This window comes from Rutidosis leptorrhynchoides, chromosome 5 (assembly GCF_046630445.1).
Source record: "Rutidosis leptorrhynchoides isolate AG116_Rl617_1_P2 chromosome 5, CSIRO_AGI_Rlap_v1, whole genome shotgun sequence".
In the NCBI taxonomy this organism is placed as follows: Eukaryota; Viridiplantae; Streptophyta; class Magnoliopsida; order Asterales; family Asteraceae; genus Rutidosis; species Rutidosis leptorrhynchoides.
In genome coordinates, this window is record NC_092337.1 from 365733859 (window position 1) to 365805947 (window position 72089).

Here is a 72089-nt window from a genome sequence, read left to right on the forward strand (position 1 = left end):
ATGATAATGATATGATATCGTGATGATATGATAACGAAAATGATTTAGATAAAGAAGATGAAGGTGATAATGTACGAGGTCGAGGATGATGATGGTGAGTATGATTACGGTTTGGGCAATGAAAATGATGAAACGATTTTTTTTTAAAGATAATACACAGTTCTGGGTTTTGTATTTTAAGAAAAAGATGAAATAGAAAAACGGGGTATATATATAAATAGCGAGTAGAATACTTCAGAAAAACGAAGTGGCACAAATGGTTAGAAGGTGTGTTGTTTATCGAGAGGTCCCTGGTTCGAACCTTGGCATAGACAAATGTATATTTTTTTTTTAGCTGGGCTGATGGCAAAGGTGGAGTATTGGGCCGTAAATGATTTATTGTAGTTGGGCAGAGAGTTGTGCAGTTGGGCCGATGGAAGAATAGGGATATAATCAATTTCGATTTATATGAAGTTACATATGAGATTATATAAGATAAAATGGAACGGATGAGTAGTTTAAGGGTTTTTCCGGTGAATGAGAGGTCGCGGGTTCGATCCCGAGCAATGGCATTTTATTTTTTTTGGAGCTTATTATTGAGGTAGTCACCACCCTTTTTTGTTATTATCATTATTATTGTTATTTTTATTATTGTTATTAGTATTATTATTATTGTTAATGTTATTGCGATTATTACTAATATAATTATTATTATCTTTACAAATACAAGTATTAGGATAAAATTATCATTTATTATTATTATGATAACAACTAATATCATTAGTATTATTATTAATATTAACATTACTTTTATTATTAAGTTTTAACAGCAATATTATTATTAACACTTCTACTACTAGAATCATTATTATTATTATTAAAATTAGAATCATTATTATTATTATTAAAATTATATTATTATTATTATTACCAATATTTCTATCATAATAATTACAATAAAAGTTAGTTACATAAAAATATATTTAATAAAACTATATTATACATTTTATTTATTTAGAGTATGTAAAATAGATATATTTAAATTATTAATGAAACATATAATTTACTAAGATAACAATTGTAATAAATAAATATGTTCGATTACAATGTGTTAATATAAATAATTGATATAGGTTCGTGAATCCGAGGCCAACCCTGCCTTGTTCAATATAGTCATATGTATTTTTGCTACAAAATACATTAGGTGAGTTTCATTTGCTCCCTTTTTACTTATTACATTTTTGGGCTGAGAATACATGCAAATGCTTTATTAACTGTTTTACAATATTTATATGCGTGAGTTTCATTTGCCTTTTTACCCTTTATATTTTTGGGCTGAGAATACATGCGCAATTTTGATAAATGTTTTACGAAATAGACACAAGTAATTGAAACTACATTATATGGGTGAATGATCGAAGTCGAATATGCCCCTTTTTATTAAGTCTGGTAATCTAAGAATTAGGGAATGGACACCCTAATTGACGCGAACTCTAAAGATAGATCTATCGGGCCCAACAAGCCCCATCCAAAGTACCGGATGCTTTAGTACTTCAAAATTTATATCATGTTCGAAGGAGGATCCCAGAATGATGGGGATATTCTTATATGCATATTGTGAATGTCGGTTACCAGGTGTTCAATCCATATGAATGATTTTTGTCTCTATGCATGGGACGTATATTTATGAGAACTGGAAATGAAATTCTTGTGGTCTATTAAAATGATGGAAATGATAATTTATGTTTAACTAATGAACTCACCAACCTTTTAGTTGACACTTGAAAGCATGTTTATTCTCAGGTATGAAAAAAAATCTTCCGTTGTGCATTTGCTCATTTTAGAGATATTACTTTGAGTCATTCATGACATATTTCGAAAGACGTTGCATTCGAGTCGTTGAGTTCATCAAGATTATTATTAAGTCAATTATAGTTGGATGTATTATGAAATGGTATGCATGCTGTCAAATTTTATTGTAAAGAAAGTTTGACTTTTCAAAAACGAATGCAATGTTTGTAAAATGTATCATATAGAGGTCAAGTACCTCGTGATGTAATCAACTGTTGTGAATCGTTTGTAATCGATATGGACTTCGTCTGGATGGATTAGGACCGGTCTCTACACGGTTGCAAGCACGGTCGATCGTGGTGCGACCGTGCGTGCTCGAGTCCAAAATTGGTATCCGTTGTATAGCCGTTTGACTCAAATTTGAACACCACATTTTGGCACCTTTACTCCTTCTAGCACCTGTAAAAGAAACCAAACATCCTATACAAGTACTATATGCATTAAGTGTGTGAGATTTAGTCTTATTGCATGAAAGTGACTAATCATTCCAAAAGTGGCAAACCCAACATTCTTGGAGAAGTGTCTTGATTGATATTTAGGGAAATTTCAGTTTGGTCAAGACTTAGTTAGTCACATTAATGTCTTTGGTTCAATTCTAAAGACTAGTCACTATGTCATTAACTTTCTAGTTTCAATTAATCACAAGTCATGTTCTTTTTAAGTTTAGTTAGAGATTAATTGAAAAATGTCTCTATAAGATAATCATGAAGCATGTAGAGACATCAAAGTTAAATCATAAGCAATCACCCTTAGTTACTTAGACTAGATCAAATAGACAATTGACTATACTTTCATTTTGAACCATTTTACACTTAATCTATTAGAGTAGGTTAGTTACTTGAATCCTAACTAATGAGCACATAGCAAACATATTAATCAAGTTCACAAGTTTATGAGTATTAAGCATATTGGCAAGTAGCAAGTAATACTCACATAGCAAGAGATATTTATTCTAGGATCAATCATATAGATACTTGCACAACTTATAATTCAAGCACTTAATAAGTTTAATGTGCAATATAACACGTTACATGATTAATGTGTAAGCACACATTAATGTCCAACACATGCACAAGGGAAGAGCAATCTCTAGTTGGGACTTGGTGACCATCTGAAATGTATCTAAGTGTGTTTTAGGACTACAAGTCATTACTAGTTAATCTTGAGAGCATTGTTTCTCATTTAGCCTTAATTAATCACTAAGTCATTTCTAATGGCAATCATTGTTCTAGTGACATTGGCTTAAGTGTGTTGGTACTTGATGATCATACTAAGGATATCTAGATAAGAATTAAGATCACAAGTTGTTGATTAACACTTATGTGTTATGCCTAATCTTGGTTAATTTGTCATTAAGATGTCATTAGGCGTAATTAATCACAATTAGTGTTTTTATGATCAAACCTTGGTTGAGTATGAAGAAGGCATCTATTCTAAGCATGTTGAGAAAGGTTTCATGAATTATAGATGTCGGGAACTAGTCAAACTTTATTTGGTCGAAAATGGTAACAGAGAGAACTGCGGTCGCACTGCGGTTGACCGTGGTGGCAACCGTGCAACTTGTTTTCACAAAACTGTGTTGCAATTCAGTTTGGGTTTTCACGATTGACTATGTGGTCGACTGTACCTCGACCGGGTGTTTAGCTAAACTTTTAATTTATTCTTTAACCTATGTTTGACTTGGTCGTTTGCAAGATAAAGTATGGATTTGTGACCTTGCGTATTTTATGTTATGATGTCAGTCATCACTTATGCATATGTATGTGTCATCATCAAAACATATTCTTTGGTTAATCACACTTTGGTTATTCATACTTAAGTTTATCGTTTAGTGCATTAACCCACATTCAACCAACATTCTCCCCCTTTTTGATGATGACAAACATACAAGTGATGAGGGACATTTTGCTATAAATATGCAAGTGTTAACAATCACTTGTATCCATCTTTCTCCCCATTTTGTCGAAGCAAAAAGGTTAGCTCCCCCTAGAACTAAGCTCGCCCTTAGAACAAAACTCCTCCTTAAATTGTACATATCGGAAAAACATATATATTAAAAACACAACAAGCACATATTTTATTCAAAGTAAGCATGAAACATAGTGATGCATATATGAAAATATGCATGGAAGGTACAGTAGATCAATGCTAAGTTTGTTCTACATGGGATGAGATCTGCTTGGGTGAGATGAGCATTTTCCACAAACAAGATTACTCAGAAAGCGTCGTAGGATCTTGTGAGTTCGACGATTCTGATGATGAAGTATGGACATTTGAGTGGAGGATAATAGTGCAATGAACTGGTCATCTTCCACACTATCATCAGATCCCGTAACACTCCAGGAAGGTGTGTTCCCTCCTTCTGTTTCTTCGTTAAAAGGTCGAACCGAATCATAGTTGATTGGGAGGGAGGTTAGACCAACAGGATGTTCGTCACGAACGCACAGTTATGTGAAGAGCTTCGTTAAGTGTGCTCCATAGGGAAGACAGAGAGATTCATTGTACACCAATCCATTCATCCTATTTGCCATAAATAGTGCCATGTTGACTTGAATTCGGTGTTGGAGACAACAGAGTAGTGAGGCTTCACAGGCATGAACGTTTGTGGATAGTGTTTCCCCCTTGCAGTAGATATTTTGACTTACGACTTTGAGCCAAAGGTCAAACTTAGGCGCAAGATGATTTGCCTTAAGACCATCACTTTGGATTTCAATGTGATTGATAGACCTTTGACAAAAGGTGTTGATGATGTCACTTTTTATGACAAATTCGGGAAGACAGGTGAGATATGGACTATAGGAGAAACATTCCACGCCTTCATCGGGAACATGCATAAATTTTCCAAAGTCTTTGAGAGACATGGAAAACCCTTTATCAAACAACCGGAATTTGATGGTATTTGGGGGAGTGAATTCATAGTTAGCGTAGAATTCTCGAACAAGAGTGGAGTGAATGGGACCTTTCAAAGTTAGAAATGAATCCCATTTTATGTAAGCAAAGTTTTCGAGAAGCTCTTTTGAAAAGTGCTCAATAGTGACCATACAACCTTCGACAATTGGTCTAGTGCTAACCATTTGTCGGTTGCGATTGATCACATCTCGTTCTTCTTGAGAGTTAGGAAAGAGATTGTCAAAGGAGTCAGAAATTGAAGAAGATAAGTCAATCACAAAAGGATTGTTGGGAGAGTTGTTTACTTGACTCATTTTGAGTGAAATGGTGTAGTAAGTTTTGCATCATAATCTTCTCAATTTAAAGGGAAAAAGATGAACCTTCATTTAATCTTTCATTCCCTTTTGGAGTAATTGAATCTTTTGAGAATTTTGATCATATTCAAGTATGCTAGTTTATGAATGATACTTTGAGAACAGATTCAACTAGATTTGAGAGGTTCAATGTGCATTTATTTTTCAAAGAGATAGAGAGAGAAAGAAGTGTCAGACCGATACACGATCGATGCTGCGGTCGACCGTGTAGTTGACTGTGTGAGAACTGTCAGAAATATAAATTAACTAACTCAAATTAAACAGATTCTAATCAAGAAATATTCAAATACAAACAAGTTTATTCAACCAACATTTTAACTTCTCTCACTTCCTTCCACTTCTTACATCGCTACTACTCCGACATGAAAAAGCCTTTTTTGCTTTCTTTAGTAGCAGACTAATCTTGGATTGATACTTCTTTATTTTAGCTTGATTTAGGTAGATTCTTTCAGCTTTTGAATCACGGTCCAAACCATAAAAAAGATCATTAGCTTCATCCGGAAACTGTTCTTCATCACTGTCAGATATATCCTCCAAGTTGATTTGAGAGTTGGTCATGGCTTCATAAACCCTTTCAATCTTATCAGAGTCATCTTCATCATCCCACCCCATCAATGTTAATGTATGACGATTAAATATTTGATAGGTTGGATTTATGCGAATGTCATCTGTTGCCCTTAATTTGTCAAATAACTTCGTAAGATGCATTCCATAAGGAAGAGCTCTTGTTGAGTCCTTTGGCACATTGCTCATTCGTATGGCCATAAAGTATGCCATGTTTACTGGGATTTGCATTTCTAGGCACCCAAGAAGAGCCATCTGAACAACATGAATATGTGAGCGATTTCCCATTCTACAGTACACATTGTAGTCGATCATTGTGTTCCATATTCGGAACTTCTTTCGCAGGTGTTTGCTCAACACTCCTCGATTGAGAATTTCTCCTCTCGGCGCATTGTCTTCACACAGTGTTCGAATAAGATCATCTTTATTAATTAAATCAGGAAGATAGGTCAGACTGTGTCCTGAGTGGAAGAACCTTTCTCCATTTGCTGGAACTTCTAGAAGTTTTCCAAAATCTTGCAGTGTTACTCTTGTTCTTGAAGCTTTTAGCCTAAAGGTAACTGAACCGTTGGTATATACGAAGCTAGAGTAAAAATCTCGAACGAGTGATGGATAAATTGGTCCATTTAGATCAAGAAATACATTCCTGTTTAAATCTGAGAAAGCTGCCACCATTTCAGGAAAATCTTTTGCTTCAATTCTCCTTCCTTCTGCTATTGTTCGATTTTTCACTCTTTCTCTGTTAAGTGTTGATTGGTGTGGGCGAGAGTTAGATGAGCTTTCTCCTCGATTTGCCATATTTTGCGCAATGACACTTTTAATTAATTCGAAGTGCATAATTCAATTGTAGGCAACATGTTTTGCAAACTTTAATTATCATCAATACTTAGACGTTTTAATGTTAATGTTCTTCACATTTTCACTCTTCATTAGTGTCAATGAGTTTACAACTAGATTAAGATTTTCACAAAGTTCATATGTGTTCTAGACTTTTGAAATCATCATCAACACATGTTTTGACATTCAACATTATTACATTCAATTTGCAACAATGTCATTCATATCATATGAACAATGCTTCTATGAAAATCTAACCTAGATGTATAATGAACCCTAGAATTATCCAAAGTTAAATCAATGCATAGATATACAATAATCATTACCACAATCGTTTCTAAATTGTTCTTCAAGAACAATTTCGACTGTTTGCATCAATTTAGGTTTTGATTCATTCTAGTTAGGGTTTCTTCATAACCCTAATTCATCATACAAACACAATTGAATGTTAGGAAAGCAAGGATTAATCATACCGAAAGTAGGAATTGAAATTGAAGGAATGAGCGTTCTTCTCCGTGCGGTCGATCTCCTCAGCCGTGTGTAGGTGTGTGTGTTTTGAAGTGGGTTGAAAAGAAATAAAAGTGAGAGTTTAGTTTAATTTAAGACAGAATCAGACCACGCACGATCGAATCACGGTCTACCGTGGTGTTAGCCGTTGAAATGTCCCGTTCTTATTGATTAAAAACGTTCCATATTAATTGATTTCGTTGCGAGGTTTTGACCTCTATATGAGACGTTTTTCAAAGACTGCATTCATTTTAAAACAAACCATAACCTTTATTTCATCAATAAAGGTTTAAAAAGCTTTACGTAGATTATCAAATAATGATAATCTAAAATATCCTGTTTACACACAACCATTACATAATGGTTTACAATACAAATATGTTACAACAAAATAAGTTTCTTGAATGCAGTTTTTACACAATATCATACAAGCATGGACTCCAAATCTCATCCTTATTTAAGTATGCGACAGCGGAAGCTCTTAATAATCACCTGAGAATAAACATGCTTAAAACGTCAACAAAAATGTTGGTGAGTTATAGGTTTAACCTATATATATCAAATCATAATAATAGACCACAAGATTTCATATTTCAATACACATCCCATACATAGAGATAAAAATCATTCATATGGTGAACACCTGGTAACCGACATTAACAAGATGCATATATAAGAATATCCCCATCATTCCGGGACACCCTTCGGATATGATATAAATTTCGAAGTATTAAAGCATCCGGTACTTTGAATGGGGTTTGTTAGGCCCAATAGTTCTATCTTTAGGATTCGCGTCAATTAGGGTGTATGTTCCCTAATTCTTAGATTACCAGACTTAATAAAAAGGGGCATATTCGATTTCGATAATTCAACGATAGAATGTAGTTTCAGGTACTTGTGTCTATTTTGTAAATCATTTATAAAACCTGCATTTATTCTCATCCCAAAAATATTAGATTTTAAAAGTGGGACTATAACTCACTTTCACAGATTTTTACTTCGTCGGGAAGTAAGACTTGGCCACTGGTTGATTCACGAACCTATAACAATATATACATATATATTAAAGTATGTTCAAAATATATTTACAACACTTTTAATATATTTTGATGTTTTAAGTTTATTAAGTCAGCTGTCCTCGTTAGTAACCTACAACTAGTTGTCCACAGTTAGATGTACAGAAATAAATTGATAAATATTATCTTGAATCAATCCACGACCCAGTGTATACGTATCTCAGTATTGATCACAACTCAAACTATATATATTTTGGAATCAACCTCAACCCTGTATAGCTAACTCCAACATTCACATATAGAGTGTCTATGGTTGTTCCGAAATATATATAGATGTGTCGACATGATAGGTTGAAACATTGTATACGTGTCTATGGTATCTCAAAATTATATAATATACAATACAAGTTGATTAAGTTATGGTTGGAATAGATTTGTTACCAATTTTCACGTAGCTAAAATGAGAAAAATTATCCAATCTTGTTTTACCCATAACTTCTTCATTTTAAATCCGTTTTGAGTGAATCAAATTGCTATGGTTTCATATTGAACTCTATTTTATGAATCTAAACAGAAAAAGTATAGGTTTATAGTCGGAAAAATAAGTTACAAGTCGTTTTTGTAAAGGTAGTCATTTCAGTCGAAAGAACGACGTCTAGATGACCATTTTAGAAAACATACTTCCACTTTGAGTTTAACCATAATTTTTGGATATAGTTTCATGTTCATAATAAAAATCATTTTCTCAGAATAACAACTTTTAAATCAAAGTTTATCATAGTTTTTAATTAACTAACCCAAAACAGCCCGCGGTGTTACTACGACGGCGTAAATCCGGTTTTACGGTGTTTTTCGTGTCTCCAGGTTTTAAATCATTAAGTTAGCATATCATATAGATATAGAACATGTGTTTAGTTGATTTTAAAAGTCAAGTTAGAAGGATTAACTTTTTTTTGCGAACAAGTTTAGAATTAAATAAACTATGTTCTAGTGATTACAAGTTTAAACCTTCGAATAAGATAGCTTTATATGTATGAATCGAATGATGTTATGAACATCATTACTACCTTAAGTTCCTTGGATAAACCTACTAGAAAAGAGAAAAATGGATCTAGCTTCAACGGATCCTTGGATGGCTCGAAGTTCTTGAAGCAGAATCATGACACGAAAACAAGTTCAAGTAAGATCATCACTTGAAATAACATTGTTATAGTTATAGAAATTGAACCAAAGTTTGAATATGATTATTACCTTGTATTAGAATAATAAACTACTGTAAGAAACAAAGATTTCTTGAGGTTGGATGATCACCTTACAAGATTGGAAGTGAGCTAGCAAACTTGAAAGTATTCTTGATTTTATGTAACTAGAACTTGTAGAATATATGAAGAACACTTAGAACTTGAAGATAGAACTTGAGAGAGATCAGTTAGATGAAGAAAATTGAAGAATGAAAGTGTTTGTAGATGTTTTTGGTCGTTGGTGTATGGATTAGATATAAAGGATATGTAATTTTGTTTTCATGTAAATAAGTCATGAATGATTACTCATATTTTTGTAATTTTATGAGATATTTCATGCTAGTTGCCAAATGATGGTTCCCACATGTGTTAGGTGACTCACATGGGCTACTAAGAGCTGATCATTGGAGTGTATATACCAATAGTACATACATTTAAAAGCTGTGTATTGTACGAGTACGAATACGGGTGCATACGAGTAGAATTGTTGATGAAACTGAACGAGGATGTAATTGTAAGCATTTTTGTTAAGTAGAAGTATTTTGAAAAGTGTATTGAAGTCTTTCAAAAGTGTATAAATACATATTAAAACACTACATGTATATACATTTTAACTGAGTCGTTAAGTCATCGTTAGTCGTTACATGTAAGTGTTGTTTTGAAACCTTTAGGTTAACGATCTTGTTAAATGTTGTTAACCCAATGTTTATAATATCAAATGAGATTTTAAATTATTATATTATCATGATATTATCATGTATGAATATCTCTTAATATGATATATATACATTAAATGTCTTTACAACGATAATCGTTACATATATGTCTCGTTTAAAAATCATTAAGTTAGTAGTCTTGTTTTTACATATGTAGTTCATTGTTAATATACTTAATGATATGTTTACTTATCATAGTATCATGTTAACTATATATATATATATATATCCATATATATGTCATCATATAGTTTTTACAAGTTTTAACGTTCGTGAATCACCGGTCAACTTGGGTGGTCAATTGTCTATATGAAACATATTTCAATTAATCAAGTCTTAAAAAGTTTGATTTCTTAACATGTTGGAAACATTTAATCATGTAAATATCAATCTCAATTAATATATATAAACATGGAAAAGTTCGGGTCACTACAGCCGTGCAGATATTTTCACACGTACATGACAAGAGTCTGCGGTCGTGTATACGGTCAGCCGTGGTGCTGCCGTGGATCCTTCTAATCACTCGTTTCTTCACTTCTTCTTTCTTCGAACGCGTTTTGACAATTCTTAGGTTCTATAAAATACTTGAGGACAAGTTTTCTTTTCCTAACATTGAATGATTACATCCTCCCGATGTTTAATCATCAATGACACATAATATACTCTATATATATATATATATATATATATATATATATATATATATATATATATATATATATATATATATATATATATATATATATATATATATATATATATATATATATATATGTATTACACATAGTATACACAAAACACATCAATCTAGTATTTAGTATGCAATACATGTTTTCACACAAACACACAATCCTAAGGCAAGTAAGTTTCCTACACTTGATCTGTTAAAATCATTTTCCAAAAACAATTTTGCATTTGTAAGAAAAACCTTTCATTTATACAAAGTCTTTTAAGAAGGTTATTCTCATTAGCATTTTGATCATTGATTTTGATTGATTTTAAGATTACCCAATCCTTGACTTATCCCTACCATGAAATTGCTAGCTTGGTCCATTTTTCTCATGTTTTCAATTTTCCTAATAATAGACAATGGACTTTGATTACAACATTTGTGTTTGCTAGAGTTGTGACATACATTCATTTCATGTTTACCTCTTGATGAATCACAAATAGTTATCCTTTCAAGTTTTCTTTTCAAGGTGTTATTTTCATCAATTAAAACTTTGTTAAGTTGTCTAACTTTGTGTAATTCTTTCTCCAAAAGTTTTACTTTGTCACGACTACTATCATACAAAAATTTAATAGTCTTGTAATCATCTAACAATTCTTCATAATTAGAAGGATAGAATACATGTACCTTATTGCAATCCATGCTTGAGACATCGTCTTCTTTGAATGGAGATTCAAGCTCTTCTTCACTTTGACCATCTTGATCCAAATCATTTCAAGAACTCATGAGGCAAAAGTCTTCATGTTCATTCAACCCTTTTGCTTGAAAATCACCAACCTTTTTCAAACCCTTCTCTATTCCTTTACCCTTTAAACTCCTAGAGTTTAAATCTTCTTGAGAACATAGTGAGTCCCAACATTATTTTGCACTTTCATAAGAGATTATCTTTAATCTTTCTTCACTAGGAAGAATTCCATGAAGTAGTGAAATTGCATCAATTTATTTCAAAACATCATTGTTTAGAAATGTTGACTTCACTAGCCTTGAACTAGCTTTTGGTACAAAGTCTCCTACTTTGATTATTCTCCATAAGTAGTAATCCTTGGATTTTAGATAAGACTCAAATCTTAATTTCCACATATCAATATTCATCTTATCAAAAATTGGTGCTTCTTTCACCAATTCTTCCAAGTATCCCATAGTTTGAGTTGATCCGAGAATTGTTGACTCAAGTTTTTGCACAAAACGAATTTTGACGCTTTCACGATCATTTGTAGCGTAATGATTTGAGCAACCGCTCCGATACCAATTGTAAGTAATAGTGGGGGTGAATAGTTACTTAATACATTTTTAACACTTTTTCGATTGATCACCAAATTTGATTTTACTTTGATCAACCAACTCAACTCAAACTTGATGTGTGTAGTGTATATGTTCAAAATGATAAATGAAGTAATGTAAAGAACATAGACACAAGGATTTATAGTGGTTCGGGTGGATGTTAACTAATCCACCTTAATCCACTCCCCGATTACACTAATCAGGATTTGTTGCTTCACTAAGCACTTTTCTCCAAACCCGGTGGAGATCCGATTTACAAGTCTTCAACTTCTTTGGTAGACAACAAACCTAATCTTTCTATCACTTTGAAAGATCAACTCCAACCTAGATCAACTTGTCTTCACTTTGTACAAGTATTAATCTCCAAATGAGATTAATCAACTTCCTAAGTCTCTTTAAGGAAGTGGATCACTAAGCTAGCCTATGCTTCTACTAATTGAAGTTACAAGACTTATACACTTTGAAATGATGATACTAACACAATACTAGGACATACATTACGTTAAGTAAACTCACAAGATAAATGATTTTGATTAGTAAGTTTACAACAACCCAATTTTATATCTATAAGATCATAGAATCTTCTCTTGCTTGATCACATTTGAGTAGTAATTGATGCACTTGTGATCACTGGAGATAAGCCTTTGAAATATGCAAGAGGGTCAGCTTCAAATGCACTTAAATGTTTGCCTTTTATAGTGGGATTCAAAAAGTAGCCGTTGACACACGGTTGCAAGCACGGTCGACCGTGGTGTGATGACCAGGAAATTTCCGATCAAATTTAAACTTTAATCTTTATATGTTCCGACACGATAAGCAAAATCTGTAATGTTGAGTCTCGAAAGTTTTGAAATCTATATTCATGTAATCAATTACCCTTTGACTATGCTCAATGATTCACGAACTTTTATGTGTATATTGATATGTATATATAAAATATACTTATTAGTTGAAAACGTTAATAAAGTATTAGATATGTAATACTTTATATGAACGTATTTTGTTCCAATAGTAGTTTATTATATTTATCGATGAGATAAAAGCTATTACAAAGTCCCTTATGGATCATGTTATTGTTACAAGTCTCTGTTATGAGGCCCACGTTGATTTGAGAAATCGTTTCTTTTTAACGGTATTTGGAAATAATGGTAAAGTGATCTTCAAATAAGAACAAAGTGTCACTTAACGAGAGCTTGAGAAAAGTTAGTGGAGAATTGAATTTCGTAATACATTGATTGATCTATTTTCAAACGTGCAAAAACGTTTTTCGATATAATAGAACTTGTTATTAAAATGTCTTTGTTTACATAACGTAAGTTGGAATATTGGTTGTTGAATATATAAATAACTTGCAACGTATATTTAAAACGTGTTCATTAAATATATATGTTTTCAAATTAGTTTAGTACACGATAGTAACACTCGCTTAGTGATGCGATTGGTATTTAAAAAGTTAGTACATAAATGAATTGTATCTATTTAAATTTTTAAATGAAAACGTTACGGGTTATAATATTGTTCTAAACGATTTTAAAACGAACTTTGAAATATAATTATTTTCGAAAAACTAAATATTATATCATTACATAAATATTACTTACAATAAGTACAAGTTTATATTTGAAAATATATATATATATATATATATATATATATATATATATATATATATATATATATATATTATAATGTAATATTAATTTAGTTATAAGGCGTGTCGATTTAAAATAATACTTTTATATATATAACGAAGTGATGATTTATAGAAGTAAATGACCAGAACACTCAAATGTATATGATATACTTCGTGTAATATAATTTATCATGATTTAAGATTTTATTTTGACAAAGGTACGAGTCACAAAATGTAAACTATAAGTTTTCTAAGCGTACTAAACGTCGTTTGAAAAACCGAAACCAGGACATGAGTCGAGTGAAAACGTCCATGTCATTTGAGTAAAAATTATATTTTTTCCATGTACGAAAATATAATATAATATATAATTAATTATATAAATTAAATATATATTTATATATAATTTTATTATTCGAAGTGTCGGTAGCCTTAATAAATTGCATATGAGCTGGAAGATTGATCCATGCACTCGCATGGTTGTAACACCCAAACCCCATGCGATTGCATGGGGTAGTAGGTGGGCTAAACATGTATAAAATGAATGTTTTCTTGTTTTCTTGTTCTCTGATCAATCTATCTATCTCGCATATATATATATATATATATATATATATATATATATATATATATATATATATATATATATATATATATATATATATATATATATATATATATATATATATATATATATATATATATATATATATATATCATTATCATTATTATTATTATTATTATTATTATTATTATTATTAGTATTAAGTATTATTAGTAGTATTATACATAAAATACTACGACGGAGTGCTGTTCGAGTAATTTTCAAAACTGGTTTACGAGTAGGATAGGGCTAAGGAAATTATGGGTTATAGCTATGGAGGTTATTGGTATGGATCAGGGATTTGCTCGTGAGGTCAAACTAGTGTTTATCATCTCCGTTGCGTCTACGTACTTTCCTGCAATATTGAATCTCAATATTGATACGTGAGCACTCATAACTTAACTTTTATATATTATTAGTATATCCCTGACTAGTGCTCGAGTAGATATGATTATGCATGCATGTATGTGTAATTTAGTCGATTAGATAGTTTTGATGAATCCTAAGTTTGATACATATGCAATTGAGATAAGATATATGATATGCATGTCGTTGGAAAGCTGGCGAAAAACTATAAACTTTTCATTTAGATATCGTATGGTTTTGATGAACGGATTAAAAGATATCGTCGATTGAATTATCTATAATTTTAAAGTATTATTGTTAATATGATTATCGTTATCATTATCGTTATCGTTATCGTTATCATTATCGTTATCGTTATCGTTATCGTTATCATCGTTATTATTATTATTATTTAATAATCCATATTATTATTATTATTATTATTATTATTATTATTATTATTATTATTATTATTATTATTATTATTATTATTATTATGATTATTATTATTATTATTATTATTATTATTATTATTATTATTATTATTAATATTATTAAAATAATTAATATTTTTATCAAAAACTATCAATTTATTATTTTTATCGTTATTATTATTAAAAGCATCATTAATATTAAAACTATCACTTTTATTAAAATTATCATTTTGATAAAATATCATTGTTATTATAAAATATCATTATTATTATCATTTTAGTATTATTATTATTAAAAATTATCATTTCGAATAGAATTATCAGTCTCATATAAACATTGTAATTTATTGTTATTATCGTTAACATGAATATAATATTTTTAACAGAAATATTATTATTATTATAACATTTGTATTATTACAAAAGATTATTATTTATTATCAAGATTATTATTATCATTAGTAAATATAAATATTGTTATTATTATTATTATTATTATTTTCTTATTATTATTAAAAATAATTAATATATTTAGTATAAATACAAATTTATTTATTATTATCAATATTAGTTTATCAAATGAATACGAGATACAAAGATATTTCTATCATACGTAATAAAATTACATTAATAATACATGCCACTATATTTTATGATATTAAGTGAACTTTATAAATTTTATTACTTAAGATATATAAAAGTATATTTCTATCATATTTGAGTTTTAATATGAATTCTCATTATTAAGAAAGGACTTGTATTATTTACTCAAATAAAATCTGATAAATATATTTAAATATATAAAACGACTATATTTAAATTATATATTAAACATGTATAGATTCTAAAAATCATTTTTGATTATATGACCTTTGCTAGCGTTTTCATGATAATCTCGAGCATTAGAATTGTGATACAATATGACCTGACCTAAATTGTTTGATAGATATTGACCAACATATAAATATATATATACTTAATATAGGTTCGTGAATCCGAGGCCGACCTTGCACTTGTTCAATGACGTCATATGTATTTTTACTACGACATACAGTATGGTGAGTTTCATTACTCCCTTTTTAAATGCTTTTGCAATATATATTTTTGGGACTGAGAATACATGCGCTTTTATAAATATTTAACGAAATAGACACAAGTAATCGAAACTACATTATATGGTTGAATGATCGAAGCCGAATATGCCCCTTTTGCTTGGTAACCTAAGAATTAGTAAACCGATCTACTAATTGACGCGAATCCTAAAGATAGATCTATTGGGTCTAACAAACCCCATCCGTTGTAGCGGATGCTTTAGTACTTCGATGTTATTTTATCATGTCCAATGGATGTCCCAGAATGATAGGGGATATTCTTATATGCATCTTGTTAATGTCAGTTACCAGGTGTTCAATCCATATGAATGAATTTTTATAGCAGTGAAGAGTCCTGCAACTTGAAAACAAAAATGAAATCTTGTGGTCTATTAAAATTACGGAAATGATCGATTATGATAAACTAATGAACTCACCAACTTTATGGTTGACACTTGAAAGCATGTTTATTCTCAGGTATGAAAGAAATCTTCCGCTGTGCATTTGCTCATTTTAGAGATATTACTTGGAGTCATTCATGACATATTTCAAAATACGTTGCATTCGAGTCATTGAGTTCATCAAGATTATTACTAAGTCAATTATAGCTGGATATATTATGAAATGGTATGCATGCCATCAACATTCGATGAAATGAAAGTTTGTCTTTTAAAAAACGAATGCAATGTTTGTAAAATGTATCATATAGAGGTCAAGTACCTCGCGATGTAACCAAATGTAATGTATTCGTCCTTATGGATTAGGACGGGTCACGACATGTGGTGCGACCGTGCGTGCTCCAGTCCAAAATTGGTATCCGTTGTATAGCCGTTTGACTCAAATTTCAACACCACATTTTGACACCTTTACTCCTTCTAGCACCTGCAAAAGAAACCAAACATCCTATACAAGTACTATATGCATTAAGTGTGTGAGATTTGGTCTTATTGCATGAAAGTGACTAATCATTCCAAAAGTGGCAAACCCAACATTCTTGGAGAAGTGTCTTGATTGATATTTAGGAAAATTTCAGTTTGGTCAAGACTTAGTTAGTCACATTAATATCTTTGGTTCAATTCTAAAGACTATTCACTATGTCATTAACTTTCTAGTTTCAATTAATCACAAGTCATGTTCTTTTTAAGTTTAGTTAGAGATTAATTGAACAATGTCTCTATAAGATAATAATGAAGCATGTAGAGACATCAAAGTTAAGTCATAAGCAATCACCTTTAGTTACTTAGACTAGATCAAATAGACAATTGGCTATACTTTCATTGTGAACCATTTTACACTTAATCTATTGGAGTAGGTTAGTTACTTGAATCCTAACTAATGAGCACATAGCAAACATATTAATCAAGTTCACAAGTTTATGAGTATTAAGCATATTGACAAGTAGCAAGTAATACTCACATAGCAAGAGATAGTTATTCTAGGATCAATCATATAGATACTTGCACAACTTATAATTCAAGCACTTAATAAGTTTAATGTGCAATATAACACATTACATGATTAATGTGTAAGCACACATTAATGTCCAACACATGCACATGGTGACCATCCTAAATGTATCTAAGTGTGTTTTAGGACTACAAGTCATTACTAGTTAATCTTGAGAGCATTGTTCCTCATTTAGCCTTAATTAATCACTAAGTCATTTCTAATGGCAATCATTATTCTAGTGACATTGGCTTAAGTGTGTTGGTACTTGATGATCATACTAAGGATATCTAGATAAGAATTAAGATCACAAGTTGTTGATTAACACTTATGTGTTATGCCTAATCTTGGTTAATTTGTCATTAAGATGTCATTAGGCGTAATTAATCACAATTAATGTTTTTATGACCAAAACTTGGTTGAGTATGAAGAAGGCATCTCTTCTAAGCATGCTGAGAAAGGTTTCATGAATTATAGATGTCGGGAACTAGTCAAGCTTTATTTGGTCGAAAATGGTAACAGAGAGAACTGCGGTCGCACTGCGGTTGACCGTGGTGGCAACCGTGCAACTTGTTTTCACAAAACTGCATTGCAATTCAGTTTGGGTTTTCACGGTTGACTATGCGGTCGACCGTACCTCGACCGTGTGTTTAGCTGAACTTTTAATTTCATTCTTTAACCTATGTTTGACTTGGTCATTTGCAAGATAAAGTATGGATTAGTGACCTTGCGTGTTTTATGTTAAGATGTCAGTCATCACTTATGCATATGTATGTGTCATCATCAAAACATATTCTTTGGTTAATCACACTTTGGTTAATTATATTTAAGTTTATCGTTTAGTGGACTAACCCACATTCAACCAACAAATACATTAAATGTAGCTGTCACATAAAAAAAATTATTTCTCTTTGAGCAATAATTTGACGTTGACAACCAGAGGCCCCAAAGTCTCCTAATCTTATTGTTAATGTTGTTTTGCAAGATATGATTAAGGTTAGCGAAGTTATTTCCGAGGAGACACGTGTCTCACCAAAACCAGAGGAGCATGTTCCATTTCCACGATTAAGGACAGTGTTGTAAAAGACGGCCGAAACGGACGCCGCAACGAATTTGCCTTAGTATCGTTGCAACGGGCCTTGAAACGGCAAAAAAGACGGTCAACGTTTAAAAAACGGTCAACAACGGCTAAAAAACAGTAAAAACGATCAAAGACGGAAAAAACGGTCAACTTTATATATATATATATATATATATATATATATATATATATATATATATATATATATATATATATATATATATATATATATATATATATATATATATATCCGTTTCTACCCCGTTTTTTCCTTTGCGACGTTTTCAGGTCGCTAACGTTTCGGCCTTGTCTCACGTCTTTTTCAACCTTGCTTGCGGGTATGCTCAATTATGGGAAATTCTTTAAGGATCTTATGGCACATGTGGGAGAGCATGAGTAGACATCCACCGCATTTCTTAAAGCGGAGTGCGGAACTACTTTAGGGAAAAGATCGACGTGACCCAAATTAGGCGATCTGGGGCGTTTGTAATTCCTTGCCAAGTAGATGGGTCGGATATGTTGAGAGTTCTAGAAAATTCAGATGTGAGTATTAATTTAATGACATACTCTTTATACTTGGGATTGAACCTAGGTGATGTTAAGCCAACCAACACATGTATAAGGTTTATTGATAAATCTGTTTGTCACCTTGTTGGGATTGCGGAAAATTTGGTAGTTAAAGTATTTTTTGGCAGATTTTGTAGTTGTTAATTTAGAAGAGGATAAGGTGTCATAACCCTAACTTTTTCTACTAGGTTATTTAATCTAACCTTTCAAAATTAGAATTTTTTTTTTCTTCTTGACTAGTATATTTAATAAAATACGTCTTGATTTATTTTAGGGTTTGTATAACCCTGATCTTACATTTAAGTCTTGATTGATCGAGGATTGTTATACATATACACAATTCCTAGAAACCCTAGTTTACCACCATAAATCCTAAGACTTGAAAAAAAAAAACTACACACTTGTATACTTGTGAAATTAAGTATATAACATGATCAAGTATTATTGATTAAGTAATCATCCTTAATCCACCTAGTTAGTAAAATACTACAACATTAGTCATTAACTAAGTCTTACTCAAGATTATAACACCTAATTATATACTTACATCTAAACTTAAAACTAATCTAAGATTAACCAAAAGACTACATGTAATTAACATTACTTAATTAGCACTAATTACATGCAAATATAACAAACACTTGTCATTTCCATGCATAATTAACTAAGTAAAGATTGATTAGTCATCTTCTCTTTTCTTCTCCTTATGCCACATTACATACACATGTCACTTCCATGCATGATTAGCTAGTAAGTGTGCTTAGTCATTTAACCTCTTTTTCTTCTCCATGTTACATGCCATCATCATCATTCCCATAAGATCAAATTGGTAACTCTTGAACTCACTTACTAATCTTAATCATTCACTAAATCCTCTCTAAGTTATAGCCATTTCTTTCTTCTTTGTTCATCTTCATCAACTCATACATCATCATTACTCAAGGTATAATTACCAAGAACACTTCTTTTATTTCTTACAAAGTTACTTTCAAGAGAAATGGGTGTCAAAGCTTAATCTAGAGTGTTAAAAGCACTCAATGATGATTACATGGCTAACTCTAATCTTGATCATAAGTAACTAAAAATATGTTTTAAATATGTTTAACAACCTAAAATAAACTTAAAATGAAAAGGGATATAGCTAAAATGTATTAAGATTACTAGTTAGTCCTTAACTTTCATAAGAACCAAGTCAGTCTTCATTTGGTGGAATTTTTAGAAAATACTTACACTCACTTTTGCTACTGGAATTTTTTAGATTCTAAAACTTTTATGAGTCCTAGACTTTTTATAAAAATCCCATGATTTATAAAGTAGTTTAAGTATTTCTTTTGTATTTTTACTTTTTATGGGTACTGATTTGGACAGAATCTGTCCAACACACATGTATCACCAAAAATGAGGTACCAACGTTTAGATATGAAAACTTAGGAGATTTTCATTATAAAATAGACTAAAAATAGAACATGTTAGGCTTTGGAATCATATAAAAAGCTTAAGAAATGATTAGGATATGGTATTGTACATTTAAATAATGGGTTTTAAACTTGTTGAAACTGTCACCACTTAGAATATAAAGAAAATGCACACAACTTATGTTTTCTGAGCAAAAAGAATTTTTGAACTAAAATATAACTATATTGGAGTAAGACTTCAAAAGGATAAGTCTAAATAAATTAATTTACTATTTTTAGTGATATTAAACTTTAAACTAGTCAAAACAGTCCACTTGTAGTAAAATAATTCTATAAAATTCATTTTTATGATATAAATTACAAATCTTATATTTTTAGAACTCCAACACATATACCTTCACATATAAAATAAGAATTACCTTATATCACTACTTTTTAAATAAGAAATCAACTTCTAAAACTACTTGTAAAACCAGTCCACATAGAAACCTTAACTTGTAAACCGAGAAACCGTCTTTTAAAATCCGAGTACACTATGTTACATTTGAACATAAATCAAATCATTAGTATTACTAATGTTAGTAATAACACACCTCTGACCTTAACTTATGTATTTAGGTCCCGAGCTCGAAGTACATCAAAGTACTTAAACCACAAATCCAAGCTTTATACCGCATAACATCATCTGTGAGTATCATAGTCCCATTTTACTTGCTTTTAGCAAACTTACTATTTTGGGATGAGAAACATGATTCTTTTATGTTTTACATTATGGACATAAGTGCTTAAAAGTATATTCTATTGTGTTGAGTTTGTGACTTAGCTTAAACCTCGATTCTGATATCGTTAATTACTTGTTTATGGTAAACGCGAATAATGTGGATAGATCTATTTGAAGGTGACTCCTCACATCCGGCATAGTCTTCAGGCTAGCGGATGCATAACCTTCGACTTTGTAGCTCTAGCTAAGTGAGACTACATGATTTCGGGTTCTTGATTGTTAAGTTCGATATCGGGAGCTCATGTTTATTTAGAATATATTTACAACTGTTTATACTTGAAAATCTTATGGTCCATACATTTATATACATTAAACCTATGATCTCACCAACATTATTGTTGACGTTTTTAAGCATATGTTTTCTCAGGTCCTTAAGCAGGAGTCCGCATACATTCAGGTTGGCTTTTGGGATGTCGTCAGGATGTCGGGACGTCGTTTTAAAAATAAATCATCATGCACTATGTTTAACTGTTGTACTTTGTTATGTTATGGTTGTAATTGTTGTACTTTACTTTTAAGTCCCGACATGTAACTCAAAACTTGTACTTGTGTGTTGAAATAAAAACGTTTCCGCTGTCGTCTTTAGAAATCGTTAACTATAACTGGGACACCTATCACGTCACATTTTGGGATAGAAATGGGGTCGTGACAGACATGGTATCAGAGCCCACGTTATAGAGAATCAGGACTGCATTAGTGTGTCTAAGATTCTTGGATGCATTAGTGAGTCGGGTCTATAACGGAGTCATTTTCCGTCTTTCACGTATTTTAGTCTTTTGTTGTCATTTTGCTTATCGAAACATCTATATGTTAACTTGTATGTTTTTGTGTGATGACTTAAGATGGCCGCCTCACAAAGCTCTATGTCTTCCAACTACTATCCCGACCCGATAGTGAACTCAAGCTCAACTGGTGATGATAGCTCCGACGAAGACGCGAATGTTTACCAGTCATTTTGGAGACGTTGGGGTTGGGTTAGAACCATGATTTCCTCTTGGGTACATGAGGAAGGTACACCTTATCATGAGGTGCACGTTCCACCATCCCGAGGAGGTGTTGATGTCTTGACTGGCCAAACTGTTAGGGACACTCTTTTTACCGTTATTTCCCGAATTCGCCGTCTTGATAACCGTATTTCTAGGGTATTTCATGCTGTTCAAATGTTGTATGATTCTGATAAGCAACAGGCATTAAAGGCTTCTATTAAGGATCTTAAGGATGACTATGATGACCTTTATGCTAGGGTAGAGCTTAATAAGCAGTGGATGGAGCGACATGCAGATAGTGTTGATAGTATGGAGCGATATGCGGGTAATATTGATAGGATGGAGCGTAACATGATTGATTTTGATTCGAGGTTGGGTGCTATGGAGGCGATGTGTTTAGCAGACTTGCAAATGTTCGCTCAAGATCGCCAATGGAGATCTTAGATTGCTTTGGGAGATTGTGGTGATCCCTACTAGTGTTCTATGACATTAGTATATTTTGACTATCTATCACCTAATCGGATATATATAGGAATAGTAGTAGTGACTTAACTTGTACTAGCAAATTATCTAAGTGAACTGTAATGGGTAGATATTACCCAAGTTTTGTAATTATAAAATGCTAATGGAAAAGGCTTTTATTATTATGAAGTTTAGTTCATTTTCTTAATTGTGCCATTATGTACAATCACTACTATTTATTTTGTATATATTACTCTAAGTAATTGATGTCTCTTTTTGATTATCATGAAGGATAATGCAAACACGAAGGACTTTTACTGACACTCAAGTTGACGAGATGATTAGTCAAAGGGTTAATGAGGCTTTAGCCGCTGCTGAGGCACGGAGAGTGCAAGCTAATGCGAGTCAAGCTGGAGGTTCAAGTGGAAATAATGTTCCACAAAGATGTACCTACAAGGAGTTCTCCAACTGCAAACCTCAAACTTTCACTGGAATAGAAGGACCGGTTGGTTTAATGAGGGGGTTTGAGAGGCTCAAGTCAGTCTTTCGAATAAGCAACTGTGCAAATACGGATAGAGTAAAGTTTGCTACTTGTACTCTTCAAGATGGTGCCCTGACATGGTGGAACAATTATGCTCAGCCTGCAGGAGTGGACGCGTCGTATGCAATGCCATGGGAAGAATTCAAACAAGCAATGATCAGTGAGTATTGTCCAAGAAACGAAATTCAGAAACTAGAAATGGAATTGTGGAATTTAAAAATTCAGGGGAATGACATTACGGGATATACAAAACGATTCCTAGAACTTGCCATATTGTGTCCGGAGTTAGTTACTACTGAAGCAAAGAAGATCGAAATGTATGTGTGGGGACTTTCGAAAGAAATCCAAGGTAATGTAACGTCATCCAAACCAGAAACACTCCAAAGTGCTATTCGAATGGCACACAACCTAATGGATCAGATTACACGTCATGAAAACCCAGAAGCAAGAACAGATACAAAAACTTAAGGCGGTAAGCGTAAGTGGAACGAGAACCAAGGAAATAGTTCTCACCAGAAGAAACAAGATACCACCAAGTTTGAGAATGCTAATGCCAAGAAGAATTATAATGGCAAGAAACCTTATTGCAATCGATGTTATAAGCATCATTATGGAGCTTGTACTATTGTTTGTGATAGGTGCAAAAAGGTGGGGCATATGTCTAAAGATTGTACAGTCAATCTCGCACAGCCAACTGGAAACAAACCTAAAACTTGTTATGGATGTGGACAAGTGGGACACATGAAGAATCAGTGTCCGAATGCCAAGAAGGATGGAAATGCAAAAGGTAGAGCATTTTATATCTCGGCAAAAGGAGCTCGTGAAAATCCTGATTTAGTCACGGGTACATTTCTTCTAAACAACTGCATTGCTTATGTACTATTTGATAGTGGTGCTGATAGAAGTTTTATTTCTAAGGACTTTAGTACCGTAATTAACGTACCTCCAACTGCTTTAGATACTAAGTATATAATAGAATTGGCTAATGGCAAAACTTTGAAAGTAGATAAGATCTTTCAAGGTTGTGCTCTAACGTTAGCTGATAAACTATTTGAAGTCGATCTTATGCCTGTTGAGTTAGGTAGTTTTGATGTTATTATTGGTATGGATTGGTTATCTAAGAACCATGCGAACATTGCTTGCACGGAGAAATCCATTCGTATTCCTCTCACAAATGGTGAAACTTTGGTAGTTCAAGGAGAAAAGAGTGGTGCAAAACTCAACATCATTTCTTGCATGAAGGCTCGAAAATATTTATGAAAAGGATGTCAAGCCATCCTCGCGCACGTAAAGGAGATGGAGTCGGAGAAGAAGCGACTTGAGGATGTACCGGTAGTAAAGGATTTTCCTGGAGTTTTTCCTGAAGATTTACCTGGTCTTCCTCCACATAGACAAGTTGAATTTCAAATCGACTTAATTCCGGGAGCTGCACCTGTTGCTCGACCACCATATCGATTAGCACCTTCAGAATTGCAAGAGTTGTCAAACCAATTACAAGAACTGTTGGATAAGGGATTTATTCGACCTAGTTCATCGCCCTGGGGTGCTCCTATCTTGTTCGTAAAGAAGAAAGATGGATCTATGAGGATGTGCATAGATTATCGAGAGTTGAATAAATTGACGATTAAGAATCGGTATCCACTACCGAGAATCGATGATTTGTTTGATCAACTACAAGGATCTAGTGTATATTTGAAGACTGATTTGAGATCTGGTTATCATCAGTTAAGAGTCAAGGAGGATGATATTCGTAAGACAGCTTTTAGGACGTGATATGGCCATTACGAATTCTTAGTCATGTCATTTGGTTTGACTAATGCACCTGCGGTATTCATGGATCTCATGAACCGTGTGTGTAAGCCGTATTTGGACAAGTTTGTTATCGTATTCATCGACAATATTTTGATCTACTCTAAAAGTAAAGAAGAACATGAAGAACACTTGAGGATAATTCTTGGATTGCTAGAGAAAGAGAAATTATACGCCAAGTTTTCAAAGTTTGATTTTTGGTTGCAGTCGGTACAATTTTTGGGTCACGTGGTTAGTAGCCAAGGTATTCATGTTGATCCTGCCAAGATCGAGGCTATTGGCAACTGGGAAGTTCCTAAGACTCCAACTCAAGTGAGACAATTTTTAGGTCTTGCTGGATATTACCGAAGGTTTATCCAAGATTTTTCGAAGATTGCGCGACCTTTAACTACACTGACTCATAAAGGAAAGAAGTTTGAATGGTTAAAGGAACAAGAGTCTGCATTTCAACAATTGAAGCATAAACTATCTACTGCACCCATATTATCTTTAACTGAGGGAAATGAAGATTTTGTGGTTTATTGTGACGCCTCGCATCAAGGACTTGGATGTGTTTTGATGCAGCGACAGAAGGTCATTGCTTATGCATCACGACAGCTGAAGGTGCACGAGCAAAACTATACAACTCATGATTTAGAATTGGGAGCTGTTGTCTTTGCCCTTAAAATGTGGAGACATTATTTGTATGGAACTAAATGCACTATATTTATGGATCACAAGAGTCTTCAACATATTTTTGATCAGAAACAATTAAATATGCGACAACGGCGTTGGGTTGAATTGTTGAATGATTATGACTGCGAAATTCGTTATCATCCTGGGAAGGCTAACGTGGTTGCCGATGCATTGAGTCAAAAGGAAAAGATTAAACCTCTTCGAGTTAGAGCACTGAATATAACTATTCATGCAAATCTTGTTTCGCAAATCCGAGGTGCTCAGTTAGAAGCTGTGAAGGAGGAACATTGGAAGGATGAGGCGATTAAAGGATTGATTAAGCAAATTGAAGTAAAGGGTGATGGGACCCGATACTTTGCAGGACGTCTATGGGTACCAAAGTATGGTGAATTAAGAAAACTTGTGTTAGATAAAGCGCACAAGACGAGATACTCAATTCACCCTGGAACTGGGAAAATGTATCACGATATCAAGGAATTTTATTGGTGGCCTAACATGAAAGCTGACATTGCCACTTATGTGAGCCAATGTCTGACTTGTGCGAAAGTCAAAGTGGAGAATCAAAAATCGTCAGGGTTGTTACAACAACCGGAAATCCCACAGTGGAAATGGGAAAGAATAACCATGGATTTTATAACGAAGCTACCAAGAACCGTGAGTGGTTACGACACTATTTGGGTGATTGTCGATCGTCTCACTAAGTCTGCACATTTCCTACCTATGAAAGAGACGGATAGGATGGAGAAATTGGCACAATTATATTTGAAAGAAGTTATTTCAAGACACGGAGTGCCTGTCTCTATTATATCCGACCGTGATAGTCGATTCACGTCAAGATTTTGGCAATCTTTACAAGAAGCTCTAGGAACTCGTGTGGACATGAGTACCGCCTACCATCCACAAACTGACGGACAAAGTGAAAGGACCATCCAAACCCTAGAAGATATGCTACGGGCATGTGTTATTGATTTTGGTAATGGATGGGATAAATATCTACCATTAGCAGAATTTTCATATAACAACAGTTATCACGCGAGTATTAAAGCCGCACCATTTGAAGCTCTCTATGGTAGAAAATGTAGATCACCTCTATGTTGGAGTCAAGTGGGTGACAGACAACTCACTAGTCCAGAAATCATATATGAGACTACAGAGAAAATCTTTCAGATTCAAGAGAGATTGAAGACTGCCATGAGCCGACAAAAGAGCTATGCTGATGTTCGAATAAAATCCTTAGAATTTCAGGTAGGAGATAAAGTCATGCTTAAAGTTTCTCCCTGGAAGGGTGTGATTCGATTTGGGAAGCGAGGGAAACTAAGCCCGAGATATGTTGGACCTTTCGAGATAATTGAAAGGATTGGTCCTGTGGCATATCGTTTGAAACTACCGCAAGAATTGAGTGGTATCCATGATACTTTTCATGTCTCAAACTTAAAGAAGTGTTTGTCCGACGACAGTCTCATTATTCCATTGGAAGAGATTTGTATAGACAATAAACTTCATTTTATCGAGGAACCAGCTGAGATCATAGATCGCGAAGTTAAGCGTTTGAAGAAAAGTAGTATTCCGATTGTCAAAGTTCGTTGGAATGCTCGTAGAGGACCGAAGTTTACTTGGGAAAGGGAGGACCACATGAGGCGGAAGTATCCACATATATTCACTGATATCACAAAAACGTCAGGTACCACCTAAATTTTGAGGACGAAATTTTTATTAACGGGTGGGTAATGTCATAACCCTAACTTTTTCTACTAGGTTATTTAATCTAACCTTTCAAAATTAGAATTTTTTTTTCTTCTTGACTAGTATATTTAATAAAAAACGTCTTGATTTATTTTAGGGTTTGTATAACCCTGGTCTTACATTTAAGTCTTGATTGATCGAGGATTGTTATACATATACACAATTCCTAGAAACCCTAGTTTACCACCATAAATCCTAAGACTTGAAAAAAAAAACTACACACTTGTATACTTGTGAAATTAAGTATATAACATGATCAAGTATTATTGATTAAGTAATCGTCCTTAATTCACCTAGTTAGTAAAATACTACAACATTAGTCATTAACTAAGTCTTACTCAAGATTATAACACCTAATTATATACTTACATCTAAACTTAAAACTAATCTAAGATTAACCAAAAGACTAGATGTAATTAACATTACTTAATTAGCACTAATTACATGCAAATATAACAAACACTTGTCATTTCCATGCATAATTAACTAAGTAAAGATTGATTAGTCATCTTCTCTTTTCTTCTCCTTATGCCACATTACATACACATGTCACTTCCATGCATGATTAGCTAGTAAGTGTGCTTAGTCATTTAACCTCTTTTTCTTCTCTATGTTACATGCCATCATCATCATTCCCATAAGATCAAATTGGTAACTCTTGAACTCACTTACTAATCTTAATCATTCACTAAATCCTCTCTAAGTTACAGCCATTTCTTTCTTCTTTGTTCATCTTCATCAACTCATACATCATCATTACTCAAGGTATAATTACCAAGAACACTTCTTTTATTTCTTACCAAGTTACTTTCAAGAGAAATGGGTGTAAAAGCTTAATCTAGAGTGTTAAAAACACTCAATGATGATTACATGGCTAACTCTAATCTTGATCATTAGTAACTAAAAATATGTTTTACATATGTTTAACAACCTAATATAAACTTAAAATGAAAAGGGATATAGCTAAAATGTATTAAGATTACTAGTTAGTCCTTAACTTTCTTAAGAACCAAGTCAGTCTTCATTTGGTGGAATTTTTAGAAAATACTTACACTCACTTTTTGTAATGACCCGGAAATTTCCGACCAAATTTGAACCTTAAACTTTATATGTTTCCGACACAATAAGCAAAATCTTTAATATTGAGTCTGGAAAGTTTGAAATCTATATTCGGATAATCTGTTACTCTTTGGCCAAGTCTGACGATTCACGAACAATTGTTTGTATATAGATATGTAAAGATATATATGTGTATTAATATTATTATAAAAAATAATAATATTATAATTAGTGTTATGAATAATATTTTATAGTTAAAATCATTATTACTATCTAATATTATTATATGTGTTACTAAAATAATTATTAATAGTGTTTTGATTATAAGATTATTAAATATATTATTAATATAACTATTGTTATAATTATAGTTGATATTATTATTGTTATTAACATTATTATTATTATTTACACATTATACTAATTAAGAATATTATTTTGTTATCAGTATTACGTTATTTGATATTTAATCATAATCTATAAAAATAAATATGTATATATATATATGCAGATATAATAGGAAATCAGTATCATTATTTATTATTATTAGTATTAATATTTTTGTTAAAATTAATAGAATTCTTAAAGTTATTTATATTATTAAGTAGTAATACAAAAATCTAATCTGATATAATTATTATAAATTTATAATAAATACAAATTCATAATCTTAATCAAATCCAATATCAGATTCTTATTATTTTGTCTGTTTTATATTTTTTTCTTCCTTGATTTAACCTGTCGAACCAATTGAAACTACCAAACAAATGTCATAGAACCTTACAGCTGTATTAAACTCCATTTTCACTCTATATATTTCCCTATCTACTACATTCTTCAAATTAAATCAGAAAAAGGGAAAGAAACCCACAACCACATTCAACCTTCTTTGAACCATCATCCCTTCCATGTTTTCTTTTTCTATATTTTCTTTCGAATCAAAACAAACTTACAAATAATTTCTTGGTTCATTCGTGAATCATCTTCACACCACTATGTCACCATCGATACCCAATTACCTACTCAATCATTATCAATATATCATCGATCCTCATTACCATTAACTTTGTTACTAGAGATCACCTCAACCGCCACCTAGCTTCGCCATCAACAAAACCCAATTGCTAAGATATCTGGCTGCTACTACAGCTACACGTTTCTTTACTTTTCTGTTTATATCACGAACACCACAACCGACACCGCCTTCAACCACAACACCTCATCATATTTTTTTTCTTTTCTTCTTTTCGCCATTGCTGTGATCAAAATAATCATCATCAAGTGTACCCAACGACTACGCTTACTTTCCTTCTGTTGCTGTCCCGTACGGAACTAGCCACACACCAAACAGCCACCATATTCTTCTGCTACTGCTATTCCTTTTGTTCCTGTGTTATTCGATGAAACCATCACCAACGGCCAAATAGTGCCGCTGCAAGTTTCTTCTATTTTTGGTCTGTTAACAATAATACATAAAGATGATAGTGTTGAAACAAGCAATTAATAGGATATAGGGATGAGGTGATGGGTTGTGGGACATCAAACTTATTATAATGTCTCAAGTGTTTGGACGTTTTTTTTTACATAATATGATTAAACAAATAATGATGATAATCTTTATTGATAAAGCAAGATGATATGTTGGAGTTTCTTTTAAGATCGAACCCCACAAACAAGAGAATACGTTTTCCAGCTAATTTATTTCTTTTATTCTGCCAAATTTCGGAAAGGGCCTGGGCCTTGTCCCATTTGATGTTTAATGGACCGAGAAATTGTAGCTTGTTGGGCCATATGAAGTTCAACCGATTCATTTTTGCTGGGGAAGTCGTATATATAGATTAAAACCATTTGAGTCCCTTATCAAAACATAAGTGATTAAGTAGAGCTACGGCTATGGTTGTTGGAGTGTGTACGGGAGGTCATGGGTTCGAGCCCTGCAGGGGTCTTTCTTTTTAGGATCCTTTTTTTTTAATGAGGTAGTTCTCAAAACTATTATTATTATTATTATTAATATTGTTATTATTATTAGTATTAAAAATTATATTATCATTAAGGTTAGGAATTTAGTATTATTATGATTAAATCAATATTTTTGTATTATTGTCATTATTAATAGAATTATTGTTATTATTAAAAGTTTCATTTTATTTGAAATCATCATTACCAATTTTATTTAAAAAAAATCTATCAATCTTAAAACTTGTATTTTATTAGAATTAACATTTTTTTTATTATTAATATTACTATTATCATTATGAATATCTTTACTAACAAAATTACTAATGATGTTATCGAAATAATTATTTTCAACGTCATTATTAAATTTAAGTAATAGTATTAAATCCATGATATCATATAAAATATATTTACAACAAATAACCTAACTATATTAATATTTCTATATATAGAAATGAAAATTTTATATAATGAAACTTATTAAATTAATATATATTAACATATATATATAAATATGTATATAAATTACAACACTAATAATAACCTATATATATTTGTTCGATTATAATTACGTATGTTAATATATATACAAATGATATAGGTTCGTGAATCCGAGGCCAACCCTATACTTGATCAATGATGTTATATGTATTTTTACTACAAAATACAGTATGGTGAGTATATAGTCCCACTTTTAAACTCTAAATATTTCGGGATGAGAATACATGTATTTTATGTTTTACGTTATGGACACAAGTAACTGAAAAATATATTCTACGTTGAGTTGTACCACTGGCATACTTCCCTGTAGCTTGGTAACTATTATTTACAGCGGTATTGTAAACGCGAATCCTGTTGATAGATCTATCGGGCCTGACAACCCCAACCGGACTGGACGACCAGTATTCAACGGTTGCACAGTACTTCGTTTCGTGACTACACTTGGTACGGTGTAGTAAGATTTCATAATAAAGGGAATATGCGACGTGATTAAATGTTAAGTATGGTTACCAAGTGCTCAACCACTTAGAATATTTTTATTAAAATGTCTATATATGAAATCTTGTGGTCCATAGTTATAACACTGCTAGCATCAAACCTATATATCTCACCAACTTTATGTTGACGTTTTAAAGCATGTTTATTCTCAGGTACGTATAGAGTCTTCCGCTGTGCATTTGCTCAAATTAAAGGTATTATTTGGAGTCGATCATCGCAATGGGACCAACTGTTGAAGAATCCGTCCGGATGGATTAGTTCGGGTCTTTACAGGTGGTATCAGAGCGTTGGTCCTAGCGAACCAGGTCTTGCATTAGTGTGTCTAACTGATAGTTGTTAGGATACATTAGCGAGTCTGGACTTCGACCTTAGCTGCATATTATAAGTATTGTATATCATTCCTAGTGGAAAATTACCTGCTAATTATTCTTAAGTCTAGACACGCCTTACTGCCTTTATTGCATAGATAGTGTATAGACAAATTCATATCTTAGCGTATCTATTACGGTAAACTTTGCCTGATATCTTCCAAAATTTTTTCCGTAATTTAAGGGATCCTGGTACTATATATACTTATGCATAATATGCATTGAGTATACCATCCAACTATCATTGCTCTCACCAAGCTTTTGATACCAAAAATCTTTTCTGTGATCGCGCACGATGGTCTCCACGAATCGACAAAGTTCCTCTGACTCCGAAGATAGCGTGACGGGAGCGCACCAACCGATCAACTACCGTAATTTCTTTATAAAGTGGGGATGGGTTCGCGAAATACTTACCCTATGGAGAAGGGCAGAAGGTACTCCATATCACGAGCCGAATCTACCGCCTAATATCGGAATACTCGACCCACTCACCGGCGAACCTGTTCGCAATACTGTTTACACCCTCGTTGCAAGAATTTTTCCTCTGGAGGCCACCATTAACGGAACTAGAGAAGATATCCAACCTCCATCTCACACTAATAACCGGCCAGGGTTAGTAGAAGAAGTCAACGAACTTCGTGCTCGAGTAGTAGCTTTGGAGAATATGGTGCAAAACTTAACAGCTCCAGCAACATCACCGACACCAACATCAATACCAGTACCCCCAACAACCCAAGTTTCAACATCACACGCCTCAACATCTCATTCTTTACCTCGAGCATAATTATCATTCTACGTATCGATCTATCTACTTTATCTTCGTTCTACATATCGTTCTACATCGATTATCTTCGCTTTACATATCGTTCTACCTCATTCATCTTCGTTCGACATGACGATTATGTAATCTCTAATATTTTAGAGATCATGTAATCTAGTAATAACGATAAATCAAATGAGTTTAATATTCTATTGACACATTAAATTCATAATTACATCCGAAGAAAATATATATGCAAGTATATATTTTCATAAAGATTGTAATTAAAAATTTCTTTCGTACAAACTGTTAATGATGAAAAATATTTTAACGGGTGGGTAGTACCCGAGAAATATTTAGAATTCACATTAATAAGTTACACTGTACATTCTTCGAATCTGATGCAACAATCATTTACTATCCTATTTACAACTACCGATATATGTATCCGTTCACCACAGAATAACCATTTTCATTTAAATTTCATATTTAGATTTTGACCTATCAGAATCCAACAAGTGGCATAATGAAGAAAATATTGGACAAAATAAAATTTGTTAGAAACAAACGAATTAACTAATTGAAATTTTGTTAAGAATCCACGCTAACTGTTCCTAGTTAACTGTTCCCAGCTAACTATTAATTCCGTATTACATTTTATCGCAATTTAATTTATTGTCATTTAAGTTCTGTTATTTATTTTACGCACTTTAAATAACGGGACACGTACACAAGGTTTCGACTTATCATATCAACCCATATATATATATATTTCGGAATAACCGTAGACACTCTATATGTGAAGGTAGGAGTTGGCTATACAGGGTCGGAGTTAATTCCAAAATATATATATACTTTGAGTTGTGATCGACACCGAGACCGGTACACGGGTCACGATACATATTATTTAATTCGAATATTATATATTAAATTATATATGAATCATTGAACCATCGGATTATTGGACTGCTAACTTTGGACAATTAAAATGAATTAAATTAAAATATTGATTATAACATATGAAACTAAATAATTCTTCAAGCTTGCCACTTGATTCTATCTTAAACCTCATTCGTATCTTGACGAATACAATCCGCGTTCAAACCTATCACGATTCTTAAAAACACCTCGATCGAGAAGTTGAACCAGCCGCACCTCGTCTACGGAAGAAAGAATTATGTATACAGTTATGCACCTGAAAAACTTTCGAAACCAAAGTTATAGTTAAAACGTATCCGCGTCGAATTCCTTATCATTCATTAGCAAAAACAAACTTACGATTCCTTTCAAAGTAGCCAAATTTTGTCACAGCTTCAGCAAGTCAACTTCGATTTCCCAGTAAGATTACTCTTATTATAACCTCGATATTTATACCTTGTCCTTTCGCCGTCGCTACCGGAGAACCTTTTATATTCCACCATGCTACCATCAGCGTTTAATCATCTAAAAACACAATTCGCCCAAAAACACCTCGGATTGATAATCGACGATTCAGATATGACTGCATTAAATGCAGAGGAAACAGTAAAATTTTAGATGGCCTAAATGGCCAAAAGTTTGATGATAAAGAAGGGAATGTTAGGAACGCTCGATAGAAAATTTAGTGCTGAAAAATGGATTGGGCTAACCGTGAAGGAAACAAAGAACAAATACAAGGAATGAACCTGCCTTCAAATAATGCAAATGATTCAGTGTCTGTTGAAACCGTCAGTATGAACCCTACTCCTTATTCTAAACTTTTTCAGATGATATTATTCATCATCATCTTATCTTAGATATTATAAGATATCTTCATATTCTCCGCTATACATATTCTCCATATTTCTAAAGATATTTTCACAACTATTCCCATCTGCAATCATCTATCTCCCCGTAATATCTGCGTTACAACATAAAAGAAACTGTGTTAGTTTCTAAATTCTGAAATCTTCAAGTTTAAAATATGAATGTTTTGAAGCAGTGTTGGGAACTGATGCGTGAATTAGTATAATATAATGAAACTTGATCAACTTCATTATATTACAGTAAGTCATGTTAAGTTTCTAATGGGAAGTAATGATTCACAGTACCGTCATCATGTGCCATGTTACACGGCTCTTACATTCTATCCAATCTCCAAACATATTAGGAACATATCATCTTGATAGTTCTATCTTTTCCAGGATATTCTGATAATTTGACAAATCAAAATCGTGCCATTACCATTTCTTTCTAAGAGCATTAGTTATGTTCACTCCAAATTTCATACCTACGAACTCCAGACCATTATTCGCTTGACTTGAAGTCGGGAAGAGAAAACGAAAGTATGAGGCTTTGAAAAATAATGAAGGGTATAAAACCCAACAACCACCCAGAATTTACAAACCGTGTATATCGATGCAGATAACAATATAGAGACACGGGAGAACTAGAAACACTATAAACACAAGAGTATAATAGAAGTAAATAGATTCTTCTGGTGGTAGATGAAAAAGAAGAATGACAGATGTGAAAATTAAGAGTATATCAAGGATTAGAATGGGATGGAGTATGTTGGAAAATGCCTTAAAGTAGAAATTAAGGAGAAAGAATAGAAGGTGTGAGTTGTATAGAAACGAAGGGGTTGAATTTATAGTGAAGTATCCGACAAAGAAATCGGAACATATTGCTATATTAAATCAAAGAAGATCCTGATCGCCGAAGAACCAAATCTTATTACGTAAAATTTTCTTTAAATCCCTCAAATCCCGAAAATCAATCATTACTACGTCATCGGTTAAAACAATTTCATATTTACTCATTTCACTCTTTTGTGATAGCTTCACTTGTACGCTTCACATGATCGAATCGTTTTATCTATATATCCCAATAAAGATAAAACTCCACTACTACCTCATATTTGGCATGGAAACATCCTTATCTCTATCCATAACGACCTCTACCAAAAATTTCGGGGACGAAATTTCTTTAACGGGTGGGTACTGTAATGACCCGGAAATTTCCGACCAAATTTGAACCTTAAACTTTATATGTTTCCGACACAATAAGCAAAATCTTTAATATTGAGTCTGGAAAGTTTGAATTCTATATTCGGATAATCTGTTACTCTTTGGCCAAGTCTGACGATTCACGAACAATTGTTTGTATATAGATATGTAAAGATATATATGTGTATTAATATTATTATAAAAAATAATAATATTATAATTAGTGTTATGAATAATATTTTATAGTTAAAATCATTATTACTATCTAATATTATTATATGTGTTACTAAAATAATTATTAATAGTGTTTTGATTATAAGATTATTAAATATATTATTAATATAACTATTGTTATAATTATAGTTGATATTATTATTGTTATTAACATTATTATTATTATTTACACATTATACTAATTAAGAATATTATTTTGTTATCAGTATTACGTTATTTGATATTTAATCATAATCTATAAAAATAAATATGTATATATATATGCAGATATAATAGGAAATCAGTATCATTATTTATTATTATTAGTATTAATATTTTTGTTAAAATTAATAGAATTCTTAAAGTTATTTATATTATTAAGTAGTAATACAAAAATCTAATCTGATATAATTATTATAAATTTATAATAAATACAAATTCATAATCTTAATCAAATCCAATATCAGATTCTTATTATTTTGTCTGTTTTATATTTTTTTCTTCCTTGATTTAACCTGTCGAACCAATTGAAACTACCAAACAAATGTCATAGAACCTTACAGCTGTATTAAACTCCATTTTCACTCTATATATTTCCCTATCTACTACATTCTTCAAATTAAATCAGAAAAAGGGAAAGAAACCCACAACCACATTCAACCTTCTTTGAACCATCATCCCTTCCATGTTTTCTTTTTCTATATTTTCTTTCGAATCAAAACAAACTTACAAATAATTTCTTGGTTCATTCGTGAATCATCTTCACACCACTATGTCACCATCGATACCCAATTACCTACTCAATCATTATCAATATATCATCGATCCTCATTACCATTAACTTTGTTACTAGAGATCACCTCAACCGCCACCTAGCTTCGCCATCAACAAAACCCAATTGCTAAGATATGTGGCTGCTACTACAGCTACACGTTTCTTTACTTTTCTGTTTATATCACGAACACCACAACCGACACCGCCTTCAACCACAACACCTCATCATATTTTTTTTCTTTTCTTCTTTTCGCCATTGCTGTGATCAAAATAATCATCATCAAGTGTACCCAACGACTACGCTTACTTTCCTTCTGTTGCTGTCCCGTACGGAACTAGCCACACACCAAACAGCCACCATATTCTTCTGCTACTGCTATTCCTTTTGTTCCTGTGTTATTCGATGAAACCATCACCAACGGCCAAATAGTGCCGCTGCAAGTTTCTTCTATTTTTGGTCTGTTAACAATAATACATAAAGATGATAGTGTTGAAACAAGCAATTAATAGGATATAGGGATGAGGTGATGGGTTGTGGGACATCAAACTTATTATAATGTCTCAAGTGTTTGGACGTTTTTTTTACATAATATGATTAAACAAATAATGATGATAATCTTTATTGATAAAGCAAGATGATATGTTGGAGTTTCTTTTAAGATCGAACCCCACAAACAAGAGAATACGTTTTCCAGCTAATTTATTTCTTTTATTCTGCCAAATTTCGGAAAGGGCCTGGGCCTTGTCCCATTTGATGTTTAATGGACCGAGAAATTGTAGCTTGTTGGGCCATATGAAGTTCAACCGATTCATTTTTGCTGGGGAAGTCGTATATATAGATTAAAACCATTTGAGTCCCTTATCAAAACATAAGTGATTAAGTAGAGCTACGGTTATGGTTGTTGGAGTGTGTACGGGAGGTCATGGGTTCGAGCCCTGCAGGGGTCTTTCTTTTTAGGATCCGTTTTTTTTTTAATGAGGTAGTTCTCAAAACTATTATTATTATTATTATTAATATTGTTATTATTATTAGTATTAAAAATTATATTATCATTAAGGTTAGGAATTTAGTATTATTATGATTAAATCAATATTTTTGTATTATTGTCATTATTAATAGAATTATTGTTATTATTAAAAGTTTCATTTTATTTGAAATCATCATTACCAATTTTATTAAAAAAAAATCTATCAATCTTAAAACTTGTATTTTATTAGAATTAACATTTTTATTATTATTAATATTACTATTATCATTATGAATATCTTTACTAACAAAATTACTAATGATGTTATCGAAATAATTATTTTCAACGTCATTATTAAATTTAAGTAATAGTATTAAATCCATGATATCATATAAAATATATTTACAACAAATAACCTAACTATATTAATATTTCTATATATAGAAATGAAAAATTTATATAATGAAACTTATTAAATTAATATATATTAACATATATATATAAATATGTATATAAATTACAACACTAATAATAACCTATATATATTTGTTCGATTATAATTACGTATGTTAATATATATACAAATGATATAGGTTCGTGAATCCGAGGCCAACCCTATACTTGATCAATGATGTTATATGTATTTTTACTACAAAATACAGTATGGTGAGTATATAGTCCCACTTTTAAACTTTAAATATTTCGGGATGAGAATACATGTATTTTATGTTTTACGTTATGGACACAAGTAACTGAAAAATATATTCTACGTTGAGTTGTACCACTGGCATACTTCCCTGTAGCTTGGTAACTATTATTTACAGCGGTATTGTAAACGCGAATCCTGTTGATAGATCTATCGGGCCTGACAACCCCAACCGGACTGGACGACCAGTATTCAACGGTTGCACAGTACTTCGTTTCGTGACTACACTTGGTACGGTGTAGTAAGATTTCATAATAAAGGGAATATGCGACGTGATTAAATGTTAAGTATGGTTACCAAGTGCTCAACCACTTAGAATATTTTTATTAAAATGTCTATATATGAAATCTTGTGGTCCATAGTTATAACACTGCTAGCATCAAACCTATATATCTCACCAACTTTATGTTGACGTTTTAAAGCATGTTTATTCTCAGGTACGTATAGAGTCTTCCGCTGTGCATTTGCTCAAATTAAAGGTATTATTTGGAGTCGATCATCGCAATGGGACCAACTGTTGAAGACTCCGTCCGGATGGATTAGTTCGGGTCTTTACACTTTTGCTACTGGAATTTTTTAGATTCTAAAACTTTTATGAGTCCTAGACTTTCTATAAAAATCCCATGATTTATAAAGTAGTTTAAGTATTTATTTTGTATTTTTACTTTTTATGGGTACTGATTTGGACAGAATCTGTCCAACACACATGTATCACCAAAAATGAGTACCAACGTTTAGATATGAAAACTTAGGAGATTTTCATTATAAAATAGACTAAAAATAGAACATGTTAGGCTTTGGAATCATATAAAAAGCTTAAGAAATGATTAGGATATGGTCTTGTACATTTAAATAATGGGTTTTAAACTTGTTGAAACTGTCACCACTTAGAATATAAAGAAAACGTACGCAACTTATGTTTTCTGAGCAAAACGAATTTTTGAACTAAAATATAACTATATTGGAGTAAGACTTCAAAAGGATAAGTCTAAATAAATTAATTTACTATTTTTAGTGATATTAAATTTTAAACTAGTCAAAACAGTCCACTTGTAGTAAAATAATTCTATAAAATTCATTTTTATGATATAAATTACAAATCTTATATTTTTAGACCTCCAACACATATACCTTCACATATAAAATAATAATTACCTTATATCACTACTTTTTAAATAAGAAATCAACTTCTAAAACTACTTGTAAAATCAGTCCACATAGAAACCTTAACTTGTAAACCGAGAAACCGTCGTTTAAAAGCCGAGTACACTATGTTACATTTGAACATAAATCAAATCATTAGTATTAATAATGTTAGTAATAACACACCTCTGACCTTAACTTATGTATTTAGGTCCCGAGCTCGAAGTACATCAAAGTACTTAAACCACAAATCCAAGCTTTATACCGCATAACATCATCTGTGAGTATCATAGTCCCATTTTACTTGCTTTTAGCAAACTTACTATTTTGGGATGAGAAACGTGCTTCTTTTATGTTTTACATTATGGACATAAGTGCTTAAAACTATATTCTATTGTGTTGAGTTTGTGACTTAGCTTAAACCCCGATTCTGATATCGTTAATTACTTGTTTATGGTAAATGCGAATAATGTGGATAGATCTATTTGAGGGTGACTCCTCACATCCGGCATAGTCTTCAGGCTAGCGGATGCATAACCTTCGACTTTGTAGCTCTAGCTAAGTGAGACTACATGATTTCGGGTTCTTGATTGTTAAGATCGATATCGGGAGCTCATGTTTATTTAGAATATATTTACAACTGTTTATACTTGAAAATCTTATGGTCCATACATTTATATACATTAAACCTATGATCTCACCAACATTATTGTTGACGTTTTTAAGCATATGTTTTCTCAGGTCCTTAAGCAGGAGTCCGCATACATTCAGGTTGGCTTTTGGGATGTCGTCAGGATGTCGGGATGTCGTTTTAAAAATAAATCATCATGCACTATGTTTAAGTGTTGTACTTTGTTATGTTATGGTTGTAATTGTTGTAGTTTACTTTTAAGTTGTGCCGACCCGGAAAATTTTGACTAATTTTAAACCAAACTCTAGATATGATGTAATATTTTATGCAAAGTCTGTTAGGTTGAGTTTCAAAAATTTTGAACTGATCCATATTTTCAATTGACCTTCGATTGTTCTCCATGATTCACGAACAACTATTTGTAAATAGATACATATATATATGTGTATATACATGAATGTTAATTGTAAATATATTTATTTGAAAATATATATATATATATATATATATATATACATATATATATATATATATATATATATATATATATATATATATATATATATATATATATATATTTAGTTATATAATAAAACCCGATATTAAAATGTATTTATATATATACATATGGCGTATGGAAAATAAATGATTTCGAGCCTAATTTGTAAACGTCAGTGACACTCGGTTGACGTTTTGTTAGTTTTAATATAGATGTAATACATGTTCATGAATGATTAAGATAAAAGTTAGACTGTAAATTGATTACGAAGATTTTAGTTTTGACAAAGATATTTTTACCTTTTTAGTTTAAATTTTAGTACTCCGTACATGATAATTGGAACAGAAAATAAATAATTATAGAACCATTTTGATCAGGTTTCAAACAGTTAATGAGTGAAATAATTAAATATATTTAATCTAAAATTTGGGATTTTTAGGAACACTTTTATCTTCTAACTGTTTAGCAATGGACACGATATAGCACTCCGCAAATAGAAAATATCTAAAGTGTCGGTAGAGTAAGTTCAAACAAGAAGCTGCTGTGTAATTTCCCTGCACGTTCTTAAATTCATCTTGATTTTATTTATTATTATTAATTATTAATAATATTATATTATTACTTTATTTTACAAAATTATATCCGTGAACTTAAAAGAAGGTACAATTACTTGCATATGATTAAAAGGAGAATACTGTTTTTAATTTTATTCAATCCCACTTGAATCATATATAACAATTATTATAATATTATTAATTAAATTAAAGTAATTATATTTATTGATGTATATATATCTATAAATACATGAGAGGCAGAACCACCCTACACCCACAATCTATGTGACTATCCATCCTTTCTGTTTTGATAGTATCTCCACTCCCTTTTTTTTTATTTATCACCATCTAAGTGAAACATAACTTCACCGACACCACCATCATGGTATACCAATCGGCCAACAACAACCATCACAATCACTACCTCGACAACCACTTCCAATCGTGAGCTACTAATCATCCTTCATAAACCTATGAAATCCATCACCATCATCACCAATAACCACCTGCAACTTGACCTTCTGTCTTTCTGTTTCGATTATATATCTCAAAAACCAAACCCACTTTGATCAAACACCATCATAAAACAACACTTATATTCTGCTGTTGCTATGCTTCTATTTCAGCCGTAAAGACCACCCAAAAACTCACCTAATCCGTCACCAATACATCACTAACAACCACCACAACCTCTAATCGATCACCACAATCATCTCTCTTATCTCTCTCACTAACCTCTCTCTCTCTTCGGTTTTCTGTCCAAACCACCCAGCAAAAACCCATTAAACCACCACTGTTGTAGCTGGAAGACGCCAACAAATAAAAAAAACTAGCTCAAAAACCGCTGCTACTTTACTCATTTCTTACTGCAACCCGTCGCCACCAGTTTACAGCTACCATGGCTACTTCTTTGTGTTTAAACCAAAAACCACAAACACCGCTACTATATTTTTCTCTGTTTCTTCATTCACGTTTTTGTTCACAGTTTAGTTATCAATTAATCAAGAAGGATTACTATTACTATTATGGTCAATAAAGGCTGCTGCAAATCATTAGTTTCTTTTATTTTTATAAATCGAAGTCCCCACCCATTATCTTCTGTCGATGTAATAAAATTGCAAAGCTGAATATGGATCGATTGGGCCTGAACAAAGACTTTGGGCTGCTGCAGTCCCTTAAACCCTATTACCAACCCATATTTCTAATTGCTAGTGGGCCGTGACCTAACTCAGTTTCTGACGGGCTGGAACAAATGTCTGTTTAGCTATTGGGCTGAAACGAGACCCATAAATGATAATGATGATAAGATGATGATGATAATGATGCATGATAACGAGGAAGTTTGATGACGATAGTAATCACAAACACATTAAGGATATAAGATGATGAAATGGTGATGTTTGTTAATAATGATGATAATAACCAAATGGATAACCGAGTTATATATAGATGATGATGATCATATAACGATAATAAATGAATAATGATGATGGATTGATGTTATGATGATGAAGAGATGATAACATGAATGAGGTTGATCATGATGATGGTTGTAGCAAAATGATAATGATGATAATTAGTATATGGTTATGGTATGATGCTCGAATGATGATGATGAAAGGCGTACATGAATGATGGAGATAATGATAATGATAATGGTATAAATTCAATTATTATTATTATTATTATTATTATTATTATTATTATTATTATTATTATTATTATTATTATTATTATTATTATTATTCGTAAAACTATTAGTAAAATTATTATTATTTTTATCCTTATTATTAAAATTATCATTATTACTAAAATTATTACTTTTATCAAAAACTACTATTATTATATAATCCTTATTGAAACTATTAATATTAATACTAATACTATTATCATTATCTTTATAATTATTATCACTATCGAAATTATTTTAACAAAAATTTAACATATTAACATTTATGATTTACCTTTTAAATTTACAATAATAATATATAATATTGAAAACAAATATATATAAGTTAAATATTATTATAACATATATCTATATATATAGCATTTGAAATAACGAATATATTGATAATTTAAATAAGTAATATATTATATATCTAATATATATAAAAAAAAACTTGTTTAATTGTTATTATATGTATTAATATATATCTGAGGTCAACCCTACACTTGTTAAATGTCGTCATATGTATTTTTACTACAAAATACAGTATGGTGAGTTTCATTTGCTCCCTTTTTAATTGCTTTTGCAATATATTTTTGGGCTGAGAATACATGTGCTGTTTTTATAAATGTTTACGAAATAGACACAAGTACTTAAAAATACATTCTACGTTAAGTTTTACCACTAGCATACTTCCCTGTAGCTTGGTAACTACTATTTACATGGGTATTGTAAACGCGAATCCTGTTGATAGATCTATCGGGCCTGACAACCCCAACCGGACTGGACGACCAGTATTCAACGGTTGCACAGTACTTCGTTTTGTAGGCTACACTTGGTACGGTGTAGAGAGATTTCATAATAAAGGGAATATGTGACATTGATTAATAGTTAAGTATGGTTACCAAGTGCTCAACCACTTAGAATGCTTTACATACACTTGCGAGTGTATTATGTTTATGATTATGAAATCTTGTGGTCTATTAATATATTGAAAAGATTGTTATGATAAACCTATGAACTCACCAACCTTTTGGTTGACACTTTTAAGCATGTTTATTCTCAGGTACGAATTAAGTCTTCCGATGTGCATTTGCTCATTTGAAAGGACATTACTTAGAGTCATTCATGGCATACTTAGGCCAGCACCTCGCAATGGGACCAGATGTTGATGACTTCGTCCAGGGGGATAAGGACGGGTCCTCACAGGTGGTATCAGAGCGTTGGTCCTAGCGAACCAGGTCTTGCATTAGTGTGTCTAACTGATAGTTGTTAGGATGCATTAGCGAGTCTGGACTTCGACCTTAGCTGCATATTATAAGTATTGTTTGTCCTTCCTAGTGGAAAGTTACCTGCTTATCATTCCTAAGTCTAGACACGACTTCCTGAACTTATTTGATAGATAGTGTACAGATAAATTCATATCTTAGCGTATCTGTTACTGTAGACTTTATCTGACACGTTTCCTTAATTCCCTCCGTAATCTACGGGATCTTCTATACTAAATATAGGTATTCTGTGTAATTAGAATATTATCCGATATCCGAAAATCATTTCATATCGAAAAATCCTTTATTCAATCATACGAAATGGAACTCACAACCAGTTCGAATTCCTCGGATTCCGACAGCTATTCCGATATGGAGTTTCACATAAGCTCCGAAAGCAGTGTCACCAGAATGAATCAACCAAATCATCTGATGGGTTCATATCCTACTCAATCATTGGAGACAAAAAGAAGGTGATCCTTTCCATCAACCAAATTCACCTCTTGGAGGTGAACCTGAAGCACTTACCGGCGAACCTGCTCGGGATACTATTTTCTCACTCATTTCCCGAATATCTTGCCACGATTATACTCTATCTAAAATTCTAAACCTTATTCATCCGTTCGTTTCGACCGACAATCATCTTGGAGTAATGGAAGAAGTCAACGAGCTTCGCACTCGATTAATAAATTTGGAGAATATGGTGCAAAATTTACCAGCTTCAGCAACATCACCAGTACAAACAGTACCATCAGCAACAGCACCAGTATCATCAACAATCCATGCCTCAACACCTCATTCTGTACCTCAAGCGCAATCATCATTCTACATGATGTTCTACATCATTTATCCCCGTTCGACATGGCGATTAAGTAATCTCTAAAGTTTTGAAGATTATCCATTCTAGTTCTAACGGTAAATCAAATGAGATTAATATTATGTTAACTCATTAAATTCATGATTACATCTGAAGAAAATATATATGTATATATGTTTTCATAAAGATTGTAATTAAAAATTCTTTTGTACAAACTGTTAATGGTGAAAATATTTTAACGGGTAGGTGATACCCGAGGAATATTTAGATTTCACACTAATAAGTTACACTGTACATTCTTCGAATCTGATTCAACAGTCATTTATTATCCTACTTACATTCACCGATATACAAATCCATTCACCGCAGAATAACCATTTTTATTCAATTTCATATTTGGATTTTGACTTCTCAGAATCCAACAAGTGGTATAATGAGGAAAATATTGAACAAAATAAAATTTGTTAGAAACAAACGAGTTAACTAATTGAAATATTGTTAAGAATCCACGCTAACTGTTCCTAGCTAATTGTTCCTAGCTAACTGATTACATTTTATTTATCGCAATTTAATTATCGCAATTTACATTCTCGTAATTTTATTTATCGTCATTTAATTTCTGTTATTTATTTTACGCACTTTAAATATCGGGACACGTATACAAGGTTTTGACATATCATATCGACGCATCTATATATATTATTTGGAATAACCATAGACACTCTATATGCAGTAATGCGGGAGTTAGCTATACAGGGTTGAGGTTGATTCTACAATAATATATATAGTTTGAGTTGTGATCGAGTCTGAGACGTATACGGGTCACGAAACGTATTAATTAATTCGAATATTATATATTAAACTATATATGAATTATTGGACTGTTAACTGTAGACTATCGACTGTGGACTAATAATATTGAACAATTAAAATGAATTAAAATATTGATTATAACATATGAAACTAAACATTTCTTCAAGTTTGCCACTTGATTTCATCTTAAACCTCATTTGTATCTTGACGATTGCATTCTGCGTTCAAACCTTTCATGATTCTTGAAAACACCTCAAATGAGAGGATAAAACAACCGCACTTCATCTACGGAAGAAAAGATTGATACACATAGTTATGCACCTGAAAAACACTTGGAACCTGAGCAAACATTTAACACGTATCTGTGCTAGCACCTTTGGCATTGTTATTACCGAAAAATCACTTTACAATCCCTTTTCAAAGTAGCCAATTTTGTCACAGCTCCATCAAGTCAACTTCAATTTTCATTTGGGTTTGCCTTATTATAACATTCATATATATGCGTGCTCATTTATTATTAATAGGAAACCATTTATATTCCACCATATTACCATCAGCATTTAATCATCTGAAAGCACGATTCTCCTGAAAACACCTCGGATTGATAATCGATGATTCAAATGTGGCTGAATTAAATGCAGACGAAACAGTAAAATTGTAGATGGCCTAAATGGCCAAGAGGTTGATGATAAAGAATGGAGTGTTAGGGAACGCTCGATAGAAAATTTGGTACTGGAAAACGGATTGAGCTAACCATGAAGGAGACCATGGACAAATAAAAGGACCAAACCCTATATTCATGAATCCAGGTAATTCTGAATCCGATGAAATCTTTAGATATTATCCTGCTCCGAAGTCATGTAAAATCTTGCGAAAAATTTTTCTTCATCAACCTTCGAACTTAGAAATTCCAAAATATCATCATAAATATCTTCGAAATTTCTGAGGATATTTTCATAAATATTCTTGTTCGAAATTATATACCTCTTTGTGCTATTTGTATTCCAGTATATTGGAAACTTCTGTAAAATCTAAGTAAAAGTTATGAATAAATTGTGGAGAAGTGTTGGGAACTGAGGCATGAGTTAGTATAATATAATGCGCTTGGCCAACGTGATTATATTACAGTAAGTCATGCTAATTTTCTAATGGAACGTGATGATGGTTCACATATCATGCCCTCATCATGTGCTATGTTACATAACTCTTTCATTCTACTTAATTTCTAAGCATATCACGGAAATATTTCCTTGATATTTCTGTTCTTCCGTAATTCCAACAAATTGCTAATAAATCGTGTTATTTCATTTTCTTTCTGATTAGAAGTTCTTTTTTAAATTCCTTGAACTCCAGAAATCCACCATGACTACGTCAAAAGTTAAGACGAAACTTTTCACTCTTTTGTGATAGCTTCGCTCGTACGCTTCACATGATCGAATCGTTTTATCTATATTAATCAATAATGATAAAACTCTAATTATCAACTTACATTCGTCATGAAAACATTTTTATTGTTAGCCGTGACGACCTCACTCAAATTTCGAGGACGAAATTTCTTTAACGGGTGGGTACTGTGACGACCCGGAAAATTTCGACTAATTTTAAACCAAACTCTAGATATGATGTAATATTTTATGCAAAGTCTGTTAGGTTGAGTTTCAAAAATTTTGAACTGATCCATATTTTCAATTGACCTTCGATTGTTCTCGACGATTCACGAACAACTATTTGTAAATAGATACATATATATATGTGTATATACATAAATGTTAATTGTAAATATATTTATTTGAAAATATATATATATTTAGTTATATAATAAAACCCGATATTAAAATATATTTATATATATACATATGGCGTATGGAAAATAAATGATTTCGAGCCAAATTTGTAAACGTCAGTGACACTCAGTTGACGTTTTGTTAGTTTTAATATAGATGTAATACATGTTCATGAATGATTAAGATAAAAGTTAGACTGTAAATTGATTACGAAGATTTTAGTTTTGACAAAGATATTTTTACCTTTTTAGTTTAAATTTTAGTACTCCGTACATGATAATTGGAACAGAAAATAAATAATTATAGAACCATTTTGATCAGGTTTCAAATAGTTAATGAGTGAAATAATTAAATATATTTAATCTAAAATTTGGGATTTTTAGGAACACTTTTATCTTCTAACTGTTTAGCAATGGACACGATATAGCACTCCGCAAATAGAAAATATCTAAAGTGTCGGTAGAGTAAGTTCAAACAAGAAGCTGCTGTGTAATTTCCCTGCACGTTCTTAAATTCATTTTGATTAAAGTTTTATTATTATATTATATATTTTTTATTATTATTAATTATTAATAATATTATATTATTACTTTAATTTACAAAATTATATCCGTGAACTTAAAAGAAGGTACAATTACTTGCATATGATTAAAAGGAGAATACTGTTTTTAATTTTATTCAATCCCACTTGAATCATATATAACAATTATTATAATATTATTAATTAAATTAAAGTAATTATATTTACGGATGTATATATATCTATAAATACATGAGAGGCAGAACCACCCTACACCCACAATCTATGTGACTATCCATCCTTTCTGTTTTGATAGTATCTCCACTCCCATTTTTTTATTTATCACCATCTAAGTGAAACATAACTTCACCGACACCACCATCATGGTATACCAATCGGCCACCAACAACCATCACAATCACTACCTCGACAACCACTTCCAATCGTGAGCTACTAATCATCCTTCATAAACCTATGAAATCCATCACCATCATCACCAATAACCACCTGCAACTTGACCTTCTGTCGTTCTGTTTCGATTATATATCTCAAAAACCAAACCTACTTTGATCAAACACCATCATAAAACAACACTTATATTCTGCTGTTGCTATGCTTCTGTTTCAGCCGTAAAGACCACCCAAAAACTCACCTAATCCATCACCAATACATCAATAACAACCACCACAACCTCTAATCGATCACCACAATCATCTCTCTTATCTCTCTCACTAACCTCTCTCTCTCTCTCTCTCTCTCTCTCTCTCTCTCTCTTCGGTTTTCTGTCCAAACCACCCAGCAAAAACCCATTAAACCACCACTGTTGCAGCTGGAAGATGCCAACAAATAAAAAAAACTACCTCAAAAACCGCTGCTACTTTACTCGTTTCTTACTGCAACCCGTCGCCACCAGTTTACAGCTACCATGGCTACTTCTTTGTGTTTAAACCGAAAACCACAAACACCGCTACTATATTTTTCTCTGTTTCTTCATTCACGTTTTTGTTCACAGTTTATTTATCGATTAATCAAGAAGGATTACTATTACTATTATGGTCGATAAAGGCTGCTGCAAATCATTAGTTTCTTTTATTTTTATAAACCGAAGTCCCCACCCATTATCTTCTGTCGATGTAATTGGGCCTGAACAAAGACTTTGGGCTGCTGCAGTCCCTTAAACCCTATTACCAACCCATATTTCTAATTGCTAGTGGGCCGTGACCCAACTCAGTTTCTGACGGGCTGGAACAAATGTCTGTTTAGCTATTGGGCTGAAACGAGACCCATAAATGATAATGATGATAAGATGATGATGATAATGATGCATGTTAACGAGGAAGTTTGATGACGATAGTAATCACAAACACATTAAGGATATAAGATGATGAAATGGTGTTGTTTGTTAATAATGATGATAATAACCGAATGGATAACCGAGTTATATATAGATGATGATGATCATATAACGATAATAAATAAATAATGATGATGGCTTGATGTTATGATGATGAAGAGATGATAACATGAATGAGGTTGATCATGATGATGGTTGTAGCAAAATGATAATGATGATAATTAGTATATGGTTATGGTATGATGCTCGAATGATGATGATGAAACGCGTACATGAATGATGGAGATAATGATAATGATAATGGTATAAATTCAATTATTATTATTATTATTATTATTATTATTATTATTATTATTATTATTATTATTATTATTATTATTATTATTATTATTATTATTATTATTATTATTATTATTATTATTATTCGTAAAACTATTAGTAAAATTATTATTATTTTTATCATTATTATTAAAATTATCATTATTACTAAAATTATTACTTTTATCAAAAACTATTATTATTATATAATCCTTATTGAAACTATTAATATTAATACTAATACTATTATCATTATCTTTATAATTATTATCACTATCGAAATTATTTTAACAAAAATTTAACATATTAACATTTATGATTTTCCTTTCAAATTTACAATAATAATATATAATATTGAAAACAAATATATATAAGTTAAATATTAATATAACATATATCTATATATATAGCATTTGAAATAACGAATATATTGATAATTTAAATAAGTAATATATTATATATCTAATATATATAAAAAAAACTTGTTTAATTGTTATTATATGTATTAATATATATAACTGATATAGGTTCGTGAATCTGAGGTCAACCCTACACTTGTTAAATGTCGTCATATGTATTTTTACTACAAAATACAGTATGGTGAGTTTCATTTGCTCCCTTTTTAATTGCTTTTGCAATATATTTTTGGGCTGAGAATACATGCGATGTTTTTATAAATGTTTACGAAATAGACACAAGTACTTAAAAATACATTCTACGTTGAGTTGTACCACTGGCATACTTCCCTGTTACTTGGTAACTACTATTTACATGGGTATTGTAAACGCGAATCCTGTTGATAGATCTATCGGGCCTGACAACCCCAACTGGACTGGACGACCAGTATTCAACAGTTGCACAGTACTTCGTTTTGTAGGCTACACTTGGTACGGTGTAGAGAGATTTCATAATAAAGGGAATATGCGACATTGATTAATAGTTAAGTATGGTTACCAAGTGCTCAACCACTTAGAATGCTTTACATACACTTGCGAGTGTATTATGTTTATGATTATGAAATCTTGTGGTCTATTAATATATTGAAAAGATTGTTATGATAAACCTATGAACTCACCAACCTTTTGGTTGACACTTTTAAGCATGTTTATTCTCAGGTACGAATTAAGTCTTCCGCTGTGCATTTGCTCATTTGAAAGGACATTACTTGGAGTCATTCATGGAATACTTAGGTCAGCACCTCGCAATGGGACCAGATGTTGATGACTTCGTCCAGGGGGATAAGGACGGGTCCTCACATAAGTCCCAACATGTAACTCAAAACTTGTACTTGTGTGTTGAAATAAAAACTTTTCCGCTGTCGTCTTTAGAAATCGTTAACTATAACTGGGACACCTATCACGTCACATTTCGGGATCGAAATGGGGTCGTGACATAAGGATATACCACTTGTTCTGGGTAGACCATTCCTTGCAATTGCGAGTGCGTTGATTAATGTTAAGGCCGAAAAATTGACTCTTAAGGATCGGGGTAAACAGTTGAGTTTTCAGACTAGGCATATCACGCACCTCCACCCAAACACATAGTGACCACCCATATTGTTTATAGTGTTGTGACTACCAAGGATATGGCAGGAGATGGTGGTGATGTTAAACCGACTAAGTGTTGGGGAGGGGGGGTTGCGAAAGAACCAACAGATAAACCACCCGTTGATAAAACTCTTCCTCGGTCCATGAGGGAATTGTATAATCAGGTTAAAACACTATGTCCTAAAAGGATAAACACTTAAGAAATCGTTTAGTGTCCAACTTGTCGAAGAAAGAGAAGGATAAAATTTGTGAGTTGTGTGAGGAATCGAGAGCTGCAGATGTTTTGTTGATCTTGATGATTGGAGTTGGTGATTTGGGTGGTGGTTCTCATGGTAAAATGGGTGGAGCCTACCATTCTGGAATTAGCTGAGTGCTGGACCGAGTCGCGTCCACGACTCATTAATAAACATGCACATGTACGCTTGTATAGTTTGTATAATTTTCTTTATTTTACTTTTTATTTTTGCATGTTTATTTATTGTGAAAACTTTAAAAAATCAAAAAAATTGAAAAAAGTCAAAAAATCGTTCAGGTATAAATTTTCGCGACCGAATTTGTTTTTATCACGCTCACGAAAGTAATTAAAAAAGTATCAGGTCTAATTTTGTTAATAATCGCAACCGCGTGGTTTTGTATGGTGATCGCGAAACGAGCCTGAACGGACCAAAAATATTACCTACGTTCCAAATCTATTGTCCTGTTTTGACTTTAGAGGTCTTCTCTTTCCATTTTTTACCGTAAATAATTTTAAATGTATTACATATTACTTGATAAAAGTTATACTCTGAAAATTATATTTAAAAACCAATCCGTTGATATAAATTTCATCGAATAATATATAATACAAATAAACTATTTAAAGTCAAAGTTGAAAGAAAAAGACTCCAAAAGCCAAAATAGGACAATAGATTTGGGACCGGGGGAGTATATTTTTCTTTTTGTGTTTTTAGTAGTTAGTACAGGGAAGTGTGACTAAGATGAAATGTTCAAAGATCAACGCTCAGTCCGACAGAATATTTTTGGAGTGTTTGTTTGTAATAACGATCGAGGGAATGAATGATGTTGCGCACCAACTGTCACCCTGCAATCTTCGGTTTAGTCTGGGTATTTCTAACTCCGTTACACTTTTGTCCACCCGAATTTATTATTTTTATCGGATTTCATATAAATGAGGACATTACATGATTTTAACTGTGAGAGAGATAAATTCTCGTGGACTTATTTTTATTTAGTTATCAACTATTTTTAAATTTTTGTGCGAGTAGCTTTGTTGAATTGTAAAAATGTTTTGGTCAAAAAACAGGCCATTTCTTACTGGTTCTTTACCAGGTTTGACTGTGTTATCTCTCTTTACAAGGATAACGTATGCACCACCCACCTTACCCTCATTATTGTACAATGTTTTTCAATAGACATTTTCCAACATTCGGAAGCTCGTAGTCCGAGGATGAACGAAAATCCTACGAATTCACCGGAATTGATATGTAGGTCACGTGATTAATTTCTCGTGTCATCAGCTTTATACGGAGGTTGCATAGCACGGTCAGAAAACGGACCGTGTATCGGATCAAAACCTTTAGGGCGATCTTCATTATTTCTCCTCACAAGGATAGTGATTGCATCGACCACCTTTTACCCTATTTTTATGCATGTCACTGGACATTGCTTTAATAGATTTAAACTTAAGATATTACGATAACCCGAGCAAAAATCCTATTTTTAAATGGGTCTCTTGAATTATATTGAGTGTTAACAGTTTCTTGTTTATCGCCTCTATATTCACTCGAGAGGTAGTTTACCAAACAAGTTAACTAGTTTGTATCATTAGTCATTATCAGGCTAGCAGTGGTTGACACATAAATTTCACTATTACAATTGCTTGTCCATCGCCTTCCTTTTCACTCGGCGGGTAGTATACCAAGTTCATTAATTGTCTGTGTCGCTGTTCATTGCCAGGACAGTTGTGGGAGACACACTACAAATATACGAAAGGAGAGTAACATAAGACCTCTGTTTGAGGTAGTTCAGAACAGCTGTAGGGTTGCCAAAAAGTCTAGTAGAAGGCGCATCCCAATGAACGTCTGGAAATCCTAGGGGGAAAAACATAAAACAGTCCCTTGAGGTGGAGTTAATTGTGAACAAGGACACGATTTTACTTTCGATAACAGGATGACACTTTGATGAACTAGATTAGTCAGATTCCCGGATATTTACCAACTGATAGTGCTCCAAATGAACATATATTTAGTAGCAATATCCTTCCGATATGTAAAGTTTTCAGTTGCAATTGTTCCATTTTCAAGTAATATTTGTTTAAATAAATAAGTGCGAAGACAAAAGGCGAAAACGACGATTTGAAGACGCAAACATCCAAAAAGCTCAAATGTACAAGATACAATCCAAGTGGTTCAATTTATTGATAAGAAACATCTAAAAATGACAAGAGTACAAGTTGCGGAACGCAAAGTACAAGATATTAAATTATACGAAAGGACGTTCGAAAATCCGGAACCGGGACCTGAGCCAACTATCAACGCCCGACGCAACGGACTAAAAATTATGAGTCAACTATGCACAAGAATATAATATAATATTTAAATAATTATATAAATTATTTATATATTATATATATTTAAATATAACGTCGACAAGCAAATGGCCAAAATTTGGTGAGCTGAATTCCTGACCTCCGCACTCGCGGAGCATTTAGCCTTTAAACCTCCACGATCGCGGAGCACACCAGGATCAAAATTTCCTATAAAAGGCACGAGCTTGCTGCCGAGTTCAACACACAAAATAAATAAATAATAATAATAATACTCCTCTGTAATAATAATAAATATATATATATATTATATATATATATATATATATATATATATATATATATATATATATATATATATATATATATATATAGTATAGTGTAGTTTTATATTAGATTAGTTTGGGTTATGTAAAGGTTATTTTACGGGTTTTAAAGTCGAAGTTCTGTCTGTGTAAAACTACGCGATAAATACTCAATGTAAGTTATGTTCTCCTTTTTAAATTAATGTCTTGTAACTAAGTTATTATTATGCTTATTTAAGCCGAAGTAATCATGATGTTGGGCTAAAAATATTAAAATTGGGTAATTGGGCTTTGTACCATAATTGGGGTTTAGACAAAAGAACGACAGTTGTGGAAATTAGACTATGGGCTATTAATGGGCTTTATATTTGTTTAACTAAATGATAGTTTGTTAATTTTAATATAAAGATTTACAATTGGACGTACCTATAAATAGCCATATACACTCGATCGGACACGATGGGCGGGATATTTATATGTACGAATAATCGTTCATTTAACCGGACACGGGAATGAATTAATAGTCTATGAAATTATTAAAACAGGGGTGAAATTATGTACAAGGACACTTGGCATAATTGATAACAAAGTATTAAAACCTTGGATTACACGCAGTCGATATCCTGGTGTAATTATTAAACAAAGTATTAAGACCTTGTTACAGTTTAAGTCCCCAATTAGTTGGAATATTTGACTTCGGATATAAGGATAATTTGACTAGGACAGTCGCACTTTATATTTATGACTGATGGACTGTTATGGACAAAAACCAGACGGGCATATTAAATAATCCAGGACAAAGGACAATTAACCCATGGGAATAAACTAAAATCAACACGTCAAACATCATGATTATGGAAGTTTAAATAAGCATAATTCTTTTATTTTCATATTTAATTGCACTTCTAATTATCGCTCTTTTATTTATTGTCATTGTATTTAATTGCACTTTTAATTATCGTACTTTTTAATTATCGCACTTTTATATATCGCAATTTTATTATCGTTATTTACTTTATGCTTTAAATTAAGTTGTATTTATTTTTAATATTTTACATTAGGTTTTAACTGCGACTAAAGTTTTAAAATCGATAAACCGGTCATTAAATGGTAAACCCCCTTTTATATATTATTATATATAATTATAAATATTTTGTACAAATATAGTTAATTAAAATATAGTGTACAATAAGCCCGCTCCCTGTGGAACGAACCGGACTTACTAAAAACTATACTACTCTACGATTAGGTACACTGCCTATAGTATTGTAGCAAGGTTTAGGTATATCCATCTGTAAATAAATATCTTGTGTAAAATTGTATCGTATTTAATAGTTTTTCCTAGTAAAATATAAGCTATTTCATATACGCCTCGCATAACATCAAGTTTTTGGCGCCGCTGCCGGGGAAATTGGCAAAACGCTATATTTTTTATTTTTAATATATATTTGTGTAAATATTTTTATATATAATTTTTAGAAAAACGATATAAAATTTAAAAAAAAAAAATATTTCAGAACCTGTCGAATGAAACCAGCACCTCATTTGAATTATCACCCTCCGCGACTCGCGGAGTTCTCCTGGCACGTGGCACCGCACTCGCGGAGCCGTCTGACACGAGCCTGGTCCAGCAATTAATACGATTTAGGTTTTAATTAATTATTATTATTATTATTAAACCTAATTAGGTTTTATATATAATATTATTTAGTTTAAGTTTTTAATTAATTTGTAATATTAAGTTTTATTATTATTTTTAATTATATAAATTAATACTTTTTAATAAATAATATAAAAATAATATTTTTATAAAAATTGTAACCTTAAGTTTTATTTTTACTTTTTGTTTTTCTAATCGTTTAATCGAAATTTGTATATTTATCATTCGTAATTAGTTTTAAACTTAGTTCTTATCGTAGTTATTTTATATTTCTAGATTTTTAGGCTTTGCCTTAAAATCCCTTAAGTGCTTTTTCTTTAGATTAAAATTTAGGTGCTTTAGAATTTTGCGACGCAGTTTTTAGATTTTAGTGCCTAATTAAGTTATTGCCGTTTTGGATATAGAATTCCTTTAAGCTTTAATACCTTTAGGCGCAACTTTTTAGATTTAATTTTTAGACTTTTAAGTTTCGACGTTTTTCTTTCTTATTTTTATTTTTCGACGTTTTTCGACGCGCACTCTTTTTCTTTCTTATTTCTCGACGATCTAGTTTTTAGGACATAGAATTTTCTATTTCTTCTCTAAAATTTCAAAAACGAAAAATTATTTTAAGCGGTTAAATTGATAGACATCCAAATTTTCTGGTTCGTAGTAATAGTTAGATTTGTTAGTGGCTGAGTGGTGAGCTTCCGATTTAAAGGGTTCTGGCTCCCTGCTGCATCTATTGGCTATTCGAAACGTGGGCAAAAGCAGAAAAGTCTATTAATTTGATAACTTATATAATTTTTATTTTTATAACTAATAGGATAATTAAGTAAATGCACCACATTGTAGCTAAAATTTGATAATAAGCGCATTATGGAAAATCTCGAGAATATTTTGGAAACTCTTTATGACATCCGAAATCAATTTAATCAATACTTTCAAACGGGTGTTGATGACAATTCGTTCGGTCAATCTTGGATCACGAATGACGAATCAATAACTGGTTGTGAAATCTGTGGAGATTATCACTCAACATGGGAATGTTATTATTACGTTCCTATGGAAAATTATGCACCCATAGAACCTGAATGGAATGATTATGAGGAATACAATTCAATTTGGGATTATTCCCAAGAATATATCCAAACTCAACAACCAGAAGACGAGAAAAATTATGTGCCTAAAAATTCTTTAGATTATATGAAAATTAAACTCGAAGAAATTAATGCTCAAAATGAACAAATGATAGAGTTTGTAAATCGGCAAGCTGAAACTCTATCAGATTACACACCTGTTGATCTGAGGAGTCGTGTGCAAGAAAATCTCATATCATCGAATTTTGATGAATTCGAGAGCTCCGAAATCACCAACTGTCCCGATGATACTTTTTATTCAGCTTTACCAATTTCACAACATATCGACACATTAGCCTCTACCGACGAAATCATCGATCAATCAATGAATGAAGAAGAAGTAACGGTGACAAATTGGTACTCTTGGGAAAACGATAACGTTGAAAACTTTACTCCCGAGACCAAAGTGGTGGGACCGATAAGTACCGTTAATGAAAAAGAATCTACTTCGATCCCGAAATTTACCATTCCACAACCTTCCAACCCAATATTCTCAATAGACGAGTCATCTACCGAAGATGAACTACGAGCTGTAATAGATAATGACACCTCGGATTTCACCCAATTGGGTAATAGAGGTGAAACCTTTGATCCCGAGAATGAACGGAAGGAAATGTTAGGAATTGTCCACCCTATAGAAATATGTATGTCGGTGTATATCGATCCATTTGACCAAGAACCAGAAAAGAGACATATCCATTTACTAAAAGCTACACTTAAAAAAGAATTAAGTAGTGACGATCGGGTGGTTCTAAACTTTAAACCCATTGATATATTATACATCACCCGAGATGTAAATAACTGGCTCACTATTATAATTCGTGGAACTTATTCTACCGACTTCACATGTCGTCAGCTAAGTGTGGGGAAGTCTAACCCCACTTAACGTTAAATTAGGGGTTCGGGTTAGTGCATAACTCGTTAATAAACATGCATGATGAGTAAGGGTAAAAGACGCATTTGCAAAAATTAGCAAACAGTTCAGAAAAGCGACTGTTTTTGAAGAAAAACATGTGTGATAAAACAAGAAGGAATGAACGATGAGGCGCGCCATCTATCATTCGACGAGCTATGAAATTACAAACTGGGTATTTTTAATCACTTTTCTACACTTATCACCCTCGTGAATTTATAATTATAGTCTGATTTCATGCAAATGAGGGCATTGCATGATCTCAAGTGTGGGGAAGGGTTATAAATTCTCTCGGGTTTGCACTTGGTTTATTTGCCAAATTTTGTAAAAATTTGAAAATTTTTCAAATAAATGAATTCAAAATCATGTTTATACATATTTATGAACGATAAAACTAGGTGTTAATGCCGAAATTATTGTTACCTCGGAAAGGACATAAATTGAGAAACAACTAAAACGCTTGAATTTATTTATTAAATATAAAAAGACGCATGATAAAAGCCAAGTCTGGGGAGAATGTACCAAGTTATTCAATTAAAAACTATCTATCATATGTTTCTGTGAAGTTATTGCAGGTGCTTCTGTTTTGGACTAAATTAACTGTTTTACCCGATTTATTGTAATACTTTTGAAATAATAGATGGATCTACACGATGAATCAATTCCATCATTAAAAGGAAGAAAAGTCTTCCGAAAAAGACACGCGCTTCTTGATTTAGGTCAAAAAGTTGTCGTCCAGACCGGCTGTAGAGTCTACGAAAAACCATGAAAAGTTTTCTCAAAAATCAGCTGGAAATCCACGGACCTCAGCATCAAACAGGGTCGCCATGTGGTCAGACTTATCCTAACCATGAAAGGATCTGTCTTGTAAAATGGGGAGGGCGCCGTGCAAATTAGCTTGATAAGACTAATGAATCAAACCCCCAGAAAAGATAATCTCCTTAAAAGATCAAAAAATCAGCTTTTAAGACTGATATTACTCAATCCTCAAGATTGACTTTTAAAGATTGAGAATTACAAACTCATGGAATTCGATGATATCTAAACTCGAGCTTGAACGAGAAAATATTTTGATCAAAATTAAAACCGATTTGTTTTCTGAAAACCTATTTTCAATGCGTTCATTACCATTGAACGTAAAATCCTAGAAATTTACCTGGAATTCATTAGGTCACCTGAACCAAATTGGGTGTCAACCGTAAGAACGGTGGTTGCATAGCATGGTCGAAGACAGGACCTTGTGCCAGACCGAAAAATCATAGGATGATCTTTACTATTGCTCCTACAAAGGATAGTAATAGCATCCGACACATTTTTGGACCATAATCAAATGCATGTCATTAGACATTGCCTTAACAGTTGCTTGTTCAACGCTTTCCTTTACAACCGGATGGTAGTTTGCCGAAAGGTAATATACGGAGCAAGTATACTGGACGTGTTGCTTTCCTAATACAAGGTTAGTAAGTGGGTAACACAAAACCGCAAGTGTTGAGCTAAAATTTTCAAATCTGAAACCCACAAAAACCCACAAAAATATTTTGCAACACCGGTGAAGGGTTATTCCGGAAAACTTATCTAGGGTAAAAGCTAGATTGAATTTTCAAAAGATCAAACATTTTCATAAAGATCCAATTTCCTAAAGGATCTAAATTTTCATAGTCATGTGGGACTGTAAACCACAACGTTACTATCATTGTTTACCGCCCTATCAAAATCACTGATGTATAAAGTGTGAAGAATAAAGAAGTGATTCGTGTAATTTAATTTCAAGTTCTGTATTGCTTGAGGACAAGCAACGTTCAAGTGTGGGGATATTTGATAGTGCTCCAAATGAACATATATTTAGTAGCAATATCCTTTCGATATGTAAAGTTTTCAGTTGCAATTGTTCCATTTTCAAGTAATATTTGTTTAAATAAATAAGTGCGAAGACAAAAGGCGAAAACGACGATTTGAAGATGCAAACGTCCAAAAAGCTCAAATGTACAAGATACAATCCAAGTGGTTCAATTTATTGATAAGAAACATCTAAAAATGACAAGAGTACAAGTTGCGGAACGCAAAGTACAAGATATTAAATTATACGAAAGGACGTTAGAAAATCCGGAACCGGGACCTGAGCCAACTATCAACGCCCGACGCAACGGACTAAAAATTATGAGTCAACTATGCACAAGAATATAATATAATATTTAAATAATTATATAAATTATTTATATATTATATATATTTAAATATAACGTCGACAAGCAAATGGCCAAAATTTGGTGAGCTGAATTCCTGACCTCCGCACTCGCGGAGCATTTAGCCTTTAAACCTCCACGATCGCGGAGCACACCAGGATCAAAATTTCCTATAAAAGGCACGAGCTTGCTGCCGAGTTCAACACACAAAATAAATAAATAATAATAATAATACTCCTCTGTAATAATAATAAATATATATATATATATATATATATATATATATATATATATATATATATAGTATAGTGTAGTTTTATATTAGATTAGTTTGGGTTATGTAAAGGTTATTTTACGGGTTTTAAAGTCGAAGTTCTGTCTGTGTAAAACTACGCGATAAATGTAGTGACCCGAACTTTTCCATGTTTATATATATTAATTGAGATTGATATTTACATGATTAAATTTTTCCAACATGTTAAGCAATCAAACTTGTTAAGACTTGATTAATTGAAATATGTTTCATATAGACAATTGACCACCTAAGTTGATCGGTGATTCACGAACGTTAAAACTTGTAAAAACTATATGATGACATATATATGGATATATATATATATATATATATAGTTAACATGATACTATGATAAGAAAACATATCATAAAGTATATTAACAATGAACTACATATGTAAAAACAAGACTACTAACTTAATGATTTTTAAACGAGACATATATGTAACGATTATCGTTGTAAAGACATTTAATATATATATATATCATATTAAGAGATATTCATACATGATAATATCATGATAATATAATAATTTAAAATCTCATTTGATATTATAAACATTGGGTTAACAACATTTAACAAGATCGTTAACCTAAAGGTTTCAAAACAACACTTACATGTAACGATTAACGATGACTTAACGACTCAGTTAAAATGTATATACATGTAGTGTTTTAATATGTATTTATACACTTTTGAAAGACTTCAATACACTTATCAAAATACTTCTACTTAACAAAAATGCTTACAATTACATCCTCGTTCAGTTTCATCAACAATTCTACTCGTATGCACCCGTATTCGTACTCGTACAATACACAGCTTTTAGATGTATGTACTATTGGTATATACACTCTAATTATCAGCTCTTAGCAGCCCATGTGAGTCACCTAACACATGTAGGAACCATCATTTGGCAACTAGCATGAAATATCTCATAAAATTACAAAAATATGAGTAATCATTCATGACTTATTTACATGAAAACAAAATTACATATCCTTTATATCTAATCCATACACCAACGACCAAAAACACATACAAACACTTTCATTCTTCAATTTTCTTCATCTAATTGATCTCTCTCAAGTTCTATCTTCAAGTTCTAAGTGTTCTTCATAAATTCCAAAAGTTCTAGTTTCATAAAATCAAGAATACTTTCAAGTTTGCTAGCTCACTTCCAATCTTGTAAGGTGATCATCCAACCTCAAGAAATCTTTGTTTCTTACAGTAGGTTATCATTCTAATACAAGGTAATAATCATATTCAAACTTTGGTTCAATTTCTATAACTATAACAATCTTATTTCAAGTGATGATCTTACTTGAACTTGTTTTCGTGTCATGATTCTGCTTCAAGAACTTCGAGCCATCCAAGGATCCATTGAAGCTAGATCCATTTTTCTCTTTTCCAGTAGGTTTATCCAAGGAAATTAAGGTAGTAATGATGTTCATAACATCATTCGATTCATACATATAAAGTTATCTTATTCGAAGGTTTAAACTTGTAATCACTAGAACATAGTTTAGTTAATTCTAAACTTGTTCGCAAACAAAAGTTAATCCTTCTAACTTGACTTTTAAAATCAACTAAACACATGTTCTATATCTATATGATATGCTAACTTAATGATTTAAAACCTGGAAACACGAAAAACACCGTAAAACCGGATTTACGCCGTCGTAGTAACACCGCGGGCTGTCTTGGGTTAGTTAATTAAAAACTATGATAAACTTTGATTTAAAAGTTGTTATTCTGAGAAAATAATTTTTATTATGAACATGAAACTATATCCAAAAATTATAGTTAAACTCAAAGTGGAAGTATGTTTTCTAAAATGGTCATCTAGACGTCGTTCTTTCGACTGAAATGACTACCTTTACAAAAACGACTTGTAACTTATTTTTCCGACTATAAACCTATACTTTTTCTGTTTAGATTCATAAAATAGAGTTCAATATGAAATCATAGCAATTTGATTCACTCAAAACGGATTTAAAATGAAGAAGTTATGGGTAAAACAAGATTGGATAATTTTTCTCATTTTAGCTACGTGAAAATTGGTAACAAATCTATTCCAACCATAACTTAATCAACTTGTATTGTATATTATGTAATCTTGAGATACCATAGACACGTATACAATGTTTCGACCTATCATGTCGACACATCTATATATATTTCGGAACAACCATAGACACTCTATATGTGAATGTTGGAGTTAGCTATACAGGGTTGAGGTTGATTCCAAAATATATATAGTTTGAGTTGTGATCAATACTGAGATACGTATACACTGGGTCGTGGATTGATTCAAGATAATATTTATAGATTTATTTCTGTACATCTAAGTGTGGACAACTAGTTATAGGTTACTAAAGAGGACAGCTGACTTAATAAACTTAAAACATCAAAATATATTAAAAGTGTTGTAAATATATTTTGAACATACTTTAATATATATGTATATATTGTTATAGGTTCGTGAATCAACAGTGGCCAAGTCTTACTTCCCGACGAAGTAAAAATCTGTGAAAGTGAGTTATAGTCCCACTTTTAAAATCTAATATTTTTGGGATGAGAATACATGCAGGTTTTATAAATGATTTACAAAATAGACACAAGTACGTGAAACTACATTCTATGGTTGAATTATCGAAATCGAATATGCCCCTTTTTATTAAGTCTGGTAATCTAATAATTAGGGAACAGACACCCTAATTGACGCGAATCCTAAAGATAGATCTATTGGGCCTAACAAACCCCATCCAAAGTACCGGATGCTTTAGTACTTCGAAATTTATATCATATCCGAAGGGTGTCCCGGAGTGATGGGGATATTCTTATATATGCATCTTGTTATTGTCGGTTACCAGGTGTTCACCATATGAATGATTTTTATCTCTATGTATGGGATGTGTATTGAAATATGAAATCTTGTGGTCTATTGTTACGATTTGATATATATAGGTTAAACCTATAACTCACCAACATTTTTGTTGACGTTTAAAGCATGTTTATTCTCAGGTGAATATTAAGAGCTTCCGCTGTTGCATACTAAAATAAGGACAAGATTTGGAGTCCATGTTTGTATGATATTGTGTAAAAACTGCATTCAAGAAACTGATTTCGATGTAACATATTTGTATTGTAAACCATTATGTAATGGTCATGTGTAAACAGGATATTTTAGATTATCATTATTTGATAATCTACGTAAAGCTTTTTAAACCTTTATTTATGAAATAAAGGTTATGGTTTGTTTTAAAAATGAATGCAGTCTTTGAAAAACGTCTCATATAGAGGTCAAAACCTCGCAACGAAATCAATTAATATGGAACGTTTTTAATCAATAAGAACGGGACATTTCAGTTGGTATCAGAGCGTTGGTCTTAGAGAACCAGAAAATTTGCATTAGTGTGTCTTATCGAGTTTGTTAGGATGTATTAGTGAGTCTGGACTTCGACCGTGTTTTCTTTAAAAATGATTGCTTAACATTTTTGTTGGAAACTATATATTTTTAACATATGAATATTATGTGATATATTAATCTCTTAACGTGTTTGATATTATGTGATAGATGTCTACCTCTAGAACAAGTCCCATTGACTCACCTAATAATAATGAAGAGTCAAATGTAAATTGGAATGATTTGTGGACTGATTCACAAGTTCCCGAAGAGGAACCGGAAGAAGAGTCGGAACCGGAAGAAGAATCGGAACCGGAAGAAGAATCGGAACCGGATGAAGAAATAGAACCGGTGGGGGAAATAATAAAACGGTTAAGTAAAAGAAAATCCTCAACCAACCGACCAAAGTTAATTATGGTCAATGGTGTTTCCGCCAAGGAAGCAAAATATTGGGAGGATTACCAATTCTCCGATGAATTGGATTCCGACGAGAATTTCGATGATGTTATAGAAATTACCCCAACTGAATTTAAAAAGGCAAAAGAAAATAATAAGGGAAAGGGCATAAAAATAGAGAAATCTAATTCCAACCCCGATGAACTTTATATGTATCGTCAACCCCCGAAGTCCTTAAGTTGTAACAATGACCCGGGAACCTCTAAACCACCAGGTTTTTCTAAACCAATGTGGACAACGACGGCTCGTATTAGGGGAACATCATATATCCCTAGAAACTTGGCAAAACGAACCAAAACCGAAGAAGAAGAAGAAACGAGCGAGTCGGAATAAGATAGTTGTATTCGTGTGGTGTAATATATGTAATATAGTGTTCTTATGCTTTATGATATATGTAAAAATTGCTTGTATTAATAAGTATTTTTTTATGAAACTAACTCTTGTCTATTTTACAGTTTAAAAACACAAAATGGATAGACAACCCAATATTTTAAGAGACCTACCCGGAGACATGATTGATGAAATCTTGTCTAGAGTCGGCCAGAATTCTTCGGCACAACTATTTAAGGCGAGATCAGTTTGTAAGACATTCGAAGAACGTTCCAAGAATGTCTTGGTTTATAAGAGACTTTCGTTTGAAAGATGGGGGATATCACATTGGGAAACCCATAAGTTACGATGTGTTTACTTTGACGCATATATTGCGGGGAACCCAAATGCTATTTTACGCAACGGGTTAAGAAATTATTTTGACTCAATATATCCGAATATTGGACTTCGTGATTTAGAAAAAGCGGCTAACATGCAACATAAAGAAGCATGTTATGCTTACGGATTAGTAATGTTCGCTTCTCACCAAAGTGAGAACAAGAACATCGGGCTACAACTATTAAACAAAACGTTTCCACAAGTGACGGAGTCGGTAATTGGGGTAAGAAATGAGGTTTTTAGATTATTACGGGACTGTTGGACATTACGTAACCCTCGTCCCTTTGATGACGTTACAACACGCTGTCTTATCAACGACCATAACGGTTATGTTGCACAAGACCAAGGATGGGAAGTAGTCCTAGTAAAACCAGAATGCATGACTTGTTTCTGGACGTATGAATTACGTGTCTTTATTGCCTTTGCTGAACGACTTGTGTACTAGCTAGAATTGTCTTCACAACTATCTTGTATCAAAGTTATTGTGTGCTATATTTCATGCTTTATGTAAAATAAGCGGTATTGTAAGTTTGTAAAATATTGTATAAAAGTTTGAACGCGAAATATTATTACAATCAGTTTTTCATATAGAATTGTAGTAGTTGAATTGTATATTAGCTACTAAGTATGAACTTAACGGGTAGGTACTACCCGAATTTTAACTTATAAAACGCTAATATGAAGAAAAAGCTTTTATAAATGAGTTCATATTATGCTACGAAATACTATTAACTACTCTTAATATTCTGTATGATTAACTTGTTCCATTTAACTATTTTGAAGGAAATGGCACCGACTACTCGACACACCGTGAATATGAATGAAGAGGAATTCCGTACTTTTCTAGCTTCAAACATAGCTGCAGTACAGGCTGCGCTTCATACCAACAATAACCTTGGATCTAGCAGTACAGGAAATCGTGTAGGATGCACCTACAAAGAATTCACTGCCTGCAAACCTTTGGAATTTGATGGAACCGAAGGACCGATCGGATTGAAACGGTGGACCGAGAAGGTTGAATCGGTGTTTGCCATAAGTAAGTGTACTGAAGAGGACAAAGTGAAGTACGCTACGCATACCTTCACAGGTTCTGCGTTAACATGGTGGAATACCTATCTAGAGCAAGTGGGACAAGATGATGCGTACGCACTACCGTGGTCAGCATTCAAGCACTTGATGAACGAGAAGTACCGTCCCAGAACCGAGGTCAATAAGCTCAAGACAGAACTTAGAGGGTTACGAACCCAAGGATTTGATATTACCACGTACGAAAGACGATTCACAGAATTGTGTCTATTGTGTCCGGGAGCATTCGAAGATGAGGAAGAGAAGATCGACGCGTTTGTGAAAGGATTACCGGAAAGAATCCAAGAAGATATATGTTCACACGAGCCCGCCTCCATACAACAGGCATGTAGAATGGCTCACAAACTAGTGAACCAGATTGAAGAAAGAATTAAAGAACAGACTGCTGAAGAGGCCAATGTGAAGCAAGTCAAAAGAAAGTGGGAGGAAAACGGTGATAAGAATCACCAATACAACAACAACAGCAATTACAACAATAATCGCAACAATTATCCCAACAATCGCAACATCAATCGCAACTACAACAAAAGGCCCAACAACAACAACAACAACAACAGCAACTACAACAATCATCCCAACAACAATAATAACCGCAACAACAACAACAACAATCAGAAGCAGCTATGCCAAAGGTGTGAAAAGAATCACTCGGGGTTCTGCACCAAATTTTGCAACAAGTGTAAAAGAAATGGTCATAGCGCGACGAAGTGTGAGGTCTACGGACCAGGGGTTAATAGAACGAAAGGAACAAATAGTGTCGGAACGAGTAATGGCGGAGCAAGTAGTGTCGGAGCAAGTTATGCCAATGTAGTTTGTTATAAATGTGGAAAACCAGGCCACATTATTAGAAATTGCCCGAACCAGGAGAACACGAATGGACAAGGCCGTGGAAGAGTTTTCAATATTAATGCGGTAGAGGCACAGGAAGACCCGGAGCTTGTTACGGGTACGTTTCTTATTGACAATAAATCTGCTTACGTTTTATTTGATTCGGGTGCGGATAGAAGCTATATGAGTAGAGATTTTTGTGCTAAATTAAGTTGTCCATTGACGCCTTTGGATAGTAAATTTTTACTCGAATTAGCAAATGGTAAATTAATTTCAGCAGATAATATATGTCGGAATCGAGAAATTAAACTGGTTAGCGAAACATTTAAGATTGATTTGATACCAGTAGAGTTAGGGAGTTTTGATGTGATAATCGGTATGGACTGGTTGAAAGAAGTGAAAGCGGAGATCGTTTGTTACAAAAATGCAATTCGCATTATACGAGAAAAAGGAAAACCCTTAATGGTGTACGGAGAAAAGGGCAACACGAAGCTACATCTTATTAGTAATTTGAAGGCACAAAAACTAATAAGAAAAGGTTGCTATGCTGTTCTAGCACACGTCGAGAAAGTACAAACTGAAGAAAAGAGCATCAATGATGTTCCCATTGCAAAAGAATTTCCCGATGTATTTCCGAAAGAATTACCGGGATTACCCCCACATCGATCCGTTGAATTTCAAATAGATCTTGTACCAGGAGCTGCACCAATAGCTCGTGCTCCTTACAGACTCGCACCCAGCGAGATGAAAGAACTGCAAAGCCAATTACAAGAACTTTTAGAGCGTGGTTTCATTCGACCAAGCACATCACCGTGGGGAGCTCCTGTTTTGTTTGTCAAGAAGAAAGATGGTACATTCAGGTTGTGTATCGACTACCGAGAGTTGAACAAACTTACCATCAAGAACCGCTACCCACTACCGAGAATCGACGACTTATTTGATCAACTACAAGGCTCGTCTGTTTATTCAAAGATTGACTTACGTTCCGGGTATCATCAAATGCGGGTGAAAGAAGATGATATTCCAAAGACTGCTTTCAGAACACGTTACGGTCATTACGAGTTTATGGTCATGCCGTTTGGTTTAACTAATGCACCAGCTGTGTTCATGGACCTTATGAACCGAGTGTGTGGACCATACCTTGACAAGTTTGTCATTGTTTTCATTGATGACATACTTATTTACTCAAAGAATGACCAAGAACACGGTGAACATTTGAGAAAGGTGTTAGAAGTATTGAGGAAGGAAGAATTGTACGCTAAGTTTTCAAAGTGTGCATTTTGGTTGGAAGAAGTTCAATTCCTCGGTCACATAGTGAACAAAGAAGGTATTAAGGTGGATCTGGCAAAGATAGAAACTGTTGAAAAGTGGGAAACCCCGAAAACTCCGAAACACATACGCCAGTTTTTAGGACTAGCTGGTTACTACAGAAGGTTCATCCAAGACTTTTCCAGAATAGCAAAACCCTTGACTGCATTAACGCATAAAGGGAAGAAATTTGAATGGAATGATGAACAAGAGAAAGCGTTTCAGTTATTGAAGAAAAAGCTAACTACGGCACCTATATTGTCATTGCCTGAAGGGAATGATGATTTTGTGATTTATTGTGATGCATCAAAGCAAGGTCTCGGTTGTGTATTAATGCAACGAACGAAGGTGATTGCTTATGCGTCTAGACAATTGAAGATTCACGAACAAAATTATACGACGCATGATTTGGAATTAGGCGCGGTTGTTTTTGCATTAAAGACTTGGAGGCACTACTTATATGGGGTCAAAAGTATTATATATACCGACCACAAAAGTCTTCAACACATATTTAATCAGAAACAACTGAATATGAGGCAGCGTAGGTGGATTTAATTATTGAATGATTACGACTTTGAGATTCGTTACCACCCGGGGAAGGCAAATGTGGTAGCCGATGCCTTGAGCAGGAAGGACAGAGAACCCATTCGAGTAAAATCTATGAATATAATGATTCATAATAACATTACTACTCAAATAAAGGAGGCGCAATAAGGAGTTTTAAAAGAGGGAAATTTAAAGGATGAAATACCCAAAGGATCGGAGAAGCATCTTAATATTCGGGAAGACGGAACCCGGTATAGGGCTGAAAGGATTTGGGTACCAAAATTTGGAGATATGAGAGAAATGGTACTTAGAGAAGCTCATAAAACCAGATACTCAATACATCCTGGAACGGGGAAGATGTACAAGGATCTCAAGAAACATTTTTGGTGGCCGGGTATGAAAGCCGATGTTGCTAAATACGTAGGAGAATGTTTGACGTGTTCTAAGGTCAAAGCTGAGCATCAGAAACCATCAGGTCTACTTCAACAACCCGAAATCCCGGAATGGAAATGGGAAAACATTACCATGGATTTCATCACTAAATTGCCAAGGACTGCAAGTGGTTTTGATACTATTTGGGTAATAGTTGATCGTCTCACCAAATCAGCACACTTCCTACCAATAAGAGAAGATGACAAGATGGAGAAGTTAGCACGACTGTATTTGAAGGAAGTCGTCTCCAGACATGGAATACCAATCTCTATTATCTCTGATAGGGATGGCAGATTTATTTCAAGATTCTGGCAGACATTACAGCAAGCATTAGGAACTCGTCTAGACATGAGTACTGCCTATCATCCACAAACTGATGGGCAGAGTGAAAGGACGATACAAACGCTTGAAGACATGCTACGAGCATGTGTTATTGATTTCGGAAACAGTTGGGATCGACATCTACCGTTAGCAGAATTTTCCTACAACAACAGCTACCATTCAAGCATTGAGATGGCGCCGTTTGAAGCACTTTATGGTAGAAAGTGCAGGTCTCCGATTTGTTGGAGTGAAGTGGGGGATAGACAGATTACGGGTCCGGAGATTATACAAGAAACTACCGAGAAGATCATCCAAATTCAACAACGGTTGAAAACCGCCCAAAGTCGACAAAAGAGCTACGCTGACATTAAAAGAAAAGATATAGAATTTGAAATTGGAGAGATGTTCATGCTTAAAGTTGCACCTTGGAAAGGCGTTGTTCGATTTGGTAAACGAGGGAAATTAAATCCAAGGTATATTGGACCATTCAAGATTATTGATCGTGTCGGACCAGTAGCTTACCGACTAGAGTTACCTCAACAACTCGCGGCTGTACATAACACTTTCCACGTCTCGAATTTAAAGAAATGTTTTGCTAAAGAAGATCTCACTATTCCGTTAGATGAAATCCAAATCAACGAAAAACTTCAATTCATCGAAGAACCCGTCGAAATAATGGATCGTGAGGTTAAAAGACTTAAGCAAAACAAGATACCAATTGTTAAGGTTCGATGGAATGCTCGTAGAGGACCCGAGTTCACCTGGGAGCGTGAAGATCAGATGAAGAAGAAATACCCGCATCTATTTCCAGAAGATTCGTCAACACCTTCAACAGCTTAAAATTTCGGGACGAAATTTATTTAACGGGTAGGTACTGTAGTGACCCGAACTTTTCCATGTTTATATATATTAATTGAGATTGATATTTACATGATTAAATGTTTCCAACATGTTAAGCAATCAAACTTGTTAAGACTTGATTAATTGAAATATGTTTCATATAGACAATTGACCACCCAAGTTGATCGGTGATTCACGAACGTTAAAACTTGTAAAAACTATATGATGACATATATATGGATATATATATATATATAGTTAACATGATACTATGATAAGAAAACATATCATAAAGTATATTAACAATGAACTACATATGTAAAAACAAGACTACTAACTTAATGATTTTTAAACGAGACATATATGTAACGATTATCGTTGTAAAGACATTTAATGTATATATATCATATTAAGAGATATTCATACATGATAATATCATGATAATATAATAATTTAAAATCTCATTTGATATTATAAACATTGGGTTAACAACATTTAACAAGATCGTTAACCTAAAGGTTTCAAAACAACACTTACATGTAACGATTAACGATGACTTAACGACTCAGTTAAAATGTATATACATGTAGTGTTTTAATATGTATTTATACACTTTTGAAAGACTTCAATACACTTATCAAAATACTTCTACTTAACAAAAATGCTTACAATTACATCCTCGTTCAGTTTCATCAACAATTCTACTCGTATGCACCCGTATTCGTACTCGTACAATACACAGCTTTTAGATGTATGTACTATTGGTATATACACTCCAATGATCAGCTCTTAGCAGCCCATGTGAGTCACCTAACACATGTGGGAACCATCATTTGGCAACTAGCATGAAATATCTCATAAAATTACAAAAATATGAGTAATCATTCATGACTTATTTACATGAAAACAAAATTACATATCCTTTATATCTAATCCATACACCAACGACCAAAAACACCTACAAACACTTTCATTCTTCAATTTTCTTCATCTAATTGATCTCTCTCAAGTTCTATCTTCAAGTTCTAAGTGTTCTTCATAAATTCCAAAAGTTCTAGTTTCATAAAATCAAGAATACTTTCAAGTTTGCTAGCTCACTTCCAATCTTGTAAGGTGATCATCCAACCTCAAGAAATCTTTGTTTATTACAGTAGGTTATCATTCTAATACAAGGTAATAATCATATTCAAACTTTGGTTCAATTTCTATAACTATAACAATCTTATTTCAAGTGATGATCTTACTTGAACTTGTTTTCGTGTCATGATTCTGCTTCAAGAACTTCGAGCCATCCAAGGATCCATTGAAGCTAGATCCATTTTTCTCTTTTCCAGTAGGTTTATCCAAGGAAATTAAGGTAGTAATGATGTTCATAACATCATTCGATTCATACATATAAAGCTATCTTATTCGAAGGTTTAAACTTGTAATCACTAGAACATAGTTTAGTTAATTCTAAACTTGTTCGCAAACAAAAGTTAATCCTTCTAACTTGACTTTTAAAATCAACTAAACACATGTTCTATATCTATATGATATGCTAACTTAATGATTTAAAACCTGGAAACACGAAAAACACCGTAAAACCGGATTTACGCCGTCGTAGTAACACCGCGGGCTGTCTTGGGTTAGTTAATTAAAAACTATGATAAACTTTGATTTAAAAGTTGTTATTCTGAGAAAATAATTTTTATTATGAACATGAAACTATATCCAAAAATTATGGTTAAACTCAAAGTGGAAGTATGTTTTCTAAAATGGTCATCTAGACGTCGTTCTTTCGACTGAAATGACTACCTTTACAAAAACGACTTGTAACTTATTTTTCCGACTATAAACCTATACTTTTTCTG

General features: G+C 32.6%; 1 protein-coding gene across 1 annotated transcript; it reads left to right on the forward strand.

Annotated features, from left to right (window-relative positions):
* The first annotated feature begins 24667 nt into the window (after positions 1–24667).
* Positions 24668–51654, forward strand: LOC139849712 (uncharacterized). Its single transcript, XM_071839344.1, has 6 exons — positions 24668–24927; positions 25531–25783; positions 26006–26430; positions 26971–27433; positions 51251–51448; positions 51514–51654. Exons 1-6 carry the CDS (start codon positions 24668–24670, stop codon positions 51652–51654), a joined length of 1740 nt encoding a protein of 579 aa, XP_071695445.1.
* The last annotated feature ends 20435 nt before the right edge of the window (positions 51655–72089 follow it).

Excerpts from the sequence above, each read along its gene's own strand:
- LOC139849712 (XM_071839344.1), top strand. The coding sequence starts at position 24,668 with ATGGAGTCGGAGAAGAAGCGACTTGAGGATGTACCGGTAGTAAAGGAT. Across the intron at positions 24,928-25,530 it reads CCCTGGGGTGCTCCTATCTT|GTTTATCCAAGATTTTTCGA; the intron begins GTTCGTAAAGAA and ends ATATTACCGAAG. Across the intron at positions 27,434-51,250 it reads GTAGTATTCCGATTGTCAAA|GCATATCACGCACCTCCACC; the intron begins GTTCGTTGGAAT and ends TTTTCAGACTAG.